Raw genomic sequence first — 72089 nt, 5'->3', positions numbered from 1 at the left:
AATTCAGCCAAAATTAAGTCTAATCTTCACCAAACACCCTTAAAATTGAGATATAAACTCCAAACAATATTCTCAATTGTTTGCAACAACATCCAATCCAAACAAATAATGATTTTTGAAAACCCAAATTCGAATTCAAAGCTTCAAAACTTTTTAATGGCTGTCAATAGTGGAGAGTCAAACACCTGAATACTAAAAACTCTTTACTGCTCATCGTCGAGGAGGATTTTCATCCAACTCATTTCACTTTGGACAGTAGTACAATGCTTCAACAGAGCCATTCAATGGAAAAGTCAATCACCTTCAAAGAGTTCAATATCAAATTTTATTTGTGACTTTTTCATGCATTTTGTAACCAAAGTTTATCGTTCCGAGGCTCATAACCCACTTGATGTTCAAGCCAATCTTGCCAATCACTCAAGCTATTCCAACAACTCAGCATGATCTAGGATTGCATACTTCGGGCCTATACTTTTTCGATGACGGGAGCTGCTATTGCCACCATCAGATACTCAAACGTAGTTAACATCATTGTTCCCTTTAGTTATGCCTTTTTTCAAGCAAAGAATCCCTTAATTTAAGGCACTAATAAGGTGGAATGTATATAATTTGTAAGTAATCCTTGTTTAAGGCGGGTAATATACAAAATTAGGACAATTTTAGTAAATAAGTTTGAAATATCAATGGAAATCTTCATGAAAATATAATATATTATTCTACCATTGTTTAAGCTGGGTAGTTTATCCTTCTGTTAAATAATAGGAGTATCGAATATTTTACTTAAAACTCTCACCAAAAAAGGTGGCATTAAACATAAAGGATAATTAGTAACAGAACTGCCCTCTTGGATCCTCGCAGGTTGAAGAGAACTTTATTGCTCGTTCCTTGAATAGTTTGCAGACATTTACTATTAGTTTCTTTGAATAAGTTTCTTTCAGTTAAAAGCAAAAATCAACAGATTGGGAAAACGACCGAAAAAGAAAAAGAAACATACAGTACATTAGTAGCGTTTACTTTTCTCTTTTTCCAATTAAGGTTATCTGTGTGGGTGCAATTAAAGTAGCAGCCAGCAGCAGGGACCATATTTAGGACCCAATTAATGAAATGTTTTAAAGAACCTTGTCTCTATTTCTATGATAAAGATCACAACGTGATTTGATTCCCTAAAGTGCCATCACTAACATGGCCTTAGGCTTTGTGTTACTTAGCTGTTTTGGTAAATAAATGGCAGAATAAATATACAAGCCCCTTAAATTTGGCCATTTTTTCCGACAAGCCACGAACAACAAGAATCGTGCAAAGACTCACGCCTAGGTAGTAGGTTCATTAGCATCTTTCATGGCATAATTGCCCCTAACAGCCGGTGAATTCGAATTAGGATTTTATCAAATAGCCAATCAATCTCAACAAAATTTTAATTTCTCCACTTTAAAAAGAGATACCGCCGGCTTATTTTCCGGCCAAAATATTTTTCTACTTCATTATCCCAGCCAACTTTTGATGGCTCTTCTTTGATTTTCCGGAGAAAAAGACCGAAAGTGGGAGGATTAGAGAGGATATACATATACATTGAGATGTCTTATCTTAGAGAGAGAAAGAGACGGGAAGATAGAGAGAAGTGGGAAGGGTTGAAGAAGAATAGAAAGGCGAGGGAGAGGACATTTTTGTCTCTTTGTAATTGGTTGCATCTTCCACGTTGAATGCGTGAGGTGCACGCGCTTTTATTTGTGCACAAAATTTTCAACTTGGGTTTAATTGAGACATTTGATTAGAGTTGGGATGGCCAATACGTCATGACCTTAGTTTAAGAGGTTGTCTATTTATTCTGCCTAAATAAATCAACCTCTTCATAAGCGTTTGGATAATATTTGGTTGAAGTGAAAAAAAAACATTTAAGTTGAATTTGAGAAACAATATTTATAAGTTGTTACAAATATATTATTAGGGAGGTTCATTTAGTACTCTGTTGTAAATAAGCTTCATGAAGAAGCTTATCTATATGAGATTCCGCCGTAAATATGTTTATCTATTTAGTACTCTATTGGAAATAAGTATCATGAAGAAACTTATCCTTTCAGTACCCCGTTATGGATAAATATCACACCCAATAGAAGATTATCTATATCTGGTACAATGAGTTTATCCTTCGGTACCCCGTTATGGATAAACATTACCCCGGTAGAAGATTATTCATATTTGGTATAATGAGCTTATCCTTTCGGTACTCCGTTATGGATAAATATTACCCCCGATAGAATATTATCTATATCTGGTATAATGAGCTTATCCTTTCGGTACCTCATTATGGATAAGCATTACCCTTGGTAGAAGATTATCTATATCTGGTACAGTAATAGCTTACACAACAGCTTGCAGAAGCAGCTTACACAACAACTTACTTTTTTCTATAAATAGAGGAAATTTCAATTCATTATGTACATAAATTTGAAGTTTGAATAATATATCAGCTTCTCTCTATACTTGTCTTTACTTTACAGTCTTTATTTTATAACACGTTATCAGCACGAGACTCTGTCATCTCGAACAAATACTTTGAAAGTATCAGAGGTACGAATTTTCTTTTCCTAAATAACGTCAAATCTTTCTAAACTTGAACTTGTAGCCCAGGCAAAAGCTACATGTCTTGGGTGCTTGATGCTGAAATACATTTTGATGCGATGGGTCTGGAAGACACCATCATGGACAAAAATCAAGCATCAAACCAAGACCGTGCCAAAGCAATGATATTCCTACGCCATCACCTTGATGAAGGCTCGGAAATGGAATATCTCACTATTAAAGATCCAGTCATACAGTGGAATAATTTGAAAGATAGATATGACCACCTGAAGATGGTCGTTCTTCCACAAGCACGTTATGATTGGACTCATCTAAGGATACAAGATTTTAAATCTATTAGTGAGTATAATTCTGTTATGTTCAGAATTATTTCTAAATTGAAACTATGTAGTGATAGTATTACTGATCATGACATGTTGGAGAAAACTTCCACCACTTTTCATGCCTCGAATATGCTCTTGCAGCAATATCGAGATATGGGATTCAAAAAGTATTCTAAACTTATCTCACATCTTCTTGTAGCCAAGCAACATAATGGGTTATTAATGAAAAACCATGAAAGCCAACCTATTGGTTCTTGTCCATTCCCTGAAGTGAATGAGACGAACTTCCACCAAGCTAAGCGTGGAAGAGGACATGGCCCCAGTCGTGGTCATGGCCATGGTCAGGGCAGAAACTTTAATCATGATAATAATAATGCACCAAAGAACCCTCCTCACCACCAGCAGTGGAAAAGGAAGGAACAAAAGCATGAAGTGGTGCAAGCAGCAAAGGCAGAAAATACATGCTATAGATGTGGAGGAAAAGGGTACTGGTCACGTACATGTCGTACGCCAAAGCACCTGGTTGAGCTGTATCAAGCCTCCCTGAAGAAGACAGACAAAAATGCTAAAGCAAATTTTATTTCTGAAGATAATTTAGACTTCATACATTTGGATGTAGTTGATTACTTTGCACTCCCGAAAGGAGAAACAAGTCATGTGATCGGGGATGAATCTGTAAAAATATAAATATTTTAATTTTTGTTGTTTATAGTAGATAGTATGGTTATGTAATTATTGTACATAAATAAAAGTTATGCTTTGATAATGATGTTTACTATCATATTTATTTTGTTTATGTCATTTTGAAGAAATTTGTGAGAGATATTTGATAGTACAAAATTTATCAAAAGTTCCTGAAGAGCTAACTGTTTGTCTAGAAGACACATGACACAAGTAGTGCCTGAATAATATTTGATTGTGGACAATAAATTGAAGGCTTCCGAAGAGCTTATATGCAAATTTGTCATTCATATTATATGATTGTGGTCAAAACATATGTTGTAATAAACTAGAAGTTTATTAATGCGAATGACTATCATACTAAGACTATAAATAATTGGAAGATTGAAAATCTTCATGTTTCCACAATCATAGTAGTAAAATAATATGTATGTGAGAACTTACCCGCCTTATTATTCAATTTGTACTACATCATGTATCACAGTAAATCAGAAGTTTACTAATGCAAACGTTTATGCCATAGTAAACCAGAAGCTTACTAAGAGATAACACATGCCATGATAAACTTGAAGTTTTCATTTGTCATTTTTTAAATGAGCTATTTGAGAATTCAGATGAGCATATACTGAAAAACTAGAAGATTCTTCAGGAATTCTCTCGTGTTGCTTATTCTCATAATAAATTGATTATACCTGATAAATTTGGAACTAAGACCCCTGAATTCTAGAATATATATAAAAGGTGAATATGGGCCCATTCATCTATCATGTGAACCACTAATAGATGCATATATGAGATGGTTACATGTGTGTTTATTGTCAACTTGCAGTTTGGCATTTAAAATTGCTTTTCTCAATTAAGAGCATAATTTTCAGATTATGAAATCAAGATAGTTCATCTTGATGATGATGGGTTATATCCAAGCTAGTTTAGCATTGAATACCTCTTATTAATGGCTAAACTATTGCTTATGAGAACATAGCCTCATGTGTTGGTCTAAGATTTTCTAAATTGCATACAACAATACTTGTATGCATCAGACCAAGAATATATGATAAGTCCTCCCCCCACAATTGGTTTAGGATCAGAAACCAAATATTTTTACTATCTTATAACTTTTGATGTATGGTATATGATTAAGTTCTCTACCACAATGCACAAAGATAAGTTTTCCAAAGAAGATTAGGGATATGTGTTAGTTTTTCTAACATTTGGGGGATGGAATAAACATCTGGAAAATATGCTATATGAATCGAATTATCATTAATATGATCTTCACTTAGAATATAATTCAAGTCAAATGCTAGAAGAATTTGCTGATCCAAAATTAAATATCATATTTCAGCTGCAAATGCTCCTATTAAAATTAAAGTCCCCGAAGGATAAAGTTTACCGTACGCATGAATAGTAGTAAACCGATCGGTTCCAAAGGTAACAATCCTTGAAAAATGATAGGAGCACATGATCAAAATGATCATAATGAGGAGAAAATGAGCTCTAGAAGAGCCCACCGCATAACATTTCATGAAACTCCAGAAGAAGTTCAGGTACCTGAAAATAAAGAAAGTAATGAGATCTCAACAAGTTATGTCGCTTAGGAACCGATACAAAATGATCGTCGACGATATATTTGATAAAATATAGTTCACAATATTGTAAAAAATTGTGAGGATCGGACTTGTAGTCCAGACACATGAAGATTTCATGCCATCTAAATGCAAGTCATAACCTATACGACTCATTTGATTAAGTCTATATGAAGATCTCTGAACGATTTAAAATGTCTGAAGCATATCAAAGTATCGTGAAATGTATTCAATCATATTACAAAGATCTTTGTATGGTTTAAAGCAATCTGGATGTATGTGGTATAATCGCCTTAGTGAATATTTGCTGAAAGAGGGTTACATAAATGATGTTATTTGTCCATGTATTTTTATAAAGAAAATGTCATCAGAATTTGTTATACTTGTTGTTTATGTTGATGACATAAATCTTGTTGGAACTCTAGAAGAGCTCCAAAAGGTAATTGAATATCTTACGAAAGAATTTGAGAAGAAAGATCTTGGAAAGACAAAACTTTGTCTTGGTCTGCAAATTGAACATTTAGAAGACGGGATATTTATCCATCAATCTTTCTATACAGAAAGGGTCTTAAAACGTTTTTACATGGACAAAGCGCACCCATTGAGTACACCAATGGTTATTCGATCACTTGAAGTGAATAAGGATTTGTTCCTACCTCCAGAAGAGGATGAGGAACTCCTTGGTCCCGAAATACCTTATCTTAGTGCAATTGGTGCACTTATGTATCTTGCTAATGCTACAAGGCCTGACATAGTATTTTCTGTTAATTTATTAGAAATATATAATTATTCCTCTATACGGAGACATTGGAACGAGATTAAACATATATTGCGATATTTAAAGGTAACACTTGATATGAGTTTATTTTATTCTAACAAAGGTAGTGTAGATCTTGTTGGTTATGCAGATGCAGGTTATTTATCTGATCCACATAAAGATCGATCTCAAACCGGGTACATGTTTATATGTGAAGGTACTGTCATATCATGGCGCTCCACAAAGCAATCTATTGTTGCAACTTCTTCAAATCATGCTGAGATAATAAATATTCGTGAAGTAAGTAGAGAATGCGTATGGTCGGGATCAGTAATTCATTTTATTCAAGGAAAATGTGGTTTGGAATGTGATAAAGGATCCCCAATTTTATACGAAGACAATACTGCATGCATAGCCCAATTAAAGGAGGGATTTATAAAAGAAGATAAATGGTGACATTGATGTGCAACAAATCCGTTCAAATGACAATCCGGCAGATTCGTTCACTAAATCTTTGCCAACTTCAACTTTTGCGAAGATGGTATACAAGATTGGAATGCGGATACTCAAATATTTGAAATATGATTTTTATTAGGAGGAGTAAAATACGCTTTATACTCTTTTTTCCTTACTAAGATTTTTTCCCACAGGGTTTTCCTTATAAGGTTTGTTTTGAGATAACTAGTTACGCGTATTACTAAATATGTGTACTCTTTTTCCTTCACTAGGATTTTTCCCACATGTTTTTTTCTAATAAGGTTTTAACGAGGCACATTATCTTTTAATGAACATCCAAGGGGAAGTGTTATAAATATATTATTATGGATGCTCATTTAGTACTCTGTTGTAAATAAGCTTCCTGAAGAAACTTATCTATATGAGACTCCGCCGTAAATATGTTTATCTATTTAATACTCTATTGGAAATAAGTCTTCTGAAGAAGCTTATCCTTTCAGTACCCCGTTATGGATAAACATCACACCCGATAGAAGATTATCTATATCTGGTACAATGAGTTTATCATTTCGGTACCCCGTTATGGATAAACATTACCTCTGGTAAAAGATTATTCATATCTGGTATAATGAGCTTATCATTTCGGTACCCGGTTATGGATAAACATTACCCCCGGTAGAAAATTATCTATATTTGGTATAATGAGCTTATCCTTTCGGTATCCCGTTAGGGATAAACATTACCCCCGGTAGAAGATTATCCATATTTGGTATAATGAGCTTATCCTTTCGGTACCCCGTTATGGATAAATATTACCCACAGTAGAAGATTATCTATATCTGGTATAATGAGCTTATCCTTTCGGTACCCCGTTATGAATAAACATTACCTTCGTTAGAAGATTATCTATATATGGTACAGTAGTAGCTTACACATCAACTTGCAAAAGCAGCTTACACAACAGTTTATTTTCTTCTATAAATAGAGGAAATTTCAGTTCATTATGTACATAAGTTTGAAGTTTGAATAATACATCAGTTTCTCTCTATACTTATCTTTACTTTACGATATTTATTTTATAAGAGAAGTTAATTGTTTTGACTTTTGACATGAGTTTCTCTTAAAGAAAATTGGATCCTGCAAGTGAAAGTTATTGTTTCACTTAGAAATGTTTCTCAAACGAGTTTTTCAATATTTTGCGAGTATTTCAAACACTTAAATATTAATATTTGCAAATATAGATACCAAACTTCAACTTTGAATTAATTCTCCCTATTCTCAGCGCTTTTAACAAAGGAAGAGACGTTGACAACATCATACCATACCTCACTGGCAAGCAACAAGATATGGCTTTGTTTATTTATACCTTAGCATCTTAATTGAGACAACAAACTCTATAACAACTCTTTCTTTCATCAAGCTTTTGAAAATGAAGACAATAATAGATTCGTTTTCCTTCTATATATTCTTTGCTTAGGGAGAACTTGTTAGTTAATTGTAAAAATAAGTTATACTAAGCCTCGAGTCAACCAGAGTGGTTGATCACCGAATAGTTAATTTATATATCAGACATTATGGTAATTTGATATTAATAAGCCATCACTAGTTAAACTACATTAAAAGTAAATTGTTGGCCCATATAACTTAAAATTTAATATAATTAGTAATTAAGCAATGGGGAGACCGCAACTCCGAACTCAAGGCTCTATATAAGCCATAGTGAGCATATTACTAATTACTTGCTTTCTTTTCCTTAATTTATGAAATAGTTAATTTTTAGTGTGACTTTAGCCAATAATTATTACAACGTCAGAACTCAGAAGCAACGAAGTATCTCTATCTTTTCTACCTTTGAAGAAAAGAACAAAGCTGCTGTCCTTTTGTTTATATTTTATAATTTTTTATAATATATACTAGTATTCCTTTTGCGAGAAAACTTCCCGGTAGATGGAAAAGTGAGCATCAGAACAAAAGAGAGAGAAAGGAGAAGTGGCCATTAAATCAAAGTCAACAAATAGAAAAATTTATCACAAAACAATGAAATGTCCGTTCGAAAGTTTAAAGTGCGACAGCGACCGAGAACTGCTTGCCTTACATTAGAAGCTTCCTCATTCAAAAAGGATTAAACATGTACTATGTTTCTATTTTTTATTATTTGTATTATAAGTTGTTTCCTGAAAAGTACTTTTTCAAAAAATATATTTTCGGAGATATTTTTGCTTATCACTTTTAAAAATATTTTTGAGCAATTTGATTTGGTCAAACTTTTTTAAAAATATTTTTAAGTATGAAAATTATGAATAAAAAAATAAAAAAAATTATTTAATAGTTAATATTATAAATACATAAATAATCTCAAAATATTATTATTATTATTATTATTAAGATAGTAATTAAATCATTTTATTTTATTTAAGTAAAATATAAAAATAAAATTGAAACGTACTTTAATTCTTTTAAGATGATATAAATATATTAAAAAATTATTCAACAAATATTAAAGCATCCACCTCTGAAGTCACTATATATTAGAAACAATCATAAAAATAAGAAAAAATACTTATACATTAATATCTTAAGTAATAGGTTTAAAATAAGTAAGATAATTTTGAATTATACTATATTTTGTTAAGAATATTTTAGATAAGAAGAATAATCAAAATTACTTCTACCTTTTCCAAGAACATTTTTTTCCTCAAAAAGCATAACCAAGCACCTCAAGTTGAGTAAAAGCATATTGCTTATAGGAAGAAAAAAAACGTTTGGCCCTCGATAAAACTTGGCCGAAAAGGCTATTAGTATGTTTCTAATATTATGATCATTTTGTTGGAGACTTTATTGGAAATTGATTTCGTAGTATGTTTGTATTGCCTTTTTTTTTAAAAATCTTTTTTTCACTTTCCAATCATTAAAATCACAAACAGTGTTGTAATTGCTATAGATTATTGATGTTATAGAACAAATTATATAACTTTTTTTGAAGCTTATTTTTCTATATTTTTTAGATGTAGAATTATTAATAATTTTTATAAAATATAGCAGATGCACAATAATAAATATATAGAACAATCAAGCATAATTCAACAAATAGATATAACTTGATACCTTTTTTATGCTTCAATATTCTTATGCAATGCCAAAAATTTGAGAACAGACAAAACAGGTCGCAATTGTGATTATGCTCTTTTATTTTATGAATACTTTGTAAGATAGTTACTCATTGCTATTAACACTTTGAATTGTGGAGAAGGCCAAAGGAATGTGGAATAGCAAAAGTGAATACACTTTAATTGTGATGCCTACATAAATATATAAAAACAGGGCAAGAAGGTAAATAGGGAGTGAATCCCAAAATACTACTCTCCCATCTTTCCTTGAAAATTATTTATTTTATTTGAAAATACATAATGTTCTTAAAGAAAAATTGACATATATACCTATAACTGTTAGAAAATGCAATTGCTTTAGTATGCTTTACCGTTGGGATGCCTCTGATTACACTCAACTGTTATGCGACTATCAAAAAAGGTCTTTCTTCATCTTAAAGAGTAATTTAATTTGAAAATCTTATCTTCCCTAATTTAACTATAAATAAAAAAAGTTGTACTCACTGAACAAGAAAAAAAAGACTTGTATAAAAAAAACTAATATTACTTTCTTTTTCTGTTAACGTCATTTTGCTAAGCACTTTGTTCTCAATATTATTTATGCTTTCGGAGAAGCTTAATTTAAGGCTCAGGCTCGTATTTTCTCAACTACTCTTAATCAATTTACTTTTGCTCTTTATTATTTTATATTTGCGAATCAATTTAATCCACGTGTCTATAAAATCATGTTACAAATTCAACTATACTCAGGGACGGATCTACATTATGAGAAAGGGGTGTCACGCCACCCGCTCGCTTCGCTAAAATTCTTACTATGTACATAATATGTTTGTAAAAAAACTTATATATTAATAGAGTGGCACCCATACGACACAAAGTAAAAGTGGATGTCATTGGTTCAACGTCCCCTTTGAAAGCTTTCCTTGGCCTCGTGAAAGCAAGATAGATTCCATGTTGGAGCATCTCTTTTAATTTCTTTCTTTTTCTACTTATTAAGATTTCCTTTATTTTTCGGTTGGGCCGAGGGCCTCACCTCTTTTCCTTCTTTTTCGGCTCTTTTTTCCTTTTTCTGTTCTTTTATTTGCTAATTCTCTCTTTTTCATTTTCTTTAAACTTTAAATTATTATTTTGTTTCTATCGTTATACCTTACATTATGAGCAATTATTTTCGATAGGTAATTTCAATTGATTTAATTAGCGTATAATTTCTTTATTTTTAATGAAACGATATTAATTTATATATTAGATTATAATTTGAACAATAACTTCTGTTGGGTTTTGAAAAACAAAATGGCTTGATTGATAGTCATTTTGAGTCGAATACCATAGGTTGAATGTTGAAGGTTTTTATTTGAAAATAATTATCATATAACTGAACAATTAAAATAAAAAATCAATTCAAGAACAATACAAGTAAATTAATCTAGTCAAATAAAGAATATATAGTAGTTAAACTATTTAAGAAATTTTTTATATTGGAGGCGTTCTTTCATGAAATGTCATTTTTTTTTGCATTTTTATTTTAGATTGTGTTAAATTAAGCGTTAAAATTTGAATAAAAATCGAACATATTTACTTTGTGAATGAAAGGCATGTTCGAATTAACCAAAAACTAACCGAACCTGTCCATTATTCATAATCCATCTTTGTAGCTAGTGACATGCATACTAACATGTTGGCACCCGCAATCTTTGAATTGTGGATCCGTCTCTGAATTTGTATTGTTTTACGGGTAAATAATTATACAATAAATTAATTTATACCAATACAAGAGTAAACAAAATCAATATTTTTTGAATGAAATAAAAACTAAAAAATATCACCCAATATAAAATGAGCGTAGTAATAGTATTGAATTAAAACTTATACGGTAACAGAGTAATTTTGAATTATTTTACGTAATTATTTGCTGGTGGAGTAGCAATTAAAATAAATCTTTAATCTTGCAAGATACAGTACTCCAGACTCCAAAGCAGCGCTTGGTTTGGATTAGAAAATTAGCTGACGAGTGACGAGGGACACTTGCAAAGTCACGTGCTATTGCAATGGCTGAGAGATGGAAAAGTTGGATGGAGCGCGTGAGTCTACTGCCTATAAGTTATTATGGCTCCTATTGGGGGCTGCTTATTCCCTAAGCAAACGGAATGATTCCTTCTGCTTCTCTTTTGTAATTTGTTCCCTTTTCCGTACACATACACATACACCACTTTATGCCAAACGACAAACCACTTATTTATATCTTAATTTAATAAGATACTGTAGTAGAATAGTTTAGACACACTATAAATTATAAATTCAACTCAGTTTACTAAAAGTTTTTCTCCCTCCCAAATCGAACTGTTATTAAAACTGTCTAAGCTTTGAATCTAAGGAACCAATCAAAATGCAATACCTTTATAGGACTTCAAAACGTTCTATATAATTGTTATGAAGCATTTCAGAATTTAATATCTATATTAAATTATTTAAATTTAAAATCAATGTAATGACTTATTTATCAAAGTAATGTTTCTATAGTTACTTTAATACTCTTTTGCTACCAAGGGTTTTACTCAAAACGAGATTTTTTGAGTGAAATTAAATTAATTGGATCTTAAATTGAGTATCGAACACTAAATGATAAACCCAAAAGAGGAATTGAATATTAAGCTAACAAGCACTCGTACAAAAAAAGTCATGGAAAAATAACGGTGTGAATATATAACGGTGTCACGTGTCAAATGTCAATTGGAGATGGAGACTTTGCAAATGCCACAGAATTTGTCGATTAGTCGTTTTGCCGTCTGCGGATATGTGTCCCACTTGAGTCCTCGTAAGCAAAATTGATTTTTGTCACCTTTACACGTAGGACGGTAGGAGTACTTGGAAAGTGGAAACTCAAATTTTCTTTTTTCCTTTTCTTTAATAGTTAACCTTAATTAAAAGAGTGAGGTTATTTTTTAATTTCCTTATTTCAAATATTCGGTGCTTTCCAATCAAAAAGTTTGTGAAACCTTACAAAAACTTTTTCAATGAAATGCGTTTATATAAATATTTAGATAGATATTGTATAATCAAGATATTCTTTTTAAAAAATAAGTAGTTTGACACTGTTTTACAAAGAAGTCTTATTTACTTTCAAAGTACTCACAATCTATAATATAATTATCAAAATATGTTTTTCGTTTTGTACAATCTTTCCTCCTCATAATTTTTTTTATGAGACGGCACAACCCTGCACATTCTGATTTCTTAATTATTTATTCTTATTTCTTATATCTTTCTGTTATATAATGTGAAGATAGCTTTTTCGTCTGATACATATACATAAATAAAAGAGTGATATTTAAATGACGAAGCAAAGATAGCTTTTTCGTCAGATACATACAAATAAATAAATAAATAAAAGAGTGATAAATAAAGCAGAACACTGGTCTGTGGCGCCTGTGCACATTGTACGACGCAGCTCCTGATAGTAGCAGCGGCCTAAGGATTTCCAAGGTGAAGCCCGTATCTCAAACGACACTGCAGAGAAATATACAGACACACACTTATTTTTGGATAGCATTCATTTACTCTGTCCTCTGCCGCCATATTTCCTTTTCCTTTTCCGTATAACGATAATGAATAGCAAGTTTCCATTAAAAATGTAAAGAACCAGTAAATTGGGTCGTATTATTATTCTACACAAATTTCTCCTTTGAGTACAATTTCGATGTCAATGATGCTCAATGCTAATTGATATTTTTTTTCCTTATACGATGAAATATTTTGTGCCACTTCCAAATTTATTTGGAGAGGTTTGAGATTTTTGTTAAACTTTTATAACAATCGCAACTCCATCAAGGACTAAAATGTAAAATCCCACCTTAAATGATTATAATGACTTTTAGTTACAAGGAATAAGATTTTTTAAAATAAATTTTACATTAATTATTACTGTAATAAATGAAGAACTATCATTATGGTTTTCAACAAGGCTCCTGACCAAATTAATTATCCGTATATATAATATATATATATATATATATATTAAAAATACGAGCGTCTTTAGCGAAATGTCGTTCGCTTTTTTTACCCTTTACAAATAGAATTTACACCAGATAAAATAGTTAATTTAATTAAATTTCCTAATATTTAGGACATTAAATCAACTAAAATTTTACTCATTAAATGATTCCTTATTTGAATTATTTATGAAGTTCTAATATGTAGGACTTCAAATTAATAAATAATCTACCTTATATAAATCAAGTACATATTCCCGTATTCACCAATTAGGATTTGGATGTGCTAGGAAGAGTTTTAAGCTATCAATCCTATTGCAAGTTCCACTCTCAACGTAAATAAGAGGGATATGAATCCTTGAAATCAATCTGACTGGTTAGAAAGGTATAAAAGTTTCCAATAGAGACCGAATCTAATTAGTTGACTTTAAAGTACTATTAGGTAAATTACTAAATATTCAATTTTATCCAAATAAGTTGAAGCAACAATTTTCTTTTGAAGGTTACAAAAAATGGTCAACGTATTTGGATTATCTTCATGTAAATTACTGAAGAAAATGTAGGCCAAAACAAATTTATAAGTGCATTCGAATTAACAAGCAGAAAAACAATCAAATACTAAAAACATGGTATTTCTTGAAAGAATATATTAATTATTGAGATATGTACAAAAAAGTTTAAGTATTCGAATAGATTGTAATAGTAACACTATACCTAATTGTGATAAAGGTCTGTCACAAAAACATATTTAACTAAATTTAATTTTTCAAATTTGTTGGTTCAAACAAAATTTAATAGTTCTGAACAAAGTATTAGATCATGAAATGTTAGTATTTTTCATAACATATTAAAAAAAAATATGCTCTTTAAATTTACATGAAATACATTTACGATGTACATTTATAAAAGCACAAATCTCCAATGCAAAATTTTGATAAACCTTTTGACCTTTAAAAATAAATTTTACATTAAACAAAGTTGTCATTTAATTAATTTTTAATATTTAAGACTTTGATATCCACTAAAATTTATAATTCAAAATTAGATATTCGATTCTATTTTTCGCGATAGTAATTTATTCTTTTCTAAACTGTCAGATACAATTCATATAGTATTTTTATTGTTAAAGAAATAATATAATATGTACTTTGTTTATGAGAAATAAGAGATTATCTTCTATTAGTTAATTAACCATATTTGTTTTTTTTAGAATCAACTTGAAAATGCCGAAAAAGAAGAATGAACTTAAAATAGTTTTACAGGGAAAAAAGTAAGAAAAGCTCTTAAAATCATCAAATTCTATATGTTCTTGCATAAACTAAAAGGAGGCATACTAATTTGTGAAATTGAGATGATAAAATTATAGAACTGAAACTAAGTTTAAGTTAAATATATGGAATGATGATCCATGAATTCTATGGAGTAGAATTTCCTTCTTTATTAGGTTAGCTTTATAGAATTGGCATTCATCAATTCTGGAGCTTATATTTTTAGTTTAATCTTAATTAATTTTTAATATAATATTTGTTTTTAAAAAACACACTCATCGAGATAGGGTACACGCGCAAATTGCGTATTTTAGCTGGTTTTGGTTATTACATCCTCCCTAATTTAACTTTGTATCTACATAGCTATACTAAATGCTTTCAGGGCCGGCCCAACAGTAAAGCCACTAAAGCAAAGGCTTTAGGCCCCAAATTTTGAGGGCCCCAAATTTTTCTACTCGTATTTGTATTGAGATCCCGACTAATCTAGATTTGTACCGCGTAATACCTAGTAAAAGAGAGAACACGTTTTAACAGGATTTTTTTTAACCACATGACTCGAACCCAATATATTTAATTAAGGTAAGTTGGATCAAATACATCTCACAACAATCTTTAGAGGTAGAGTCTAAATATATTGGGTATGTTAAAATAAAAAATAAAATATTTTATAAAAATTCAAGATAACTTTTAATTTATTAGTAATGTAACCGTTTGAGCAAAATATACAGAAAGAGAATCACTCCCCTAAACCCTTGTCGCAAATATAAAACTTTTCATTATTTAAATTTTCCGAGTGATATCATTAGTGAGATATCTATATGAATTTGGTTTTATTATCTAAGATCAACAATATCTTAGGAGAGACTAAATTATTTATAAAAGAAACTATTAACAACTGATGTTAGGCCAAAATTTTATACTTTTAGCACATTACTCGCCCTATATTTTGTTGGTTTAAGTAAGTTATTGTGCGACAATTGCGTTAAATTATGTTGTTCTATGTGTAGGAATATCGGAATGAATCATCGATGTTATGATAAAAAAAATTTCCTTATGAAAGACCCCAAATTAAAAATTAGCTTTAGGCCACCAATCTTCTTGGGCCGCTTACTAATATTTAGGATATCAACTTTTATTTTCAAACAAAGAAAGATCAACTTTAAAGTATACACCTATATATGAATGATAAAAATAAAAATTAAAGCCAAAGAAAGGAACTCCAAAATATGGTTTCCAGAAACCCCAACAAATCTGATAGCTTCACATCATCCCAAAAAAAAAGATAATTTGAACCCCTAGGCAACATGACAAGGCTAGCGGTGAAAAAAGGAAGATCATTGTATGTTGCACAGATACGTCCAATTTTTTTTTGTATATTTTATACGAATAATTATTTATCAGATAAATATAGTATCAGTGGTTCAGTATAACTCTTCAGAACGAGACAAGGAGGAATATAGTACACATGATGAGTTTAATGAAGATCCGTTATAAATGCAAAATTTATGAATATAAGAATTATTTGAGGAAATCCTTTTGTATGTGTCTACTTTTACTCGCGCGCGAACAAAAATAATTTGAATTGACCTTTATTAAGTCATATATATATGCAACAACTATTAGTCATTGAATTAAATCTTTGACTTTTTTAGGTGCTTTTTCTCTTATGTACCTACAAGAATTGGATTGATAACAACTATATATACACCCTCCCCCAAACACACACATATATATATATAGTGCGGAGATAGGAATCTGAGTCGCTGAAATCATTCCTCATTTTCATAAATGCATGTACTATATGCATTAGTATAGTTTATACAAAAATTATATTATTGAAAGGATTTGTTTGTAATAGTCAAACTTTGTAAGTGCAATTTTCGTTAATTCTCTAGGAATAAGTTATGCATTGATAGAATGAAAAATAAGTTAAAAGAGGATTCTTACGAAAATAAGCTGAATGCACAAAACGAGGGCTTGCGTATAACATTTAACTTTGTTGATGAAGAGGTAAAAAATTTCCAGGATTATATTAACTTCCTCGCTTTAGTTAGATTACGGCGTTAGTTCTAGTTCAATTTTTTATGGGACACAAATACCCCAACTTTAATGATCTTATCATAAATTTTGGGAGCATTTGTTGAACCAAAAAAAAAACTATTAAATCATCTAATTGACAGATATATCACTGAATTATCATGTCATAAATACAAAATATAGAAGCCATAAAGTTAGTCAAATAAACACTTGCATCATTTAGCTAAACTCTAAGCTTATTAGATAATTTCATATGTATCTATTTTGTAACTCAAATAAATATTTTTAGGATATATACGTAATAAAAAACTTTATAATTTTCAGATATAAATTTTGTAACACTTGACAAATAAGTTAAATTACATTTGCAACGCACGTACACTGAAACTAATACTATATTAAAAACACGAAGACCCTTAGTAAAATATCGTTCGCTTTTTTTACCCTGTAAAAATAGAGGTCACACTGGATAAAATAATCATTTGTTTATTTTTTTAATATTAAAAATAGTCATTTAATTAATTCTCTAATATTTAGGAGTTTGTATAATAAATTTTTTTCTTATTTGAACTGTATTAACTATTCTGACATTTAGAAATTTAAAGTCATTATTATTTTACCTTATAGTATAAACTTTACACTTAAATTATTTATAAATAATAAATAAAATAAATAAAGGAGAGAATAGGAACATTAAAGAAAGAGTAAGTGCGTTTGGCTTTGGATAACATGGAAGTGGTCCAATTTTTTAACGTTTATACGTTCTAATTTATATGAAACTCTTCTATATTAGAATATTTAAAAATATATAGAAGTATATTCCACTAATAATAATATTCTATATTATAATTTTAGTTTTCAAGGCTTTTAAATTAGCAATTACAATTATTTGGAATATTGAGTAGATATCAATAACAAACTCCAAGATTATCAATTATTCCAACAAGACAATTTATGAGAACTTTTAACTTCTCTAGATTATATTAAATTTAGTTGAATATAAGCGAGTTTCTTGACTATAATTATGGCTCCAACGAAGGCATTTCAATTGTAGACTTTATTTATGATATAAAGTGATTCTTATTTTTTTTTAGATTTACAAAGAATTTCATTTCCTTTTTTTTTTTGGAACATGTCATGCATGAATGATTTTTAAACTAATCGATTTTTTACCATTTGAAAAATAATTCGTATCGAATAAAAATATAATTGCAATTAAATACCTAAAAATTGGTATGAGATAGGTAATTAATATTATTTAAATATGAATCTCACTTAAATAATGATACTTTCAAATTAAATAAACACTTCCCATTCTAACTTCAGTCATTCTTTGAAATGCATTTTAAGTTGCGTATTGAGTATTTTCGTGGAGTAGTTTCATTTTTTATTAGTTATATACAACCAACATTCATTATTTTTAAGAACTTGTATTTTTATTTTATAACTCAACGATAATTTTAAATAAATTTTTCATTGAGTTAGGTACACACGCAAAACGCGTACATTAAGACTAGTATCTATAAACGTGTGTTGTACGTTACTAATGGCACATGATGATTTAAATATTTATTTATATACAAAAAAAAAAAAAAAACGAGAATTTATATATATAATAATACAACAATCACCTAAATGCCAAAAAAAATATTACATTAGTATAATACGTGAATTCAAAATGAATGGACATCACGAGAACTTACACAAATGATCAATTTTAGTCATGTTAAGTAGATAATTACGTATTGTAGTTTAAATGTATCTAATGTGATGATATCTCACTGAACACTTCTTTATAGACGATGTTTTTTTGTATATGTTTCCTTCTAGTGCTTTGGTTGATCTGCCATAACCAGAACTTTTGTTGTCGATATTGATATCTCTCTTAAAAGTGCAACATATAGTTATTCGTGTAAGAAAATATATTGTTGTAAATATAGTCCAATATTTAGGATGTTTGCCATTGTACTTTATTCGTTATAACTACAAAACATAAACATACTGGAAATTATTCACACAAATTTAAAAGGATGTTCTTTTATTTCGGAAGACGAAAGTTAAATTCGGGGATAAACATGTACTTAGAAGCACATTGACTGGTATCATATGTTCTGCATATATGACGTTATTGTCAAAACTTCTATATACCATATGTGTATTATTAAATAAGTTATTCAATATATCAAAGTTTTCAGTAGCATGATGGTTATATTTTTCTTCAAAATCAACCTATATGCAATGGAAGATCAATTTTAACTTAATCTACTATATATATAGTGCCACTAATATATGTAAGAAATAATGGACTTGACAACAAACATGTACGGTAGAAGGCCATTTGGTATTAATGTATTTAAGTATTCTTCTTAGTTGTAATTACTGGTATCATCTTCTGCTGAGTCAAAACTGCAAAATATTTTATTTTTACCATAAAACATAGTAATTAACCTTTTATTTGGTTGATCAACATATTCATTTCTGCTAGCTAAGATAATTCTTTAATTTCTATCATATAATTTGCACAGATTGCGTTTAATCTAATGATGCAAATATTTCCCTTATTTAATGCACTACTATTTCCATTGGGTTTGATAATCAAGTGTTATAGAAGAACCAAATTATCTTTTATTGGATGCTCTTTTTCGTTTCTGACACGAAGCAAGAAGTCACTGAATGTTGGATATGTTCTTATCGAATGTTAGGTCTGTTCTTACTTTTATATTTTTTGTCATTTGAGTATTTTTCAATTGAGGCCATACGTATAATTTTTCCAAGTTAGCTTTTACAATTTATGCTTTCATCAATTTTGGAACTACTGATTGTACTTGACAAAAATCATTTCCCAAACTATTAATTTTTCACCAAACGGTTCATTGATATCCAATATATCTCTAAAACTCTGTGCGATTGTTTCGATCGTTTGATGCTTAGCCTAAAGCACTTTATCTCATACTATCACTTTTGCTTTCCTAATAAATTTAGCATTATTGCTCTGCTTTGATATATTTATGAAGGTTATTTTAAATATTTGAAGAGGTATATCAAATCTAAAGTGATTTATACAGCCTCATAGTAAAATTTGTTGGAACACCACTTGTTCTTATTGTTAACAATATCATGCTTCTTGATCCAACAATTTGCAAGTAATGCATGACATAGGAATATTATTTCGATTCCGCTGGAGGCATTTACAAAGGATAATCTCTCTGTACCAAAGTCGATTTTTTATAATATAGTCTTGAAAGCTTATATTTGTTAAGTATTTAGCTTTGATTGTGCTTTCTCAAACACTTGTATGACCTTCTTGATGTTATACTAGTCTTTTTTACTTTATGATCTAACTTTTTTCAATATCTAACACTCTTTTTATGGAATAAAGTTATGTACCCTAAGATTTTTAACTTGAAAAATAATATTACTCATATGATATGAATTTAAAAAATAATTTAATTGAATTCTCTTGCTAAATAAGTAATTGAAAGATTTGATTATTTAATTTTAGCATAAAAAATAATTTATTTTTTGTTGATTCAGATTCTTAATATTAGTTCATCTCGTGTTTGAATATTTAGCCGTAATTATAATTTTATCCATCATATATTTTATTTTCAATGAGTAAAAATATCGATATGACATTTCACTTTTAGATCTTTATGTTTGCAACATTCTTAGTGTATTAACTCGTGCCAAACTTTTTTTTTTCTTTCTCACATATTTATATTCTTAAATTTTTTTAGTTGTTCTTTAATAACTGGGTATATTTTTCTATATTACACGAAATAATAATAATAATAAATATTATTTTAGTAGGAAAATACTTCAAATATAATATAATATAATAATATATTATCGTAAGAATAGTTTTCTCAATTTCAATGCTTTATGCAGTCCGTTTAACATTACTTTTATTTTTTCTTGGTATGCAATATTATAGAGTGGTAATGTATTACTAATATGGAGGACTCTTATGAAATTGATTTTATTAAATCTTCATACATATTTTTAATATGAATTCAATAGACAAGATTGTATTAATTTTAAAATCTTAAATGTTAAAAAAATGAACATAGAATTTATCGTATTAAAAAAAAAAAGTTATTGTAATTATGACCTTTCCCTATGAGTACTTCTGTTTAATATTTTAGGACTATTTTAGTTTATCATTACAATAATATAGGCTCTCCTATTTTTAAATGGATTCAGATAATATAATACGTTTTCAATTAAACTAGTAATAAGAATTTTTAAGAAGTATATCCTAAAAGTAATAGGATTACGCATAGCTAAAATATGTCAATATCCACAAAGTAATTATACTAATATGAAATCTAACTTGTTCCTAAAGGTATTAGGTTTACATGCTAACATGTAGTATTATATTTCTATGCCCGAAAATAATTATACTAATAGAATTTTTAAAGGTAATCGTGTAGGATTCCTAACGTTTAATATTATGTCTTAAAACTAATAGGATTACAAGGTTAATGCCTAAAATTTCGATTATTTCCTTTTATTGTGAGTTATAATATTTAATATTAAAAGATTATTTTTGTAAACTAATATTTTATTTATGCTTTTATAATAATATAGATAAATGGAGAGCTAAAGAGACAACTTCATTTACTATTATTATGCTCTTCAATTACAACGGAAAAGAGAGGGTGCTAACTATATTGTGTTAATTATTATTGCAGCGATAGAGGAAGGACTTAACAAGGAACGATATACGATTACTATGCTCTTCAGTCTTCAGTTACCACTTACCAGGAATAAGAAAGGTTTGTAACTAAGGGTGTGCCCGGTACGAAGTAAAATATTTTTTATTTTTTTTATGTTTAGTTGGCTTAAATATTTTGAAAAATATTTTTTTTAAGAACTTTTTTTACTCCAAGCAAAATGTTTTCTCTATTTTCAAAACTCTTCTTCAACTTTCCCTACCGTATTCTCCATCCCCCACACCTATCCCACCCCACCCACCCCAACCATAACCACCCATCCTCCCCCAACCCTGTCCTACCCCACCCTAAATAGAAATATTATTAAGAATACTTTATTTTCATTTTGTAAATAGAGTATTTTTTTTTCATTTCAACAATTTTTTTTTCTTCATGATATAAAAAAAGCAATTTGTTTCATTTCAACAAAAAAACATACTTTCTTTTCGTGATGTAGAAAATGTATTTTCTTTCATTCCAACAAAATAATGTAGTAAAAAATATCTTCTTTCATTTCAACAAAAAAAATACTTTCTTTTTATAATGTAGAAAATGTGTTTTCTTTCATTTAAACAAAATGAATATTTTCTTTTTATGATATAAAAAAGTATTTTCTTTCATTTCAACAAATATTTTTTTTCTTTTATGACGTAGAAAAAGTATTTTCTTTCGTTTCAACAAAATAATATAGTAAAAAATATTTTTTTTCATTTCAACAAAATGAGTATTTTCTTTTCATGATGTAGAAAAAATATTTTCTTTCATTTTAACAAAATGAATACTTTTTTTTATGTTGTAGAAAAAATACTTTATTTTTCAATCAAAAAGAGTATTTTTTTTAGTTATGTAGCACAAATTTCAACGTTATTCTTGACTGAAAAAGTAAAGCAGCAAGTTAGTCTCTTTTGTGTTTGTGTAAAATTTTAAAAGAATAATTAAATTATTGAAGAAAATAGAGTCCTGAAAATGTTGGGTATTTAGAGTTTGGGGGGAGGGGGGAGCATAGAAAACATGGGGATTTGGGGTAAGGGGTAAGGAAAGTAGTATAAAAAATCATTTAAATTTTTTTTTTTTTTTACTCTCCAAACAAATACTAGAAAATATCTTACGGAAAATATTTTTCACTCACCAACCAAATATGAGAAAATAAGTGACAAAATCACTATTTTATAGGAAAATATTTTCGTACCAAACACACCATAAATTGTTAATTGACAAACGAAGAACTAAAAAATGCAACTATATATGATTATTATGCTTTTCAATAATTGGAGGAAAAAGGCTTATTAAATAAATTGGGTCAGTTATTAGTATCTCATTTGGAGGAATAAATAGGCAAAATAGATTATTCATTAAACCATGTAAAAGTAAAAAGTACTCCGAACTTGTAAACTTTTCTGATAGAAGTCTTGTTTTGGGGGTACATAGTACATACTACATGCCCCGTAGTCAGGCCTTAAAAGTTTCGGACTCGAGTCCTTACAATAAAATATATATTTCTTTTTACGAATTTTACGTGAATTTGAATTAATCAAGCAAATAAATATCAAATACTGAATGGTTAGGAGATCTATATTAGCTCTATACTCTTAGTAAATTATTAAGTACTATACCTTTCAAATGATAATATAGACAAGTGAATCGTGCGGTTATCATTATAAAATTTTTACGGTAAAAATATAATTTTTGTTATACTATTACCAAATCTTACATTTATTTTTCCAAATTAAGCAGAATCTATTTCAGATTTATTACTCAATTATATTATAGTCACGCGTGTGTCTCAAAGTGATGTTTTTTTTCCCCTTGATGGTATAGGTAAAAGACTATGAAGTCCAACCTCCTCTTATATATGGAGGAATTAAAAAAAAAACTAATAAAGGATCGGGTGCGAAAAAAAAAATTTAATGGACATACATTATCAATGTAGTTAGCAATTATAAAAAGTCACTTAATAATTAATATATCTCTATGTTTTAACCAATTCTTACTTGCTATAGAATGTAACATACGTTGATTTCAAAAGGAAGGAGTAATATGTTGGTAACAAAGATTTTTACTCTGTCATGGTCGAAAAGTAGGGAAATTACGCGCGTGTGGACTTGAAAATAATTAACATTAGAGTGGAGGACCGGAGGGTAAATTCGTCCAAGCAAAATTCGGTTTTCTTTTAAAGGCAAATACAACTTCCCAGTCTTTTCCCCTTCTTCCGCGGTCACGTCTCAACACTCACAAAATCAGCACTACAGTGCATTTGCTACTTACTCTTTTTCTCTCTCGTTACGTCGATAGCAATGTCGGAACGTGGACGCGGACGTCGAGGCGGTGGTGGTAGAGGCGGTGGTGGTCGAACACCATCGTCTTTTTCCGGTGGTCGTGGCACCGGAGGGCCGTCTTCATCCGGTGGTCGTGGCGCCGGAGGGCCGTCTTCCTCCGGTGGTCACGGTGGTAGAACATTTAGTAGTGGAGGATCGCCGGCTTTCAATGTTCCACCGGCGTCTCAACCTCAACGACCGGCGATGACGGTTTCATCTGTTTCTCGCGAGGTAGAGCAGAAGCTTTCGCTTCAGCCTTCCTCATCACAACGTCCTGTTGTGGCCCATCCTGTCCAACAATCGGCACCGGCTACTGGTGTACAACCGCCACGGCCGCCGCCGGCGTCATCGAAAAGCATTCGGGTTCCTAATAGACCGGGATACGGAACTGTTGGACGGAAGTGCCTTATAAGAGCAAATCATTTTCTCGTTCATGTTGCTGATCGGGATCTGCATCACTATGATGTAAGTAATTTATGTGCTACTAGTTGATATGTGTTAGGTAATCATGCTAAACGTCATTTTCTTTCTCTGTATATTTTATAAATAATTTTGTTTCTACCATATGTGTGTCTGTATACAACAGTGTTGTGTATATAGCGCTAAAGGTCTCTCTCTGTGTTTTTTTGTGTGCGAGTGCGCACACACACACATCTGTATATATTTCTGTATGTGTGTGGGTACGTACATATGTATGGTTATATACATGAATCGTCTGTATATATGTTACACTATATGTGTGGTGTCCAATACCATAGTAATATTTGGTGCGCCTGTGTGTATTTAGCGCTCTAAAGTGTCATGGTGTCTCTACCGTGGCAGACCCGGTATTTTACACAAGGGGTTCATTAAACACGGCACTAATAATAGGAACGCTATCAAATATAACAAGGGAGATTTGCTCAGCTATATTTTTTCTTTTTTATTCGCTACAACAAATAAAGTCATTACTTTTAAGTTGGTGTTTTTAGCTTTACCAGTTGAGCAAGTTTTTTTTACAAAAGTATTACAAATTCTATTTAAATTTAAATTTTAGAATAAATTATTTATTTACTTTAACTAATTTTGCTTTAACAAATTTAAAGATTTGCTAACAAATTCTATTTAACATATTTAAAAGTATATTAAGCTCTAAAACATATAACCATATTTAAATATTTTCCTCATTTATAGAAACAATGTTGTTTATTTACCCCCAAAAAAAGAATCAAAAGAAAAAGTATTAACTAAACGAAATTAATACAATTAACTGAAGAGAGCTTATTACCTAAACTTACTCTGAATGAGCCTACTTTGAATGAAGTGTTAAGAAGCTAACTTAACTTAATAAGGGTAATGCTGCCATACAAACATAATCAATAAAGGTAAGTGTTGCTATGAGACTCGAACGCTGGACCATCCAGAGTGTTTGAACCCGCTTGACCACCACGCCTCAAAGGTGTATTGTGTCAAGCGGATTCATCATTATATAAATAACCGCTTTGTTCTTGGTTTTGATGATTATTACGTGTGTAAACAGTATATTTTTTCGACGAAGCGGGTTCATTTGAACCCTCTTTGATACATGTGGGTCTGCCCCTATGTCTCTCAGTGTACATGTATTTGTGTGTCTAGCAACGTTTATATATATATGTGTGTGTGTGTGTGTGTGGTGTCCAATACCATAGTAATATTTGGTGCGCCTGTGTGTACTTAGCGCTAAAGTGTCATGGTGTCTCTCTGTGTATATGTATTTGTGTCTAGCAACGTTTACATATATATATATATATATATATATATATATATATGTACATCATAATTTTTTTTTGTGTGCATTATGCATATAAATACGCTTACTAATTACGAGCATGATTTCTAACTTATTTTATCTTTAATTTCTATAATATCTAGTATTTACTAAAACTTCATCTGAGTTCAACAAAATTTGAAGTGGTTTAAATTTTTTGTTTTGTCCTAACAATGTTGTTTCGTAGCTATTAATATAAATTTAGATGTGTAATGATGGACCAAATGTAGAGTCTGTCATAGCACTGGTATTGTCTTTGCATATTCAAATGTTGGTAAATCTGATATGTGCCGAGCACACTTTCTGCCACTTCAATCCCTTTTAATCCATTTTTCGATGCTGCATGTCAAATCTCCCTTTATTAATAACTTCTAATTTTGAATTGTCAGGTTACAATCTCTCCAGAGGTTCTGTCAAAGAAAGTATGCAGAGAGATTATGAGCCAGCTAGTTAATGACTATAAACAGTCACACTTGGGTGGTCGGAATTTAGCATATGATGGTGGGAAGAGTGTTTACACTGCTGGGCCGCTCCCATTCTCCTCCAAGGACTTCATTATCAAGCTAGATGGTAATAGTGGTGGAGCAAAGTAAGTTTTGCTTTTGGCGTTTACATGTTTTCAAGCACTATAGGTTTTTTCCTTGTAAATTGATCAAGCCCATGGAGATACTTTTAGTTCCAAGCTCATCAGGTTCCAAGGCTTGAGCTATAGATTGATAGTTTTTGATGATTTACCACTGTCTTGTTTTTATTTATTAGTGTTTCTTTTACGAACTTTTGTTGCACTGTTTTGTTTGGTTTTGTTTCAGGAGGGAAAGAGAGTTTAGGGTCTCTATCAAGTTTGCTGCCAAAGCTGATCTTCATCACTTGAAACAGTTCTTGCAATGTAGGCAATCAGATGCCCCGCAAGAAACTATACAAGCTCTGGATGTGGCGCTTCGAGCATCACCATCAGCCAAGTATGTTCCTAGCTATTTGTATTCTTTTCCCTTTTTCCTTTTGAATGATAATTGAGACACCTTGAGCTTTGTCAATTGCAGATATGAAGTAGTGGGAAGGTCCTTTTTCCATCACACATTGGGAGATTATGGTTTGCTTACTGATGGTTTGGAATACTGGAAAGGGTATTATCAAAGTCTTCGGCCAACCCAGATGGGCCTCTCTCTAAATATTGGTATGAACCCACAACGAAGCCTGGGATGCTGATTGTTACATTTTGTGTTTTTAGTTTTCTCTTTTGGCTTCTTTCAGACTATATGGATTACTTCCTTTAACATGCTATTTCCGGATACTATGCTACAGATATGTCAGCCAGAGCATTCTATGAGTCTATTTATGTACATGAGTATGTTGCGAGGTACTTGAATCTCAGGGATCTTAATAGGTTAATGTCTGATCGAGACCGTATCAAGGTAACTGAAAATTGCTTATTGGTAGTTGTTATTTGTGCTCTGTTTATGTTTGCCACACTTTGAAGTCTTTGAGAAGTGTCTGCCAAAGAAAATTGAATATTTGTAGGATCATTATGTCTCTAGTTATCCTCTGGCTATTAGTTTGAAAGTGTTTTAGATGTTTATTCTACTTATCTGAAAAATGTTTCAGATGTTCATTCTATTTCACATAGGTCATACGTTTGTTCCACTATTAATTTCAGGTCAAAAGGGTTCTGAAAGGTGTTAAAGTTGAGGTGAGTCATCATGGCATCAGACGCTATAGGATCTCCGGGTTGTCCGCTCAACCAGTGAAGGAAATAATGTATGTCATTAGTTTGGGTACTGTGACTTAAGTGAGACTATTAGACTCACTTCACAAGCTTGTTGTGATGTGGTTGTTATTTTATGGGTTTGCACTTGCAGTTTGTTAATGCTTTTTACACCCCTTATCAAAAAAGTTAATGCTTTCAACACTACGAGGCTTTTAAGCATGTCAACTTCACTATCAACTTAGTGCAACATCTATCAGTATTGTTTAATGTATTCTTTTTAGTTCTGTATTCGTAGGATTTGCTTGAAGGAATTATCTCTAGTATGGCTATTGCCTTGTTCATTAGTTTCGCTCTTCTTATGTTGTTAGCTGTTGCAATTATTTTTTTCAGGATTATTTTGTGCTCTTCTAGGCATGACTAATTATTTTGACAATTTCTATTGATTAAGGTTTTCCGTTGACGACACTGGAATGAAGACATCAGTTGTTGACTACTTCCGGCAGAAGTACAACATTGTACTTAGGTTCCCAATGTTGCCTGCGATTCAGGCGGGCAGCGATGCAAAGCCCATGTATCTGCCTATGGAGGTTACATGCTCTTAGTGCCATTCTGCTTCTTTTCATTTTTTTGACCTTTGCTATTGCTGTTATCTCTTTGCGTGTGCAATTTTTCTCTTCTGATATGTTTTGCTTTCAGATTTGCCAAATCGTCCCAGGACAAAGATACACCAAAATGTTGAATGGCAGGCAGGTCACGGAGATGCTAAAGGCAACTTGTCAGAGACCTGTTGATAGAGAGAAAAGCATTGTAAAGGCATGTATACATCAGATCTATATAACACGAGTTCTTGTCGCAATTAGTTTCACATGCTTTTTAACATGTGTTTTAATTAGATGTTTCTTTTATTTCCTGTAGATTGTGAGCTCTAACAACTATGCTGCTGACGAAATGGTGAAGGAATTTGGTATTGAAGTTCGGAGTGAACTCACAACCATTGAAGCACGGGTTCTTCAGCCTCCAATGGTAATTCCTTGGGCTATGTTTTTGGTGCATTCATGGATCATTAAAGCTTTAATTTCATGTGCGTTTAGCATCTGCATCGTTATTGGTCTTGCAGCTAAAGTATCATGAATCTGGTCAAGAATCACGAGTGGATCCTAGGATTGGTCAGTGGAACATGATTAATAAGGTATTAGATTGTCACTTATCCTCTTGAGTGTTTTGCATTCATTTAAGTTTTTAGGTAAAAACTTGAATACTTATTGTCCCTGATATTTTTCTAGGATTTCTTGTTCTTATTAGTGTTAAATTGATGGGATGCTCTTTGTTCCTTATTTCTCATTATATGAATGTAGTGTGGGGTTTATTTTCAGAGTCATATAGAGCTTGAACTTGAACTGAGTGCAAATGCATCTCTTCCCATTTTGTCAAAAGCTGTCATATACAGTGGTGTTAATGTTCTTGAATATTTTCATCATGTCATTATCCACTACAAGTATTTATGGCTCAATCTGTGATTTTTGTTTAGAAAATGGTCAATGGTGGCAAGGTAGACACTTGGACTTGTGTCAGCTTCTCACGGGTTGATCCATCACCGTTCTGCAGGGCACTGATTGAAATGTGCTGTAGTAAAGGGATGGTAAGGCTATAAATTTCACTTCCATAGTTGTGCAGTTGCACGTGCTTATCAAGTTGCATGCCAGATCTGACTTGTTGTGCTTGGTTGTAGGTGTTCAATCCTCAGCCTTTGGTGCCCATTCGCTCAGCTCATGCTGGGCAGATTGAGAAGACTCTGGTTGATATCCATACAGCGTCTACTCAAAAGCTAGCTACTATGGAGCATCAATTGAAACATCTTCAGCTGTTAATAATTATTCTTCCGGAAGTTTCTGGATCTTATGGTGAGTTATATCGGATTGTCGAGGGGGTGATATCAGATTGTTGATTAATTGACAAACAGAAGGAAAGACATAGCACCACAATATTGAAGTAATGTAGTTGAAAGTTGAATGATTATTTATCTTGGATGTCATCTTTGTTTTTCAGGGACGATTAAGCGAGTCTGTGAAACAGATTTGGGAATTGTGTCCCAATGCTGTCAGCCTAGGAATTTATCTAGACCCAACAAACAGTATCTTGAAAACCTTGCTCTAAAGATAAATGTCAAGGTTTGTCATGCCAAGTATTGCAAAGCTGTTTAAGAGTTTTCAAGAGAGATTCTGTCGTCTTATACCAATGTTTGGTGTACACTTTTACTTCAGGTGGGTGGAAGAAACTCTGTCCTGGAGCAGGCAGTTCATAGAAGAATTCCTTTCCTCACTGATATCCCCACAATTGTCTTTGGTGCTGATGTGACACATCCACAACCAGGAGAAGATTCTAGTCCATCTATAGCTGCTGTATGTTGTATTACTTCCCATCTCTAACTTTAAATTGCTTAGCTATTGAAAGCTAAAAGGCTCTTCCACACTCATCTAAAATGATAAGTTCTCTTTTTCAGGTAGTCGCTTCAATGGATTGGCCTGAAGTGAGTCAATATAGGTGTCTTGTTTCTGCACAGCCCCACAGGAAAGAGATCATTGAAGACTTGTATCAAAAGCACGGAGATCCTGAAAGAGGGATTGTTCATGGCGGAATGATAAGGTAGAAGTTCTTAATTTTGTTCCATGCTTGTGCTTTCCATACCAAAGCTCTTGTTGTCTTACAAAATTTTCTTTCCAGGGAGTTACTGATTGCGTTTCGAAGATCTACAGGGATTAAGCCTGGTAGAATTATCTTTTTTAGGTCTGTTTTCTTCCATTTGATTATGCTGGTGATTTTGCTCTCCTTTTTCCACATTAGCCAATCAATTTCACTGTAAAATGACAGAGATGGAGTGAGCGAAGGTCAATTCAATCAGGTTTTATTGGAAGAAATGGACGCAATCCGCAAGGTATAAAATCCTGTCCCAAGGCTTAGTGCTTTCTGTATTTTCATTTTGTAGATGCTGTTTCTTAGATCTTCTCACTTTATTGTTTCTTGATTTTTGTCAAATTAGAGAAATTTGATATATGACTGATGAAGCCACAAGTTTACTTTGTATATTAATTTGGATGTATGTTAATGAAATACATTTGAGATGGTAAGGGTTAACATCATAAGTCCTGAAATTCAGCCTTTCTTACATGCACCTTTCTTTAGGCATGCACATCCTTGGAAGAAGGTTATCTGCCACGAGTTACCTTTGTGGTAGTGCAGAAGAGACACCATACACGTCTGTTCCCTGTTAATCATAATGATCGTAATATGACGGACAAGAGTGGGAACATTCTGCCAGGTTTCAAAATTTTGTTCTTCAAGCATCTGATACAAGCATTTGATCATATTTTTATGTGTGAATACATTGATGAATAATTAATAGTATGACTGCTATTACTTTTTCAATATAGGTACTGTTGTTGATACCAAGATTTGCCACCCTACGGAGTTTGATTTTTACTTGTGTAGCCATGCCGGGATCAAGGTAAATTTGATGTTTTGGTGCATTATCAGTTGTATGATCCTTTATGATCTCTCATGCTGGTATTCATCAGGGTACTAGTCGTCCCACGCATTACCATGTCCTGTTTGATGAGAACGGATTCACTGCAGATGCCATACAGAATTTAACAAACTTCTTGTGTTACACGTAAGATCTCTCAAACTTTATTTACTTGGAAGAAGTATTTCTTTAGGTTCAGAGTATCTTATAATCCACATCTGTTCATCTCAGCTATGCAAGGTGTACACGCTCGGTTTCCATAGGTCAGTTTTGCTAGCTCAATGGTTTCAAAACTTGTCTCTTTGCATTTATCAAGTGCTCTATTTTTAACTATATGTGGCTGTGTATGCAGTGCCACCTGCCTATTACGCCCATCTAGCTGCGTTTCGTGCACGCTACTACTTGGAGGGTGATATGTCGGATACTGGATCAACTAGTGGTGGTGGTGGTAGAGCAACCAGGGATCAGTTGGCAGCGGTGAAGCCGCTTCCTAAGATTAAGGACAATGTGAGGGATGTCATGTTTTATTGCTAAGGATTCCCTTTATCTTTGAGTTTTGTAGGAATGTTCTTTTGGATTTTTGTTATTTATTACAACAGATCATGCACAAATAGTTGAATTATATACTATCAGTGTTTTGCTGGCCTGTGGGTTTGACACAAACCCACAGAGTAACATACTTGTTTTTTGCAATAGTATGTTGGGGTTTCGGATGTTAATGGTTACAACAGACAGTAAAAAAGAGAAGTTATATTTACGTAATTTTCAGGTATATTCTGTTTAGCTTTCCAATTTTCTGTTGGAGGTTTATATGCCTATAGAGTGTTTGTGTGCCTTTCTATCTTTATAAGTTACTATTTTATAAGAGAACTTCTTTCGAATTTAACCTGTCATTCACCTAAGCAAATCCGAAAGATTATAAGGATCGAGTACATTCAGTTGTCCATATGGAAGTGCAGTATAGTTAATCGTTTTGTTCGGCAACATCATGAATACGATCTGTAGTGTAGTCGTCTAGGATATATAAAAAATATTTATTCCATATCTAGAAAAAATCAAGTATATTGTATATTCTGGGAGGGTCAAATTGACATGGCCAAAAGGTAAAAGAGCTTCAGATAGTTTTGGCAAGTGGTTACCTCTATTTTAAAAGGCGTTTCTGGGGCGAGCCCCGAGGCGATGGTGTGGGGCGAAAGTCTCAAGAGGCGTACGCCCCGCAATTTGGGGCGTACGCATGGGCGTTCGGGGCGTACACCCGGGCGTTCGGGGAGCGTTTTTTTAGTAAGGAGCAAGCCCAAAATTAAAACAAAATTTGTTGAATTAGTCCTTCTTATAATATCCAAATTCTCAAAAGTCAGTTTGGTAATTACTCAAAAGGTTTAAAAAGGAACTCAAAAGTATTAAATTTAAAAGTAAAGACCCTTTTATTGATTTAAGCGCCAATTCATGGTTTTTTCATTTTTTTATCTTGTCCGCTAGTCATCTAATATCTCCCAAAAGCAATGAATATTTAATTTTTTTTACAAATACAAAGAGAACTACATTTTTCTTCATAGCAGCAAATTCAAAGTTCAAATTGCAGGTTAATTATCCTTTTTGTTCCTCCATGTAGAAAACTTTATTTTTTAAAACTCAAATTACTTGTGCTTGTAAGTAACATATAATAGATTGTTTTAATTAGTTTTTTGTGGGGATGGAGCACACATATATATAGTTTTCTTTAATTTTTATGCAATTTTACTTGTTTATAAATATTAACTGTCATTATATTATTTTATAAAAATATTCAAAAAATTAAATACCTATGGGGCTTACGCCCCGCGCCTCGGGCTTACGCCCACGCCTTTTAAAACACTGGTGGCTACTACATGAAGGTCCACCTTTCATGTCCAAGGCTACTTGTACAATGAAATGACGCCAACAATAATGGCAGATACATGCAGTGAGGTGGGGGTGCTGTGGCAGCCGTGGTCTTGGCCAAAATTCTGTCCCTAACACTTTCCTTTACGCAAGCTAATAAGGAATTAAATACAACTTATTTTGGTCCGTGATTGATTTGTCTTTAAGGATCAATAACTTAGTAAATGAAATTAAATTAAGGTACACGAACTATTTGAACTGACGGATTTACATAACCGACATATTAAGTCTCTGTGACCAAGGGCGCGCCTTTTTTTGGATTAAACAGAAAGACTAAGCGAGCGACCCAGAAATTTTTGTTTGTTCTTTCGGTATAGTTACGGACACTAAACGAGACAGGCCTAAAGACAAAAGCTTTGGATGCTCTTGATGCACCTCATCAGATTTCTGTACTGCTTTCACAATCAGGGAACTGATGTGTCTGAATTTATAGTTTATACTATCACTCATCTTGTGCTGTATTTCTTAGTGCTTCCTGGTCAACAATGTTAACTTCACTAACTTATCACACGATTAAATGTCAACAAATCCATAAAAAGAGAAACGAACATTAATTGGTGGCAAACAATTTGACCTACCAGTCAAAAGAAAAAAAAAACACCTTAGCACAGGAAATAGAAAACAGCATTTATTCACCTACTATCTTAGGGAATTGAGCAGACAATTGAACTCAATAATAAATATAGTACAAATTACACCACTAAAGATACAGGCTGTAGAACAAGAAGAACCTAGTGCCTAAATAATATCACAAGCTCATCATATATGCACACACCACGCAAAACTATGGTACAGACACAAAATTAGCAGATATTTAACCTGCAGCTGTGGTACATAAAATACAACGCATCCGCGGGGCACCTGAGGCATCCTCGTCCTCGTCCTTATCCTCCTCCTCCTCATCATCATCGCGAACGCCATTATCATATTCATCATATGAGACAGTCCCATGGGCAGCAGCTCCCGCCTCTTTTTTTCCACCGATGGAAATGGTGGACTCCATAAGACAAGTTGTATGATAGGTATGACAACAAAAGAAGGCAATGATTGATACATTCTGTATAGAAAATGGATCGAAACATATGCAACACCTTCCACCTCCCCTGGTTTTAGACTTAACCTCCATGGATTTCATGCTCATTACTCTCTCTCCCAGATGTGAAGCCCTCTTCTCACCCCTATGGGAAGATGCCTCATCTACTTCATCACTCAAGCAAACAGCGCGCTTCGCTTCTTTGTAATATTTAACTAACAAGTTCACGCAATCAGCCTGTCAGTAAAACCCAAATTGTCAAAGAACTGCCCCAGTACAACTTCCAAGATAATGTGAATCTTCCACAAGATACCATGGAAGGTAGATACATAGAATAATGTACCTTGAGTATATCATTGCACCCATGTCTAAGAGAAGTCTCTGTCCTGTAGTCTGTCACAATCTTGACCAGACGATCCCTCAGACTGCAAATGAGAGCAATATTGCAATTACATTTAAGTTGTTAGCTCTAACTAAAATCCAGATCAACTAATAGCACTCAGAAAGACCAGCTGACTGAAATTGAGGGTAAAGCAAAGGACAACTCTAATGCAGTACAAGTAAAATGACAATATTCCATATTTTATCAGGCAGTCTTCTTTAGTTTGTACAACCTCCGGATAGAGGTTCCTCTGAAAGGAAATCCTCTTAATCAGCATAACAATAAATTTCTATGCGGTACAAGATAATGACAATATACATATTTCATCTGGCACTCTTCTTTGGTTTTACAACTCCTGGAGAGACCTTCCTCTGAAGGAAAAGAAATTCCCTGTTAATAGCCATGATTTGTAGATTCTTATACAATTGAATCCTAAATAGTAAATATAAGCCTTGGTTGGGAAATCTTTGGACCAATCGCTGAATGAATCTACAAGCGTTAAACCAATATTAACCAATAAAATAATTTGGACTCTATAAATGGTGATCCACCAAAAATAATCTCTAAACTGAAAACTCCACTTTCTGCATGAGTAAGGCTAAAAGGTTCATAGTTGGCCTCCTAGGATCTTTGTTAAAAAAAGCTCTACAAAATTATACAAATAACTTGTTTTCAATACTTGGAGACATGAATGTGGCACTACAATTTTTAAATCCAGTAGGCTGGTCACAGTTTTTAACATCTACAATTATTCAAAAAGATATTAGACAACTAGAGCAGCAACTGGCTGTTCTGTTTCAGGGCCAGATCAAGTAATACTAATTACAGAGAACATGAATTTTATGAATAGACTCTTAAGCTGCCTTAGAACAAGTAGTCCTTTTTTTAATTTACAATTGATAGATTCTTAGATTCTCAAGCTGCTTCCGAACAGTTATCTTCGGCACCCAAGTGTATATAGTGTCCACAATGATTGATAAAGCAATTTGTTTTTGAAGTAGACTCTCTGTCAGCTCCATAATAATAAATTGGTGGACCCAAATGCATGGAGAGTCTACTTTATAAGCATAAGATGCAGCTTTTATCCAAGACAGGGGAAAAGAAAGTCTAAATACCATGATTGAAGCAGAAGACAAATTTTGCGAGGAGGAAGACCAGTAAGATTCCCCACGTTCATACTTAGAACAGAAGAACGAGTTTTCAGGACTAACTTACCGAGGTATCTCCAGGCCATTTGGCAACATATTGACAATGTAAAGGGGATCAAGATTTCCTACAGTATGCTCTAACAGTACACCAACCTGTCAATAAAATGAAATATAGAAACAGACACTTAATATGCCACTTTGCAAAGATAATGGGAGAAAAAGAAAGGGGTGACCTTCACCATTTCAGGCTTATGAAAACTTTGCTTTATCAGTTCTTCCCAGAGTTCATCATCTTGTTGCATGCTTACGAATTCTATGGCCTGCATTTTAGTTATGGGGCTTGTCTCATCACCAAAATTTGGAAATAAGATGAAGATCATAAAATTAGGTTCAAGTACCTCTTCTATATCTCCTAAGCTATTAATGATAACAGAAAGGGCTTGCTTTGCGTTCCCCATTCTTCCAAGGATGAAAACCTGCTCTTTCAGTAAATCTTTCTTCACACAGATTTCATAAGCCTGACAAAATTTTGTTGTAACAAGGTGAATAAGAAGACCAACCAAGCAAAGATTGAGATTGTCAGCCATTCATGTCACAAACCTTCTCCAATGTATAATGCTGGCTGCTTCTTAGAAAGGTAAGCATCATCTTAGGATCATAGTCAGCATACAGCTCAACCTATGGAAGTCATAACAAGAACTATCAAATAGTAATAAACAATATAGGAAACACCATAAAGGCATTTCGGTTTTAAAAAAGGTGTCGGAGCATTTACACTAAAATTAGATGCATATACTTTTGAGAATACAGGAACAACAACAACAACCCAGTATAATCTCACTAGTGGGGTCTGGGGAAGGTAGTGTGTACGCAGACCTTACCCCTACCCTGGGGTAGAGAGGCTGTTTCCGATAGACCCTCGGCTCCTTCCCTCCAAGAACTCCTCACCTTGCTTTTGGGGTGACTCGAACTCACAACCTCTTGGTTGGAAGTGGAGGGTGCTTACCACTAGAGCAATGAAAGACACAGTAAAGTACTTGTGTTGCCTTTCCAAACATCATATTTTTTTGGAGGTTACAATTACATATTCTTTCTCTGATAGTACATAAAGGACAACTGCTTTGTTTTTAGCCTCATTGGTTACAGATACTTAAGTCAGCCAAAAGATCAGAAAATCGAACTGTTGGAACATTAATGTAAAATGTGGTTGGATCTTATCTTTCGTGCATGGATTGAGAATGCAATTGACAACAACCAGATATAAGATATGGAACATTGGTAGAAGATTGTCTCATCATCAAACTACTAACGTAAGTAGGTAACCATAACATATGCAGTAGCTTTTGCTTGAGCTATTTAAGGCTCGTACAAATATTGATAAAGAAGGCACGGTATACAATGATATCAAAACTAGCGGCTATACATTTTTCTTGATTGAATCGCTTCAAATTACTAAAATTAACATATTTGGAATGATTAAAACAACTTAACGTTTGGCAACGACTTGGGGTTCCTGGGTAATGATTTGTAAAGTTCAACTAAGTAATAATTCTAAAAGAACAAAGACATCAGGTAGTATTAATAGTACATGGCCACCTAAAAATACATTACAAAGACACCGTCTCTACCGTCAGGTAACATTAAAACACAAAACAGCCCCAAACTAGCACAAGAAGAGATATAATCTTGCTTGTGGAAGATGTCTCATCAAGTCACATAATTTTACCTGAAGACCTTTTCAAGTTTTGAGTCTAACACTTTAAAGTCAATTTGTACAAACCTGCATGTCATGGTAATCCTTTCCAGCATGGAGATTTGCTTCAAATAGTGAATGAAGATAGAGATGCAAAAAGTATCGGTAATCACACTTATCCTTTGCAGCAATAAGCTGTGATACCACTTCAGATGGTGATATTAAGTCACGTTGCTGGATTAACAGCAGTACCGCACGCTTGCAGTCGATCATCATAAGTTGGACTACCTATCAATCCATGTCAAAGGAATTAAGACTGATAAGTTGAGGAATTAGTGCTACATTTTCCAAATGAGACCACATATACAAAAAGCATGGCTTATCTTTTCTACAAATTGTAAAATGTTAATTGGCCTACTTCTGTAGAAGATAGTAAATAACAATTGAAAAGGAATTAAACTTTGCACTATGAATAGATTCGAGTTGAGCTGAATTACATCTCTCAAAGCACGATATAAATCGTGTTAATAATTTCAGCCAGTCCATCATAAAATCATACCTTTTCACGAACAGCATCATGCAAATTATGCTTTTCGATGAAGTCAAATAGATCCGGTTTCATAAGCTGAAAACATCATGAAATAAATAAAACAAAATAAAAAATCAATGTTAAAGCACAGAAACCACACCCCTTTTCAGAGTGATGCACTTAATACAGCATGATGATCGTTAAAGTGGAACTTACATCAGCATAAAGAGCAAAAGCTTTATCGTGTTGTCCATCAATTACAAATAACTCTGCTAGCGCCTACATGGTAAAACTAGCACACTGAGTGAATATACCAAAAAGCATCTCGGATATAAGTCATAGGCAGGAACATCTATGCACTTACCTCTTTGAGTGGATCAGTCATAGATGAGGTATTAATCTGAGGTTCAATAGCGGAGATAACAGGCATTGTAGAATAAATGCGAGGTGGCCAAGATTTGACAGTTGATAAGAGATCCTTGTGGAAAGATGGATTTGTTGCCAAAGCAACAAGAGCTACCTAAACCACAACAGACGCTTCACCAGTTGAGTTTCTTTAGCTGTGAAAGAGAAGTCATAACAAGAAGTGAAAAGAAAACCTATCACGGCAATGTTCAGACCTCATAAGCCGTATCACGTAATCTTGGGTTTTCAGTTGGGATATATGGAACCAAAACTGGAAGCTGCCGGAGATGTGCAAAGTGGAAAACCCATCTAGTACAATATCCAAATCAAATTACTAAAAGTATACTTCCTAAAGATAGTGATTTTAACAACATTAAATACCTTTCCCATGCGGAAGCTGATCCTCGCAACAACTTTGGACACAAAGATGCCGCTTCAGCATATTTTCTTTCGACAATCAAATGATCAAGGTATCTAGAACCAACCTGATTGAGAGAGAAACAAACAATAATGAGATTTTTACTTGGTTATGCAATCTTCAATCACATACAAAATGGAAAAAAGGAGGATCAAGAATATTCTTAACATTGCAATTATCTAACACTGAAAATGACGACGCCAAAATTGAGCAACTTCCTAAATGAATCCTCTTCAAGCATGATTTATCTCCATTAAAAAACCCCAGTGCTGGAATTGGGTGCAAACACAATGACTGACTAATCAACCACTCTATTAAGAGTTTGGGTAGTTAACAAGTGTTATAACTGGGTAGCCACTAACAGTCTAACACTCATCATATACATGGTTTACTGGGTATAACCACCAAACAATCATTATATCAAACAACTCTAATCACCATAAATATTTTTCTTAAAACTTTCTAATACTGATTTAATAGTAGGAGATTTCTAATACTGAATAAATAGTAGGAGACAGCCACCGGCCAGTGGTTGGAAATATCCGGCGCTGTGCAATCCTGCTGGCAGCGGTTCACTTCTGTTAGAAGGTTCACCTCTGCTTATGGAAACCATTATCCACTGTTGGTAGGTGGCTGGTCGACTAGTAGCTACGTAATATATACTAGTATTCTTTCAACTAATGGTTTATTAAATAACTAAATTTAGATTTGAAATTTTAATAAACGATTAATCTCTGTAAATTATACTAATAACTTTTTTACTTAAATTATCTTGAAACTTTTACCTAAGTAACCATTTTGCTACCTCTCGGGCTGCCATTTCTGAATAAGAGGCAGAAACTGAAAGAAGAAAAGGGCTTGATAGCAAATGATTACTTGGAAAGTTATCTCATTAATAGGTAATGTTGTTGAAGAGGCTAAGGCAATGCAATGTGATAGATTTATGCAAGAATTGCGCAGCCTAGTATGGGAGGAAGTGGGGACAAATAATTGGGTACGAGGCTGGAGCATGAGCTCTTTTCTGTAGCTGATGTACTGAACTAAAGCTCAAAGCTAGACTGTTTTGGCAGTATGTCATTTATCTAATACTTGGGGGAATTGGTTTCCTTGATTTTAGATTATAATAATCTCAAAATAGTAATTTGACAATTCTAAAGCATATCTATAAGCCTGACCTCAAGAAAGCAGATACAGTTAATGAGATTTGTAAATCGCTTGTTCTGGTTTGCAAAAGAATCAAAAGAATAGTTAACAACATAAAACTAGATCCATATATTGCCTATGTCATTGAAAGTGATCTGATAGGGTGCCTTAAATCTCTGGAAGAGATCAGGAAATCGTGACACATAGTCAGACCACCTTCTTATATAAAATGCGAGAAAGCTAATTATCTCATCTTATTAGTTCTGTTTTTTGGATTGAAACTAAAAAAGAACTTTCATTTCTTTCTCTTTGTTAATTTATTTTCTACCCCGTCCACAAATTTTGGCTCTGATCCAGAGCCCCCTGAAGCAAAAGTGAGACTGACACGGATTTCTATGAGCCGTAGCAAAGACAACCCAAACGAAAGTGTTATTTCCTGGCTATCGAATCTGTAAGGGTGTGAGTCAGATGGATCCACAGAGAAGATTATATCTGATGTGATGTACGTGGCATAATGATTTCAGTTCTTTTGTAGAATGAAGTATCTTCTTTTCTGTCTCCAACTGCCTTTATGCTATTGAATTCCTCACAAGCCAACTAGATTCATCCAATTGAACGTGTTGCATTAACCATTTAGACAGTGAGTTTCATATGCCATTGGCAACTGAAATAAATCTTACTTAGTCCTCCCATCCCAGGGTTTCCATCATCAAACTTCCTGTTTCCTGTTCGATGAACAACAACAACAACAACAAACCCACTATAAATCCCACGAGTGGGGTCTGGGGAGGGTAGTGTGTACGCAGACCTTACCCCTACCTTGAGGGTAGAGAGGCTGTTTCCGATAGACCCCGGCATGTTTCCTGTTCGATGAGACTCCATGAATTCTAAAATCTAAAGAACTGCATTAGTGACAAAGTAAAATGTAATTTCAAACCCAATCAAAGACAGTTGCAGAATGCAAAGATGCTTTTTTATAAGGTTTTTGTAAAGTTACATAATTAAATTTTTTTCACAAGTGCAAAATACAAAATGTTGACATTGTCAGTTGAAACCCATGTTAACTTATAAATCAAAAATGTTTTTTCGGCACAAAAACACGCATATTTACATCTTGTATTTGCAAATGGATGGATTCATAACACTTCAACTAAAACAGATCCCTAATTGTATCTAATGCTAGTTTGATTTGATGATTCGCCCATGAATCATAAAGACGTTGAAATATTTATATATTGGGGATTTGAAGGTGACATTGGATTCTCTTTTTCTAAAGGGCAAACAGGGCACTTGCTCAGTAACAAGAAAAAATGAACAAATAGAACAAAAAACAACAAACATAATAGCAAACAAATGAGATCTGTTAGTGGAGGTGTTATTCAAATAAGCAGCAGAAGAGAAAAATTTTGGACTGTGGAGTGAGCTGGGAATCCCAGTGGAGGTGTTATTCAAATAAGCAGCAGAAGAGAAAAATTTTGGACTGTGGAGTGAGCTGGAAATCCCAACCCATTGCCATCAGTACTCAACCTGATTGAGTGCACACAAATAGACTACTAGTTGCTGAATCAATTTAACCGTCTTATAAGAAAGCATGCAAGCCCAGGAAAAAAGAATCCTTTCCAGAAACTTCCCAATCCGTTTACGCGTAAAGACAAGTGAAGAAGCAGTTGAGAGCTATATAGAGCATAATAGCAGGAAATTAACAATACATTCAGCTACCCTTGAGTATTAGAAACCAGATTCAGATTGAATACCTCATCAAGTAGTTCACTCTGACCCTGATTGGCTTCAACAGCTTCTAAAGCTTTCTCATGCCATCCATGCTGGAGTAGCCAATTAATGTGATCCTCTGCATCCCTAACAACCAACCTCAGAATATAAGCATATTAAAATGACAACTATTATCAATCTGCATCCCTATATCTGAAAAGGGGGAGGGTTTTCCATATTTTGGTGTAAAAATAGCTGTCCCAGGGGTTAGCTCAATTGGCAAAGGTCGAGGGACTTGTGTCTTAAGTAACAAGTTTGAGCCCTTAATGTAAATTGGATGGGGTATCTTCACTTTCAGAGGTTGCATGCTACTCTCATCCAATAATGTACTTATAGCATCCCACTGTACTACATGTCTTTGTTCAGAATTCTTGAAAGGCAGTTTAGAGGCTTGAGTGTACTATTGGCGACTTTCTTTGGAAAGAGTATATCTTATTATATGGAGGAACTACTTAATTGAGTTGGGATTTAGTTTGTTACGCCAAAGTGGAAGTCTGGGATTAAAAAAATTGGTTTCTTTGATGGCAAACTTTTTTCAAGAATGCTAGTGCCGACAGTTAAAAATATTTTTCTGTTATGGAGAAATAGGCCTCTTAAGGATATAAATAACTTAGCTAAGGAATGTCTTCATTCATTGGACATTCAAAAACGATAGATGTGCACACATGGCCAAAAGTTTCTTTTACTAATCATTGCGTGTTATGTCGACTGAGGAAATTTTGTCCCTTTTTTTCTATACTTTATAACATTTTACTTTAGTAGTGAATTATCTATTCTATTCGAGAAAATGGAGGATATGCAACGGAAAATTTCCCCTATAAAAATAACACTTTATCTTAATGCAAATACAACAACAACAGGCCCAGTGTAATCCCACAAGTGGGGTCTGGGGAGGGTAGTATATACGCTGACCTTACCCCTACCTTCAAGAAGGCAGAGAGGTCGTTTCCGAAAGACCCTCATCTTAATGCAAATAAAAGATAATAAATAATAGTGTACGTAACAAAAATTTCAAAACCATATGAAGAATAAAGAAGAGCTTACAAACCTTGGTTTTGCAATAACGACATCCTTTGGGGATACAATATAGTATAAGGGTTCATCACCAGCAGCCCACTGACCTCCTGCATAGCTGCTACCTATAATCATTTGGACATGTTACCTTGTCCCATAAAAACTCTCACCGCATGCCAATGTGAAAGAAGAAGGAATTAAGGAACTAGCTATAGTCAAGCAAAGAGTACCAGAGAATGGAGCATGAGCGAGCGAATAGTCTTTGGCCTTGTAATGCTCAAAACCGTGAACAGGAAGAGCGTCCGTCGCGAGCTCATCATTATTCCATGTCACAACTCGCACTTCAGGTCTTTGAGCATTTCCCTGTTAGATATTCATAAAGTCCAGCAACTATTACCATATAAATTTATCAAATAATAGGGACATTGGTAGGCTCAAGTGTGCAAAAGTTGAAGTTCAGAAAAATGCCCTCAACTCTTCAAGAACAAACCATAAAGAGGATAAGTGAAGGAAACCATATAATTCATGCATACAAAGATGGTTTCATGTGTTAGAACACTGCACAGACATGACTTTTTAGATGGCTACGGTAGTTGAATGCACTTTCCTCCTCTTTTTTGTATTATTTTATTTCGACCCATTAACCCTCCTCAACTACTGGGTTTGTTGTTGTTGTTGTTGTAACCCTCCTCAACTTCTAATATACACATAACGCCTTCAAATCTTTGCATTGAAGTGATATCCAGTGCGTTTTCATCCAAGTTAGCAAAAAGTGTATACATAACCCATTTTCGTTTTCAAAAGCAAGAACTCTTACAAAAGTGAGCTGCATGTGGACTAGATTAACCTTCTCACTAAAGACAACCCTCTTCAGCCCCTATGCTCCCAGTCCAACCCTTCATCCGGAACAGTTGACTCCATCCCGAGCCTCTATCCACTTCCTCCAGTCCTATATTTATCTTCTTCTTTTTTTGGTGTTGAAAGTTAAGAGTTAAATTGCTAAAAATTTTATGAAAAATAGGTTGGCGTTAAAGTTGTCGAATTGAAAAATGGATTCCTGAATGCTTAGTTTGTGAATCATGAATCTTATCGTAACAGAAGATGCAGAAGAAATTACAAATTGCTTACAATATCATAGTTCATTCCCTAAGCTTTAGGTGTAGTTGAAAACAGCAATCGTGGTTGAAAACTCAACAAAAAAAGGAAATTATAGGTTCACAGAAGTAGCGTAACGACACTTCTTGACGATACCACCCTTCATCACTATCTGAATTACACACACATGTTGAGCATATGAGAGCATTTCACCAAACATAAAGTAGAGCAAGTAATGAGATTGATCCATGTAGGAAAAGGGCCAAGTACAAAGAGATTTGATCCGCGAGTCAAGATCAAGGTCCAAAAAAAAAGAAAAGGAAACAGTTACCTGTCTGGAGGGAATAGTGCTGCTGAAGTCCTTCTCTCCATCTTCTTCACCCGGAATATAAGCTAGAATAACCAAAGAATCACCAAAAGGAGCAATTCCTGAAATGAAATAGCTGGTTTGAAAAGATGCCACTATATCCACCTGATTTAGACTAGACATAGGTATATGCTTATACGTCCCATTCACGCCTTTGCTTTGAGTTGTTCTTATCAATGCGATTTTCACAGAAGTTCCCCAACCAATGACCAAAAGAGTGTCGTCCTGAATGTCATTATAAAACAAGAGAACAAGCCAGAATAATCAGAAGTAAGACACATGATAACTGAGCACCAAAAAGTACAACTGCGTTCTTACTTATTCAAAAAAGATTAAGATTACCACTATGATCTTATTCTCCTTGCAAAATATGCAGGGAAAGGCTACACAAAGTAGCAGCATTAAATTGCATTATCACATTTCTTAATCTCTTCTAAGTGAAGAAATATGTATTAACACAAAATGAGTACAAATCGATGGATATGGTTGCTGCTCGTAAGCTGCATGAGGGTCACAAAGCCAACCTGCCAAACTATATGAGGGAGCAGCAGTTCAGGTCGAGGAATCCCACGAGGTCTTTCAATAAATGTTATACGCTGATCATTGGCAGCATCATAGACTTTAACTCCTGCATCATTTGCCCAGGCGACGAGGCTACTTCTCCACTTCACCGCATGAATTGGACCTTCACCAGAGTGCAAAACCTGCCAAATAAAAGCACACTAGGAATAATCAAAAGACTCCCAAGGTCTTTCCAAGTCTTTCGGTATAGAAAAGTGCAGGTAAATAATTACCACACAAAAACATACAACAAACCTGGTCACGATAGCCTAGCCACTTCTTAACATTTAAATACAAATGACCTGCCAAACCACCAGTAACAAATCTTCTGGAAGATTTTCTTGCATAATCAGGGTCTAGAGCAATGGCCTTCATTGGTCGGTGATAATCAAATTTCATTCTCTCATCAGTAAAAAGACTATTTATTACAACAGAGCCATCATCAGAGCAGCTACCAACGTATTCCCCTTCTGTGTCAAAGCAAAGGTCATTGACAGCAGCAGTGTGAGCAGCAAACTCCTTAATCTGTAGAAAATTAAAGTTGCTTTTATGTACAAACTAAATGATGAAATGCATACTGGTAGAACATTAATACTTTTGCCTACTGTGAAAATAGAGATAAGTCCATAAGGTTTAGCTCTTGATGGTGTTTTTAAAAAAAAAAAATGAGGATGGGGTTATATTTATGCACATGTTTTTTTTTTTTACAATAGTGGGTCCGTACAAGCTTGCGTGCAACTCCACTGAATACCTGCATCCTCTCGCCAGTACAAAAATCACCTAGCTTTTTCGCCTCTACTAAGATTTGAACTCAAGTCTCTCATGGTCTCCATTAGGCCTCACAGTTAGACGTTAAGTGCTTATGTACATGTTATCATAAATCTTACAAAATCAAGTAGAAGCACCAATTCAAGTAGAGCCTTATTAACAACAAAATAATCCAATAAAAATATGTTTAAACTATCATCAGGACTAAATCAAATTAAAGGCAAAAAAACTCGATAAAGTTTACTATAAGGTGATTGACTAATCAATGCTTCATAGAGAATTCAAATAATTACACAAAGTAACATGAACTTCAGTCACGAATAAACTAAAGTACGAGTTAGAACTTAGAAGTCAATTCAATTCAATTAAAGAGAAAATACTAATCACCTGATTACCGAGGAAATCTAGAATGTGAACAGCTCCAGCGTGTGTACCAAGGGCGATCATTCGTTCGGCGACGGCAATACACGTGGCAGCATCAGTTGATAGTAGCGACGGCACACTACCGCCCATTCTCTGATACTTCAACCTCGGCTCATGCTCCTCCTCTTCTTCTTCTTCTCCAGAATCTTCTTCAGAATCTTCTTCTTCTCTCTCATCGTCGCCGTCGATTCCATTCTCCGATGGCATTTGAGACATCACGATACTGTTCATCGCCGTAGAAGAATTATTAAGAGAATTAAGAGAGAGAGAGAGATTATTAAGATCTATCTGGAAAGCGGAAATTGAGCTTCTTTGAAAAGATGAAGAAACCTTTTTGGTGCACGTTAAACAGTTGATTATTATTTAACGGACTAATAATTTATTTGCAACAAAACAAAAGGAAGCTGACGAATTATGATTACCACCTGTCCGCTTCTTTGTGCTTAATCCTCATTTATTTTATTTTTCAAATAAAATTTTGGATATTTCCATATTGGATTAGGAATGTTTCTTGTTTGTTTTTGTTTTGGTAAATGTCTTTTTCTTTTTGTCAATTAGAGTGGTCTTTTTGGTATACAGAATGAGTTAATTTCAGTACTGAGTTTTAAACTCTCCTTTTTTAAATATCTAGTCAATGAGGTTTAAGTAACTTTGAGAAGATAATAACATTGTTTACCCCTAAATCGGATAACAATTGAATTTATACGCGATTTTAAGGATATGTAATCTAATTTGATACAAAGTGAGAAATCAGATCTAATATGAAAGAATAAGTAAAAAAAATAAATACAAACAACACCATATAGATTGAACAACTTAAGCCTCGCAAGGTTAATTTTCTTTGAATTATGTGATATTATTGAAGCCAGAATAATATGAACAAGCTGGAAAAAATAGTATTTTGTTCTCTTAAGTATGTTATAATGTGTCCAATGACTTACTCCATTCCCTTTATATATATATACAGGGGGATGAAACCTTTAAGACATTATTTTATAGCAAATTATTTAGACCGTTGGTTCCCCTTTTGACTTAATTCCGTAATTTTTACCATAATGATTGGTCAATGGCGAGAATCACACATACTTGTCGTGTGAGTTGGCAAAGCTTTTCTTTGAGGTCGTTTGAAGCGGGGTCGGTCGTGCCCCCGATAAACTCGAGGGCAAATCTGATGGTCTTGTTCGAATTTCGATCCTCGATATCGAGCTCGGTTACATCTGTAACTTCGATCTCTTACGTAGGTGTCGAGCCTTGACCTATTGTTCTAGATGCCTCGATCAAGCATAGAGCTCGGTTATACCCGTATACAGATAGTCCCCTCGTTTTTTGGAGAGTAAGCGATTAAAAGCGATATGAACCCTCAGTCCTTACTTCGATAAATCATGACGACGGGTACATGGCATAGGTGATAAGAATAGTGTAGACGACCTGTCAGTCCAGTCTTCGAGGCATTAAATGTATGTCAGTTGACAGTCGGCTACCTCGGGAGATGAACTACCACTTGAGGAACCTATAAATACCCTTTAATCCGTTTGTTAGAACTTTTACGCTCACATTCTTCTTGCGTTCTAAGAACTTCATCTTATTCATCTTCTATTTTTTTTTCATTGCCAATCTCAAAGCTTCCCCTTATCAACAATCTCTTTCCTTCATTTTTTTAATAAAAATGGCAAAAACTTCAAAGTCTGTTCCTAAAGAAGAAACACATTCTTCTTCAAAACCTTCTGAAAACGCTCCTCATGCTGCTACTGAGGAACCCCCTCTGAGATCATACATCCCTACCAGGTGCCCTAATGTGGCTGATTTCAAGGTTGAGAATACGCCCATGGTACATGGTCGATGCGAACCGGTCTCGAGGTACATATGTACGATCACAGACAACATCCTCGATAAGGTTAAAGAGGATTGCAACTGGGTAGGCAAACACGTAGTGGTTCCTACCCCTGGAGAATCAATTACCACATACGTGGAGGGTATCTTAAGTGTTTACACTTACCCTTTCACGTTAGGTCCTCTAGACCCGATTATCGTAGCCTTTTGCAAAAGGTATGATATGACGCTTGGGAAGATATATCTTTTATTTTGGAGGATCGTTATTCTGCTTCAATTCTTTGTGAGCAAGGTCGAGGGATGTCCATTCACCATCGACCATCTTATGCGCCTGTAGATCCCTCGACTTTACCGATGAGGGTTAATTAAGATTGCACGCCGAGCCATCAGGACCTTGTTCTCGAGTATCGAAACCGGGGCTGGTTAGGTAGATTTGTTCGAGTGAGAACCTCGGACTTAATCCCGGCCGCGGACATGCCGTTCCCTGAGAAATGGAACATGAAACGTAAGTTTAGCTTTGCCTTCGGTATTCCTTTTATTGCTTTTCATTCCGTTTGGTTTCTCATCGATGTTATGTGATGCAGCTGTTGCGCAGATGTCGAACCCCGTTCCCGAACTTAAAGAATGGGTCGAGGGCATTGCGACACAGAGACTTTATTCCGAACGCTTATGGCGTGAGCTCTCGAAGGGCCGATGGGAGGACCGTAATCATGGTAAGAGTTTTCCCCTAATAATACATCTGATCTCATTTTTTCATCATTAGTCTCTGATCCGTTATATTTTCATTTTGTTGGTTTAGGAAAGGTCGTCGAGATGAGGCCTCCATCAGCTGACAATGATATACACTCTGATCCCCCTGCTTTGAAACAGGGCAAAGAGAAGAGGAAAAGAAAAACTTCGAGTCCCTCGGCCCCTGAAAGGAAAAGACCGAGTAAACGACATGCGCAGAAACCTAAGAAAACCAGCGCCCGAGAACTTTCATCGGACTCACTCAATTGGTTGAGGGATGAGTCCGAGGAAGAAGAAAATTCTGAGTTAGTGGCCCGCGTGAGAAGCGGCTTCGAAATGCCTCGAGCCATGGAGGCCATGGAATAAACAGCGGCTGAAGTCTCCGAGAGGGTCGAGACCGATTTGGCCCGAGCCAGTGAGGTCGAGAAGGAAAATGTGACCGGTACATCTCGGTCATAAGATAACGTTCCCCAAGAGGTGCTTGGGGTGATTGACCTTTCTGGGTCGCTTTTGTTTACAGCTTCTATGATAAACGAGGCCCAGGCGTTGAAAGGTAACCTCGACGACGGGGCCCAAGGAGTAGCTGATTCTTTCCATAATTTTTTTGACAGCCTAGATTCCACTACTTCGGAGGATGTTACCTGTTTTGGTGACCTAACGGTACCAAGGAAGATACCGTCCCCGGGAGCTGGCGAGTCCTCTTTGATCCCGAAATTAGTGAATCAGTTCCCTACTTCGAGTATTGATCCTATTAGGAGGCGAGCAATTTATATGTCCATCCTGGAGGACGCCTGGGTTTTTTCTGTCCCAGTGGGAATTGCTAGTTACCTTCGGTGCTTGGTGACCGAAGAGGATCAAATCAAAATGAACGAGGTAGAGACGCCCTGCCTTTTCAACGAAGCTCAACATGCGCTGAATTGGGTAATTTCGCATATCCCTTTGTTATATACTTAGATTCAATAGTGAATAATCCTAATATCTTCCTTTGTGTTTGCAGGCCTCAGTGCTTTATCATGAGGCCTTTCTCCGATACCGGGAGGATTTCAAGCGTCACAAGGCCGAGACTTGGGAGCTTGCCAAGAAGAAGGATACTTACAAGCTTCTTAGTGAGAAGCTTCAGGCCGTGTTAGAAGCGGCTCGGAAGGAGCATGCCGGTTTGCTCGAGCAGGTAATACGAATATTCAATATTAGTGATGATGATTCAGATACTTTGGCTAACGACCCGAAACTACAGGCTCAAAAGATACTTAACCTCGGACAGCTTTAGGCAGAGGTGGACACGGTGAAGGTCGAGGCCGAAAAATGGAAGGAAAATATGGACCGTCTGGCCTCGGAAAAAGAAACTGCCCGGGCACAATTAGCTTTTGCTGAGGTTCAGCTTCGGGATACAAAGGAGAAGAACTCAACGCAGGCCAAAACGATTGAGGAACTCTAATCTCAGCTCAGTTTAGATGTTTCTGGCCAAGAGAATCTGGCAAAGGAGTTTGAGGCTGCCAAGTTAGAAGTCATTACGGCCCGAAACGAAGCTGATAAAAGGGTGGCCCAACTCAAAGATGATGCCGAGGCTATACAGTAGCAGGCAAAAAGTATGGTGAAGACCCTCGAGGGAGTCCGATGTGTCTGAAGAATCGGGAGAATCTGGTGGCGAGGGAGACTCCGAAGGCGATGACGTATCCCCCCAGTGAATATTAGGCCATTTAAATTTTGTACAGTTTATTTTGTTGAGGCAATTTGGCCTTTGTATATGACATGTAACGAGGCTATACAACCTTTGTAAAAAACACTTTGATATATATATATATAAGGCCTCTTTCATAGCTTTCAAATTTCTTCTTTGCTTTATTATTTATTTTCAAAGGTCGAGATGCCTTAACATGAAATAATTAGGTTGTGTTCGAAGGTTCGAACAAACCTTGCCTTTATCGCCTTTTTGGGTTATGGCCAAATAAGCTTCATGCCCTCGAGTTTTATTAACTCGGACTAGCCTTAGCCTTTAAATTAGGGCAATGCCAAATAAGCTTCATGCTCTCGAGTTTTACTAACTCGGACTAGCCTTAGTGTTTAAATTCGGGCAACACCAAATAAGCTTCATGCCCTCAAGTTTTATTAACTCGAACTGGCCTTAGCCTTTAAATTCGGGCAATATCAAATAAGCTTCATGCCCTCGAGTTTTATTAAATCGGACTGGCCTTAGCCTTTAAATTCGGGCAATGCCAAATAAGCTTTATGCCCTCGAGTTTTATTTACTCGGACTGGCCTTAGCCTTTAAATTCGGTCAATGCCAAATAAGCTTCATGCCCTCGAGTTTTACTAACTCGGACTAGCCTTAGTGTTTAAATTCGGGCAATACCAAATAAGCTTCATGCCCTCAAGTTTTATTAACTCGAACTGGCCTTAGCCTTTAAATTCGGGCAATATCAAATAAGCTTCATGCCCTCGAGTTTTATTAAATCGGACGGGCCTTAGCCTTTAAATTCGGGCAATGCCAAATAAGCTTTATGCCCTCGAGTTTTATTTACTCGGACTGGCCTTAGCCTTTAAATTCGGTCAATGCCAAATAAGCTTCATGCCCTCGACTATTATTAACTCGGACTGACCTTAGCCTTTAAATTCGGGCAATGCCAAATAAGCTTCATGCCCTCGAGTTTTATTAACTAGGTCTGGCCTTAGCCTTTAAATTCGGGCAATGCCAAATAAGCTTCATGCCCTCGAGTTTTATTAACTCGGACTGGACTTAGCCTTTAAATTAGGGCAATGCCAAATAAGCTTCATGTCCTCGAGTTTTATTAACTCGGACTAGCCTTAGCCTTTAAATTCGGGCAATGCCAAATAAGCTTCATGCCCTCGAGTTTTATTAACTCGGATTGGACTTAGCTTTTAAATTCGGGCAATGCCAAATAACTTTCATGCCCTCGAGTTTTATTAACTCGGACTGGCCTTAGCCTTTAAATTCGGGCAATGCCAAATAAACTTCATTCCCTCGAGGGAAAAAGCCTTACCATGATTACGGGCCTCTCATCGGCCCTTCGAGAGCTCACGCCATAAGCATACATTATAAAGTCTCTGTGTCGCAATGCCCTCGACCCACTCTTTAAGTTCGGGAATGGGGTTCGACATCTGGGCAACAACTGCATCACATAACATCGACGAGAAACCAAATGGAATGAAAAGCAATAAAAGGAATACCGAAGGCAAACCTAAACTTATGTTTCATCTTCCATTTATCAGTGAACGACATGTCCGCAACCGGGATTAAGTCCAAGGTTCTCACTCGAACAAATCTACCTAACCAGCCCTGGTATCGATACTCGAGAACAAGGTCTTGGTGGCTCGGCGTGCAATCTTAATTAACCCTTCTCGGTAAAGTCGAGGGCTGTACACGTGCATGAGATGGTCGATGGTGAATGGACATCCCTCGACCTTGCCCACAAAGAATCGAAGCAGAATAACGATCCTCCAAAATGAAGGATGTATCTGCCCGAGCGTCACATCATACCTTTTGCAAAACACTATGATAACCGGGTCTAGAGGACCCAACGTGAAAGGGTAAGTGTAAATACTTAAGAAACCCTCCACGTAGGTGGTAATTGATTCTTTAGGGATAGGAACCACTACGTGTTTTCCTACCCAGTTGCAATCCTCTTTAACCTTATCGAGGATGCTGTCCGTGATCGTACATATGTACCTCGAGACCGGTTCGCATCGACCCGACACCATTGGCGTATTCTCAACCTTGCAATCAGCCACAGTAGGGCACCCAGTAGGGACGTATGATCTCAGAGGGGGTTCCTCAGTAGCAGCGTGATGAGCGTTTTCAGAAGGTTTTGAAGAAGAAAGTGTTTCGTTTTTAGGAACAAACTTTGAAGTTTTTGCCATTTTTATAAAAAATGAAGGAAAGAGATTGCTGATAAGGGGAAGCTTTGAGGTTGGCAATGAGAAAACCAGAAGATGAAGAAGATGAAGTTCTTAGAATGCAAGAATGATGTGAGCGTAAAAGTTCTAACAAACGGATTAAAGAGTATTTATAGGTTCCTTTAGCGGCGGTTCATCTCTCGAGGTAGCTGACTGTCAACTGACACACATTTAATGCCTAGAAGACCATATTGACGGGACGTTTCCACTATTCTTATTACCTACGTAATGTACCCGAGCTCTATGATTGATCGAGGCATCTGGAACAATAGGTCAAGGCTCGACACCTACATAAGAGATCGAAGTTACAAATGTAACTAAGCTCGATATTAAGGATCGAAGTTCGAACAAGAACATCATATTTGCCCTCGAGTTTATCGGGGGCACGACCGACCCCGAATAAAAACTTTGCCAACTCACACGACAAGAATCATTGATTCTCGTCATTGACCAATCATTATGGCGGAAATTACAGGATTAAGTCAAAAAGGGAACCAACGGTCTACAAAATTTCCTATAAAATAATGTCTTAAAGGTTTCATCTCCATGTATATATATTTAAGGAATGGAGTAAGTCATTGGAGACATTGTAACATACTTAAGAGAACAAGATACTATTTTTTCCAGCTTTGTTCATATTATTCTGGCTTCAATAATATCACATCTAAATTCGAGGGAAATTAACCCTGTGAGGCTTAAGTTGTTCAATCTGCATGGTTAGTATTTATTTTTCTACTTATTCTTCCATATTAGATATGATTTCTCACTTTGTATCAAATTAGATCACATATTCTTAAAACCGCGTATAAATTTAATTGTTATCCAATTTTAGGGGTAAACAGTTATTTTCGACCTCAGGTATTAAGGTCGGCGTAAAGTCGGCCACGAAATCTGCCAAAATTTGTGACTTAATGGCGGTCTAGGACCAGTACTCAATATCGTAACCACTTACTTCCACGGCCCATTTGACCAATCGGCCTGAGAGTTCGGGCTTATGCATAATGTTTCTTAACGGATATGTTGTTATGATACATATGGGGTGACATTGGAAGTATGGTTTTAATTTCCTCGAGGCGCTCAGTAAAGCAAGTGCCAATTTTTTTAGGTGGGGGTATCTAGCTTCGGCCTCACCCAAGGTCCGACTAACATAATAAATCGAAAATTACGTACTTTGCTCTTCCCGAACTAGGAATCCACTTACCTCTACCTCCGATACTGCCAAATACCAATATAGTTGTTCGACTGCCCTCGGTGTGTGAAGCAACGACGTACTCGATAAATACCGCTTAAGTTCTTCCAAGGCCCGTTGACATTCCGGGGTCCATGTGAAGTTGTTTTTCTTTTTCAACAATGAGAAAAATCAACGAATCTTATCAGAGGACCTCGAGATGAATCGCCCCAGGGCGGCAATGCCGTTAGCCTTTGCACAACCTTCACATTGTCCACTATCGTGATATCTTTTATAGATTTGATTTTGTCGGGGTTGATCTTGATTCCTCGGTTGGATTCCATGAATCCGAGAAATTTACCTGATCCGACTCCGAACGCATATTTTTACGGATTTAGCATGCTTTAAATGTTCCTTTGCTCGCAGGGATTTAACCAACATATCGTCAATATAAACTTCCATCGATTTTCCTATTTGTTCTTAAAAATCCGATTTACTAGGCGTTGGTATATGGCACCAACATGTTTTAATCCAAACGGCATTACATTATATTAGTATGTGACATTTTTAGTGATGAAGGAGGTTTTTTCCTTATCACCCGAGTCCATCCGTATTTGGTTGTACCCGGAATAGGCATCGATAAAATTGAGGATCTCGTGGCTGGCCGTGGCATCGATCATACGATCAATGTTGGGCAACATAAAAGAGTCTTTAGGGAATGCCTTATTCAAATATTTGTAATCTACACACATTCTTAGTTTAGTCCCTTTTTAGGGACTACCACTACGTTTACTAACCAATCCGGGTATTTAACCTCTCGAATGGACCATATTTTGAGGAGTTTGGATACCTCGTCCTTGATGAAAACATGTTTGACCTCGGACTTGGGCCTCCTCTTCTGCTTGACCGGATTAATTTTTGGGTCCATGCTTTGTTTGTGAGTGATCAAAAAGATCTTATCCACTCCTTACCATCCCAGTGGGAATGGATAAGCAGAATCCACCAACAAAACCATAATCCAGAACCTCATAAAGAGGTTGATCGATGCCAAAGGAAAATGAAAAGAAATGCTATCCGAGGTCCTATGGGCGTACCGTACAATCTCAAAGTCTAGTACTAGATCCACACCATTTTCTTTGGTTTACGGCATTGAAGCGGTCGAGGTCGGAGAACCAAGCATTATATTCCAACATGCAACAAGGGAATCAAATGACGAGGCTATGAGTACGAGCCTGGGATTATTAAATAAAAGGCGTGAAGCCGCCCTTGTCCGTTTAGCCGCCCAAAAAAATGGATCGAGAGATATTATAATCGAAGGGCCAACCTTTGGTGTTTCAATACTAGGGACTTAGTATTAAGAAAAGTTACACTGAATACCCGAAACCCGAATGAAGGGAAATTGAGTCCAAACTGGGAAGGACCGTACCAAATTATCGGGATCACCGGAAAATGATCCTACAAGCTCGGAACAATAAACGGCGAACAATTACCTAACGACTGGAATGTATCTCACTTAAAATGATATTATTGCTAAGGTACGACCCCAATTCTTTCTTCTCTTTATCTGTTTTACATTTCAAACCGACACTTGCAGGCAACTCACAAAGGATGATACGAGATCCTAGTTCTGAATGCATGCGTTGCACTCTTTTTCCCTTGTACCAGTTTTGTTCCAAATGGGTTTTTCGGCAAGCTTTTTAATGAAGCAACAAGTAATCGTGCTAACTTAGAAATCGAAGGCGGGCACAAACTGGTGACAATGATCACAACAACATCCGAGGCCTCTCAACGGTCAGCCTTGAACATTGTGTGGCAATGTCCTCAGATATCGGATTTAACAAGGTATTTTGACTCCGTGATTGAAGGGCCTCGACCAACAAGATTTATTGTAAGGGCCAAAGGATCAAATGAACTGTGCCCGCTCAAATCATTAAAACCCTGACACAAAACGTATATACATGTACAACTATTATGCATAGGAATAAAAAAAGAGACTCTTCTTTGCATATAAACATCTCATCTTCAAAAACATCACCAGCATTTTCAAGGAATTCCCGACAAATATCAAGCCCAAGGGCCACCTTAATTAGAGTTCGAACATTGACTTCACTCGGGGACTGTAGGCATTGCCTAACTTAAAAGGCTAAAGCCAGTCCGAGTTAATAAAACTCGAGGGCATGAAGCTTATTTGGCATTGCCCGAATTTAAAGGCTAAGGCCAGTCCGAGTTAATAAAACTCGAGGGTATGAAACTTATTTGGCATTGTCCGAATTTAAAGGCAAAGGACAATCCGAGTTAATAAAACTCGAGGGCATGAAACTTATTTGGCAATGCTCAAATTTAAAGGCTAAGGGCAGTACGAATTAATAAAACTCGAGGGCAAGAAGCTTATTTGGCATTGGACGAATTTAAAGGCTAAGGCCAGTCCGATTTAATAAAACTCGAGGGCATGAAGCTTATTTGATATTGCCCGAATTTAAAGGCTAAGGCCAGTTCAAGTTAATAAAACTTGAGGGCATGAAGCTTATTTGGTATTGCCCGGTTTTAAAAGCTAAGGCAGTCCGAGTTGATAAAAGCCGAGGGCAAGAAGCTTATTAGGGATTGCCCGAATTTAAAGGCTAAGGCCAGTCCGAGTTAATAAAACTCGAGGGCATGAAGCTTATTTTGCATTGCTCAAATTTAAAGGCTAAGGCCCGTCCGAGTTAATAAAACTCAATGGCATGAAGCTTATTTGGCATTGTCCGAATTTAAAGGCTAAGGCCAGACCTAATTAATAAAACTCGAGGGCATGAAGCTTATTTGGCATTGCCCGAATTTAAAGGCTAAGGCCAGTCCGAGTTAATAATACTCGAGGGCATGAAGCTTATTTGGCATTGACCGAATTTAAAGGCTAAGGCCAGTCCAAGTTAACAAAACGCGAGGGCATGAAGCTAATTTGGTATTGCTCTTATTTAAAGGCTGGCTCTAGTCCGAATTAATAAAACTCGAGGGCATGAAGATTATATGGCATTGCCCAAATTTTAAGGCTTAGGACAGTCCGAGTTAAAAAAATCCGAGGCATGAATCTTATTTGGCATTGCCGGAATTTAAAGGTTAAGGCCAATACGAGTTAATAAAACTCTAGGGCATGAAGCTTATTTGGCATTGCCCGAATTTAAAGGCTAAGGTTAGTCCGAGCTAATAAAACTCGAGGGCATGAAGCTTATTTGGCATTGCCCGAATTTAAAGGCTAAGGCCAGTCCGAGTTAATAAAACTCGAGGACATGAAGCTTATTTGGCATTGCCCTAATTTAAAGGCTAAGGCCAGTCCGAGTTAATAAAACTCGAGGGCATGAAGCTTATTTGGCATTGCCCGAATTTAAAATCTAAGACCAATCCAAGTTAATAAAACTCGAGGGCATAAAGTTTATTTGGCATTGGCCGAATTTAAAGGCTAAGGCCAGTCCGAGTTAATAAACTCGAGGGAATGAAGCTTATTTGGCATTGACCGAATTTAAAGGTTAAGCCAGTACAAGTTAATAACACTAGAGGGCATGAAGCTTATTTGGCATTTCCCTGTTTTAAAAGCTAAAGCCAGTTCGAGTCAATAAAACTCGAGGACATGAAGCTTATTTTTCTATGCCTAAATTTAAAGGCTATGGCCAGTCCGAGTTAATAAAACTCGATGGCATGAAGCTTATTTGGTATTGGCCGAATTTAAAGTCTAAGGCCAGTCCGAGTTAATAAAACACGAGGGCATGAAGCTTATTAGGAATTGCCCGAATTTAAAGGCAAAGGCCAGTCCGAGTTAATAAAACTCGAGGGCATGAAGATTATTTTGCATTGCTCGAATTTAAAGGCTAAGGCCAGTCCGAGTTAATAAAACTCGATGACATGAAGCGTTTTTGGCATAACCCGAATTTAAAGGCTAAGTCCAGTCCTAGTTAATCAAAAACTCGAGGGCATGAACCTTATTTGGCATTGGCCGAATTTAAAGGCTTAGGCAGTCCGAGTTAATAATACTCGAGGGAATGAAGCTTATTAGGCATTGGCCGAATTTAAAGGCTAAGGCTAGTCCAAGTTAATAAAACTGGAGGGCATGAAGCTTATTTGGCATTGCCAGAATTTCAAGGCTAAGGCCAGTCCGAATTAATAAAACTCGATGGCATGAAGATTATTTGGCATTTCCCGACTTTAAAGGCTAAGGCCAGTCCGAGTTAATAAACAATTCGAGGGAATGAAGCTAATTTGGCATTGCTCTTATTTAAATGCTGGGTCTAGTCCTAGTTAATAAAACTCGAGGGCATGAAGATTATTTGGCATTGCCCAAATTTTAAGGCTTAGGACAGTCCGAGTTAATAAAACTCGAGGGAATAAAGCTTATTTGGCATTGACCGAATTTAAAGCTAAGACCAATCCGAGTTAATAAAACTCGAGGGCATGAGGCTTATTTGGCATTGGACGAATTTAAAGGCTAAGGCTAGTCCGAGTTAATAAAACCCGAGGGCATGAAGCTTATTTGGCATTTTCTGAATTTAAAGGTTAAGCCAGTACAAGTTAATAACACTAGAGGACATGAAGCTTATTTGGCATTGCCCGATTATAAAAGCTAAGGCGAGTCCGAGTTAATAAAACCCGAGGGGATGAATCGTATTTGGCATTGCCTTGATTTAAAGGTTAAGGACAATACGAGATAATAAAACTCGAGGGCAAGAAGCTTATTTGGTATTGCCTGAATTTAAATGCTAATGTCAGTCCGAGTTAATAAAACTCGAGGGCATGAAGCTTATTTTGCATTAACCGAATTTAAAGGCTAAGGCTAGTTCGAGTTAATAAAACTCAAGGGCATGAAGCTTATTTGGCATTTCCCGAATTTGAAGGCTAAGGCCAGTCCGAGTTAATAAAACTCGAGGGCATGAAGCTTATTTGGCATTGACCGAATTTAAAATCTAAGACCAATTCGAATTAATAAAACTCGATGGCATGCCGAATGTAAAGGTTAAGCCAGTACAAGTTAATAACACTATATGGCATGAAGCTTATTTTGCATTGCCCGGTTTTAAAAGACAAGGCCAGTCTGAGTTAATAAAACCCGAGGGCATGATGCTTATTAGGGATTGCCCAAATTTAAAGGCTAAGGCTAGTCCGGGTTAATAAAACCCGAGGGCATGAAGCTTATTTTGCATTGCCTGAATTTAAAGGCTAAGGCCAGTTCGAATTAATAAAACTCGATGGCATGAAGCTTATTTGGCATTGCCCGAATTTAAAGGCTAAGGCCAGTCCGAGGTAATCAAAAACTCGAGGGAATGAAGCTTATTTGGCATTGCCCGAATTTAAAGGCTAAGGCCAGTCCGAATTAATAAAAATCGAGGGAATGAAGGTTATTTGGCATTGCCCGAATTTAAAGGCTAAGGCTAGTTCGAGTTAATAAAACTAGATTTCATGAAGCTTATTTGGCATTGCCCGAATTTAAAGCCAAGGCTGTTCCGAGTTCATAAAACTTGAGGGCATGAAACTTATTTGGCATTGACCGAATTTAAAGGTTAAGCCAGTACAAGTTAATAACACTAGAGGGCATGAAGCTTAGTTGGCATTGCCCGGTTTTAAAAGCTAAGGCCAGTCCGAGTTAATAAAACCCGAGGGCACGAAGCTTATTAGGGATTGCCTGAATTTAAAGGCTAAGGCCAGTCTGAGGTAATAAAACTCGAGGGCATGACGCCTATTTTGCATTGCTCGAATTTAAAGGCTAAGGACCGTCCGAGTTAATAAAACTCGATGGCAAGAAGCTTATTTGGCATTGCGTGAATTTAAAGGCTAAGGTGAATTCGAGTTAATCAAAAACTCGAGGGCATGAAGCTTATTTGGCATTGCCCGAATTCAAAGGTTTAGGCAGTCCGAGTTAATAACACTCGAGGGAATGAAGCTTATTTGGCATTGGCCGAATTTAAAGGCTAAGGCCAGTCCAAGTTAATAAACTGCGAGGCCATGAAGCTAATTTGGCATTGCTGTTATTTAAAGGCTGGGTCTAGTCCGAGTTAATAAAACTCAAGGGCATGAAGATTATTTGGCATTGCCCAAATTTTAAGGCTTAGGACAATCCGAGTTAATAAAACTCGAGGGAATAAAGCTTATTTGGCATTGACCGAATTTAAAGCTAAGACCAATCCGAGTTAATAAAACTCGAGGGCATGAAGCTTATTTGGCATTGGACGAATTTAAAGGTTAAGGCTAGTCCGAGTTAATAAAACCCGAGGGCATGAAGCTTATTTGGCATTTTCCGAATTTAAAGGTTAAGCCAGTACAAGTTAATAAAACAAGAGGGCATGAATCTTATTTGGCATTGCCCAGTTATAAAAGCTAAGGCGAGTCCGAGTTAATAAAACCCGAGGGAATGAAGCTTATTTGGCATTGCCTGAATTTAAAGGCTAAGGTCAGTCTGAGTTAATAAAACTCGAGGGCATGAAACTTATTTGGCATTGCCCGAATTGAAAGGCTAAGGCGAGTCCGAGTTAATAAAACTTGAGAGTATGAAAATTATTTGGCATTGCTCAGATTTAAAGGCTAGGTCTAGTCCGAGTTAATAACACTCGAGGGAATGAAGCTTATTTGGCATTGGCCAAATTTAAAGGCTAAGGCCAGTCCGGGTTAATAAAACTCGAGGGCATGAAGTTAATTTGGCAATGCTCTTATTTAAAGGCTAGGTCTAGTCCGAGTTAATAAAACTCGAGGGCATGAAGATTATTTAGCATTGCCCGAATTTAAAGGCTATGGCCGGTCAGAGTTAACAAAATCCGAGGCATGAATCTTATTTGGCATTACCGGAATTTAAAGGTTAAGGCCAATACAAGTTAATAAAACTCGAGGGCATGAAGATTATTTGGCATTGCCCGAATTTAAAGGATAAGGCCAGTCCGAGTTAATAAAACTCGAGGGCATTTAGCTTATTTGTCATTTCCCGAATTTAAAGGCTAAGGCTAGTCCGAGTTAATAAAACTCGAGGGTATGAAGCTCATTTGGCATTGACCGAATTTAAAAGCTAAGACCAATCCAAGTTAATAAAACTCGAGGGCATAAAGTTTATTTGGCATTGGCCGAATTTAAAGGCTAAGGCCAATCCGATTTAATAAAACTCGAGGGCATGAAGCTTATTTGGCATTGCCCGAATTTAAAGGTTAAGCCAGTACAAGTTAATAACACTAGAGGGCATGGAGCTTATTTGGCATTTCACTGTTTTAAAAGCTAAGGCCAGTCCGAATTAATAAAACTCGAGGGAATGAAGGTTATTTGGCATTGCCCAAATTTAAAGGCTATGGCCAGTCCGATTTAATCAAAGTCTCGAGGGCATGAAGCTTATTTGGCATTGCCCGAATTTAAATGCTAAGGCCAATCCAAATTAATAAAACTCGAGGGAATGAAGGTTATTTGGCATTGCCCAAATTTAAAGGCTAAGGCCAGTTCGAGTTAATAAAACTCGAGGGCATGAAGCTTTTTTGGCATTGCCCGAATTTAAAGCCAAGGCCAGTCCGAGTTCATAAAACTCGAGGGCATGAAACATATTTGGCATTGCCCGAATTTAAAGGTTAAGCCAGTACAAGTTAATAACACTAGAGGGCATGAAACTTATTTGGCATTGCCCGAATTTAAAGGCTATGGCGAGTCCGAGTTAATCAAAGACTCGAGGGCATGAAGCTTATTTGGCATTGCCCGAATTTAAAGGCTAAGGCCAGTCCGAATTAATAAAACTCGAGGGAATGAAGGTTATTTGGCATTGCCCGAATTTAAAGGCTAAGGCCAGTTCGAGTTAATAAAACTCGAGGGGATGAAGCTTATTTGGCATTGCACGAATTTAAAGCCAAGGCCAGTCCGAGTTCATAAAACTCGAGGGCATGAAACGTATTTGGCATTGCCCGAATTTAAAGGTTAAGCCAATACAAGTTAATAACACTAGAGGGCATGAAACTTATTTGGCATTGCCCGATTTTAAAAGCTAAGGCCAGTCCGAGTTAACAAAACGCGAGGGCATGAAGCTAATTTGGCATTGCTCTTATTTAAAGGATGGGTCTAATCCGACTTAATAAAACTCGAGGGCATGAAGATTATTTGGCTTTGCCCGAATTTTAAGGCTTAGGACAGTACGAGTTAACAAAATCCGAGGCATGAATCTTATTTGGCATTGCCGGAATTTAAAGGTTAAGGCCAATACGAGTTAATAAAACTCGAGGGCATGAAGCTTATTTGGCATTGCCCGAATTTAAAGGCTAAGGTCAGTCCGAGTTAATAAAACTCGAGGGCATGAAGCTTATTTGGCATTTCCCGAATTTAAAGGCTAAGGCCAATTCGAGTTAATAAAACTCGAGGGAATTAACTTATTTTGCATTTCCCGAATTTAAAGGCTAAGGCCAGTCCGAATTAATAAAACTCGAGGGCATGAAGCTCATTTGGCATTGACCGAATTTAAAAGCTAAGACCAATCCAAGTTAATAAAACTCGAGGGCATAAAGTATATTTGGCATTGGCCGAATTTAAAGGCTAAGGCCAGTCCGAGTTAATAAAATTCGAGGGCATGAAGCTTATTTGGCATTGCCCTAATTTAAAGGTTAAGCCAGTACAAGTTAATAACACTATAGGGCATGAAGCTTATTTGGCATTTCCCTGTTTCAAAAGCTAAGTCCAGTCCGAGTTAATAAAACTCTAGGGCATGAAGCTTATTTTGCATTGCCCAAATTTAAAGGCTAAGGCCAGTCCGAGTTAATAAAACTCGATGGCATGAAGCTTATTTAGCATTACCCGAATTTAAGGGCTAAGGCCAGTCCGAGTTAATCAAAAACTCGAGGGCATAAAGCTTATTTGGCATTGCCCGAATTTAAAGGCTAAGGTCAGTCCGAATTAATAAAACTCGAGGGCATGAAGCTTATTTGGCATTTCCCGAATTTAAAGGCTAAGGCCAGTCCGAATTAATAAAACTCGAGGGCATAAAGCTTATTTGGCATTGGCCGAATTTAAAGGCTAAGGCCAGTCCGAGTTAATAAAACTCGAGGGGATGAAGCTTATTTGGCATTGCCCGAATTTAAAGGTTAAGCTAGTACAAGTTAATAACACTATAGGGCATGAAGCTTATTTGGCATTTCCCTGTTTTAAAAGCTAAGGCCAGTCCAAATTAATAAAACTCGAGGGAATGAAGGTTATTTGGCATTGCCCGAATTTAAAGGCTATGGCCAGTCCGAGTTAATCAAAGTCTCGAGGGCATGAAGCTTATTTGGCATTGTCCGAATTTAAAGGCTAAGGCCAATCCGAATTAATAAAACTCGAGGGAATGAATGTTATTTGGCATTGCCCAAATTTAAAGGCTAAGGCCAGTTCGAGTTAATAAAACTCGAGGGCATGAAGCTTATTTGGCATTGCCCGAATTTAAAGCCAAGGCCAGTCCGAGTTCATAAAACTCGAGGGCATGAAACGTATTTGGCATTGCCGGAATTTAAAGGTTAAGCCAGTACAAGTTAATAACACTAGAGGGCATGAAACTTATTTGGCATTGCCCGACTTTAAAGGTTATGGCCAGTCCGAGTTAATCAAAGACTCGAAGGCATGAAGCTTATTTGGCATTGCCCGAATTTAAAGGCTAAGCCCAGTCCGAATTAATAAAACTCGAGGGAATGAAGGTTATTTAGCATTGCCCGAATTTAAAGGCTAAGGCCAGTTCGAGTTAATAAAACTTGAGGGGGTGAAGCTTATTTGGCATTGCACGAATTTAAAGCCAAGGCAAGTCTGAGTTCATAAAACTCGAGGGCATGAAACGTATTTGGCATTGCCCAAATTTAAAGGTTAAGCCAATACAAGTTAATAACACTAGAGGGCATGAAACTTATTTGGCATTGCCCGGTTTTAAAAGCTAAGGCCAGTCCGAGTTAATAAAACCCGAGGGCATGAAGCTTATTAGGGATTGCCTGAATGTAAAGGCTAAGGAAAGTCCGAGTTAATAAAACTCGAGGGCATGAGACTTATTTTGCACTGCTCGAATTTAAAGGCTAACACCCGTCCGAGTTAAGAAAACTCGATGGCATGAAGCTTATTTGGCATTGCCCGAATTTAAAGGCTAAGTCCAGTTCGAGTTAATCAAAAACTCGAGGGCATGACGCTTATTTGGCATTGCCCAAATTCAAAGGCTTAGGCAGTCCGAGTTAATAACACTCGAGGGAATGAAGCTTATTTAGCATTGGCCGAATTTAAAGGCTAAGGCCAGCCCAAGTTAATAAAACGCGAGGGCATGAAGCTAATTTGGCATTGCTCTTATTTAAAGGATGGGTCTAATCCGAGTTAATAAAACTCGAGGGCATGAAGATTATTTGGCATTGCCCGAATTTTAAGGCTTAGGACAGTACGAGTTAACAAAATCCGAGGCATGAATCTTATTTGGCATTGCCGGAATTTAAAGGTTAAGGCCAATATGAGTTAATCAAAAACTCGAGGGCATAAAGCTTATTTGGCATTGCCCGAATTTAAAGGCTAAGGTCAGTCCGAGTTAATAAAACTCGAGGGCATGAAGCTTATTTGGCATTGCCCGAATTTAAAGGCTAAGGCCAATTCGAGTTAATAAAACTCGAGGGCATTTAGCTTATTTTGCATTTCCCGAATTTAAAGTCTAAGGCCAGTCCGAATTAATAAAACTCGAGGGCATGAAGCTCATTTGGCATTGACCGAATTTAAAAGCTAAGACCAATCCAAGTTAATAAAACTCGAGGGCATAAAGTTTATTTGGCATTGGTCGAATTTAAAGGCTAAGGCCAGTCCAAGTTAATAAAACTCGAGGGGATGAAGCTTATTTGGCATTGCCCGAATTTAAAGGTTAAGCTAGTACAAGTTAATAACACTATAGGGCATGAAGCTTATTTGGCATTTTCCTGTTTCAAAAGCTAAGTCCAGTCCGAGTTAATAAAACTCGAGGGCATGAAGCTTATTTTGCATTGCCCAAATTTAAAGGCTAAGGCCAGTCCGAGTTAATAAAACTCGATGGCATGAAGCTTATTTGGCATTGTCCGAATTTAAAGGCTAAGGTCAGTCCGAGTTAATCAAAAATTCGAGGGCATAAAGCTTATTTGGCATTGCCCGAATTTGAAGGCTAATGCCAATTCGAGTTAATAAAACTCGAGGGCATGAAGCTTATTTGGCATTGCTCGAATTTAAAGGATAAGGCCAATTCGAGTTAGGAAAATTCGAGAGCATTTAGCTTATTTGGCATTTCCCGAATTTAAAGGCTATGGCCAGTCCGAGTTAATCAAAGTCTCGAGGGCATGAAGCTTATTTGGCATTGTCCGAATTTAAAGGCTAAGGCCAATCCGAATTAATAAAACTCGAGGGAATGAAGGTTATTTGGCATTGCCCAAATTTAAAGGCTAAGGCCAGTTCGAGTTAATAAAACTCGAGGGCATGAAGCTTATTTGGCATTGCCCGAATTTAAAGCCAAGGCCAGTCTGAGTTCATAAAACTCGAGGGCATGAAACGTATTTGGCATTGCCCGAATTTAAAGGTTAAGCCAATACAAGTTAATAACACTAGAGGGTATGAAACTTATTTGGCATTGCCCGATTTTAAAAGCTAAGGCTAGTCCGAGTTAATAAAACCCGAGGGCATGAAGCTTATTAGGGATTTCCTTAATGTAAGGGCTAAGGAAAGTCCGAGTTAATAAAACTCGAGGGCATGAAACTTATTTTGCATTGCTCGAATTTAAAGGCTAACACCCGTCCGAGTTAAGAAAACTCGATGGCATGAAGCTTATTTGGCATTGCCCGAATTTAAAGGCTAAGTCCAGTTCGAGTTAATCAAAAACTCGAGGGCATGACGCTTATTTGGCATTGCCCAAATTCAAAGTCTTAGGCAGTCCGAGTTAATAACACTCGAGGGAATGAAGCTTATTTAGCATTGGCCGAATTTAAAGGCTAAGGCCAGCCCAAGTTAATAAAACGCGAGGGCATGAAGCTAATTTGACATTGCTCTTATTTAAAGGATGGGTCTAATCCGAGTTAATAAAACTCGAGGGCATGAAGATTATTTGGCATTGCCCGAATTTTAAGGCTTTGGACAGTACGAGTTAACAAAATCCGAGGCATGAATCTTATTTGGCATTGCCGGAATTTAAAGGTTAAGGCCAATATGAGTTAATCAAAAACTCGAGGGCATAAAGCTTATTTGGCATTGCCCGAATTTAAAGGCTAAGGTCAGTCCGAGTTAATAAAACTCGAGGGCATGAAGCTTATTTGGCATTGCCCGAATTTAAAGGCTAAGGCCAATTCGAGTTAATAAAACTCGATGGCATAAAGCTTATTTGGCATTTCCCGAATTTAAAGGCTAAGGCCAGTCCGAATTCATAAAACTCGAGGGCATGAAGCTCATTTGGCATTGACCGAATTTAAAAGCTAAGACCAATCCAAGTTAATAAAACTCGAGGGCATAAAGTTTATTTGGCATTGGCCGAATTTAAAGGCTAAGGCCAGTCCGAGTTAATAAAACTCGAGGGGATGAAGCTTATTTGGCATTGCCCGAATTTAAAGGTTAAGCTAGTACAAGTTAATAACACTATAGGGCATGAAGCTTATTTGGCATTTCCCTGTTTTAAAAGCTAAGGCCAGTCCAAATTAATAAAACTCGAGGGAATGAAGGTTATTTGGCATTGCCCGAATTTAAAGGCTATGGCCAGTCCGAGTTAATCAAAGTCTCGAGGGCATGAAGCTTATTTGGCATTGTCTGTATTTAAAGGCTAAGGCCAATCCGAATTAATAAAACTCGAGGGAATGAAGGTTATTTGGCATTGCCCAAATTTAAAGGCTAAGGCCAGTTCGAGTTAATAAAACTCGAGGGCATGAAGCTTTTTTGGCATTGCCCGAATTTAAAGCCAAGGCCAGTCCGAGTTCATAAAACTCGAGGGCATGAAACATATTAGGCATTGCCCGAATTTAAAGGTTAAGCCAGTACAAGTTAATAACACTAGAGGGCATGAAACTTATTTGGCATTGCCCGGTTTTAAAAGCTAAGGCCAGTCCGAGTTAATAAAACCCGAGGGCATGAAGCTTATTAGGGATTGCCTGAATGTAAAGGCTAAGGAAAGTCCGATTTAATAAAACTCGAGGGCATGAAACTTATTTTGCATTGCTCGAATTTAAAGCCAAGGCCAGTCTGAGTTCATAAAACTCGAGGGCATGAAACGTATTTGGCATTGCCCGAATTTAAAGGCTAAGGCCAGTCCGAGTTAATAAAACTCGAGGGAATGAAGGTTATTTGGCATTGCCCGAATTTAAAGGATAAGGCCAGTTCGAGTTAATAAAACTTGAGGGGATGAAGCTTATTTGGCATTGCACGAATTTAAAGCCAAGGCCAGTCTGAGTTCATAAAACTCGAGGGCATGAAACGTATTTGGCATTGCCCGAATTTAAAGGTTAAGCCAATACAAGTTAATAACACTAGAGGGCATGAAACTTATTTGGCATTGCCCGGTTTTAAAAGCTAAGGCCAGTCCGAGTTAATAAAACCCGAAGGCATGAAGCTTATTAGGGATTGCCTGAATGTAAAGGCTAAGGAAAGTCCGAGTTAATAAAACTCGAGGGCATGAAACTTATTTTGCATTGCTCGAATTTAAAGCCAAGGCCAGTCTGAGTTCATAAAACTCGAGGGCATGAAACGTATTTGGCATTGCCCGAATTTAAAGGCTAAGGCCAGTCCGAGTTAATAAAACTCGAGGGAATGAAGCTTATTTGGCATTGCCCGAATTTAAAGGCCAAGGTCAGTCCGAGTTAATAAAACTCGAGGGCATGAAGCTTATTTGGCATTGCCCGAATTTAAAGGCTAAGGCCAATTCGAGTTAATAAAACTCGAGGGCATTTAGCTTATTTTGCATTTCCCGAATTTAAAGGCTAAGGCCAGTCCGAATTAATAAAACTCGAGGGCATGAAGCTCATTTGGCATTGACCGAATTTAAAAGCTAAGACCAATCCAAGTTAATAAAACTCGAGGGCATAAAGTTTATTTGGCATTGGTCGAATTTAAAGGCTAAGGCCAGTCCGAGTTAATAAAACTCGAGGGGATGAAGCTTATTTGGCATTGCCCGAATTTAAAGGTTAAGCTAGTACAAGTTAATAACACTATAGGGCATGAAGCTTATTTGGCATTTTCCTGTTTCAAAAGCTAAGTCCAGTCCGAGTTAATAAAACTCGCTGGCATGAAGCTTATTTGGCATTGTCCGAATTTAAAGGCTAAGGTCAGTCCGAGTTAATCAAAAATTCGAGGGCATAAAGCTTATTTGGCATTGCCCGAATTTGAAGGCTAATGCCAATTCGAGTTAATAAAACTCGAGGGCATGAAGCTTATTTGGCATTGCTCGAATTTAAAGGATAAGGCCAATTCGAGTTAGGAAAACTCGAGAGCATTTAGCTTATTTGGCATTTCCCGAATTTAAAGGCTATGGCCAGTCCGAGTTAATCAAAGTCTCGAGGGCATGAAGCTTATTTGGCATTGTCCGAATTTAAAGGCTAAGGCCAATCCGAATTAATAAAACTCGAGGGAATGAAGGTTATTTGGCATTGCCCAAATTTAAAGGCTAAGGCCAGTTCGAGTTAATAAAACTCGAGGGCATGAAGCTTATTTGGCATTGCCCGAATTTAAAGCCAAGGCCAGTCCGAGTTCATAAAACTCGAGGGCATGAAACGTATTTGGCATTGCCGGAATTTAAAGGTTAAGCCAGTACAAGTTAATAACACCAGAGGGCATGAAACTTATTTGGAATTGCCCGAATTTAAAGGTTATGGCCAGTCCGAGTTAATCAAAGACTCGAAGGCATGAAGCTTATTTGGCATTGCCCGAATTTAAAGGCTAAGCCCAGTCCGAATTAATAAAACTCGAGGGAATGAAGGTTATTTGGCATTGCCCGAATTTAAAGGCTAAGGCCAGTTCGAGTTAATAAAACTTGAGGGGATGAAGCTTATTTGGCATTGCACGAATTTAAAGCCAAGGCCAGTCTGAGTTCATAAAACTCGAGGGCATGAAACGTATTTGGCATTGCCCGAATTTAAAGGTTAAGCCAATACAAGTTAATAACACTAGAGGGTATGAAACTTATTTGGCATTGCCCGGTTTTAAAAGCTAAGGCCAGTCCGAGTTAATAAAACCCGAGGGCATGAAGCTTATTAGGGATTTCCTGAATTTAAAGGCTAAGGCCAGTTCGAGTTAATAAAACTTGAGGGGATGAAGCTTATTTGGCATTGCACGAATTTAAAGCCAAGGCCAGTCTGAGTTCATAAAACTCGAGGGCATGAAACGTATTTGGCATTGCCCGAATTTAAAGGCTAAGGCCAGTCCGAGTTAATAAAACTCGAGGGAATGAAGCTTATTTGGCATTTCCCGAATTTAAAGGCTAAGGACAGTCCGAGTTAGTAAAACTCGAGGGCATGAAGCTTATTTGGCATTGCCCGAATTTAAAGGCTAAGGCTAGTCCGAGTTAATAAAATTCGAGGGCATGAAGCTTATTTGGCATTTCCCGAATTTAAAGGCTAAGGCCAGTACAAGTTAATAACACTAGTGGGCATGTAACGACCCGACCGGTCGTTTAGAGAGTTATAACCCCGTTTTCCCCATTCCTACTGCTTTTTGTGTTATTCAGCTATATTATGTTATATCGGATTAGTTGGTTCGAGTCCGGATGGAACTAGGAGTGAAATGAGACACTTAGTCTCATAATTGAAAATTTTAAGTTAGAAAAGTGGTCCGGATAGATCTATGTTTAAACGACCCCGGATTTTAATTTTGATGATTCCAATAGCTCAATATGGTGATTTTGGGCTTAGGAGTGTGTCCGGAATATTATTTGGAAGTCCGTAGAGGAATTCGGCTTGAAATACCGAAAGTTTATTTTTAGAGAAGTTTGACCGGGAGGTTGAATTTTTGATATCGGGGTCGGAATCCGATTATGAAAATTGGAATACCTATGTTATGTCATTTAGGACTTGTGTGCAAAATTTGAGGTCAATCGGACGTGATTTGATAGGTTCCGGAGTTGTTTGTAGAAATTAGAAATTTCAAAGTTCATTAGGCTTGAATTGGTGGGTAATTCATGGTTTTAGCATTGTTTGAGGTGATTTGTGGATTCGACTAAGTTCGTATGATGTTTTAGGACTTGTTGGTATATTTGGTTGAGGTTCCGAGGGCCTCGGGTGAGTTTCGGAGGTTAACGGATCAAAAATTGAACTATAACAGCTGCTGCAATTTTCTTTCCGTTGGAAATTTCTTCTGCCAGAAATCTCTCAGAATCGAGCCCAGGGTCGAGGGCCACGATTGTAGCCATGATCGAGCCCAGAGTCGAGGGCCACGTTCGAAGCCATGAACGAGCCCTGAGTCCAGGGCCACGATCGAAGCCATGATCGAGCCCAGGGTCGAGGGTCACGGTCGAAGGCTGGGTCGAAGACATGATCGAAGGGCCATGATCGAGAACCAGGATCGAGGACCTCGATCGAAGGCCAAGATCTAAGACCTCGATCGAAGGCCAAGATCGAAGACCTCGATCGAAGGCTAAGATCGAAGGCCAAGATCGAGGCAGAACCGAGGTTGTCTGGGCAGAATTATAAAAACATGGACTTCGTCCCATTTGCCATTTTTGACAAATTGGAGCTTGAGGAGAGACGATTTTTGATATATTTTCAAGGAAACCTTGAGGTAAGTCCCTTGTGATCATTTCTACTCAATAATATTAAATTATCATCGAATAATCCGACTAGATTACATGATTTTGAGGTATAAATCGGAGATTGGAACTTAGAAATTTGGAAATAAGATTTGTAGATTTGAGGGTCGAGTTGAGGTCGGATTTTGGTAAAATTGGTATGCGTAGACTCGTGGTTGAATGGGCTTTCGGATTTTGTAACTTTTGTCGGGTTCCGAGATGTGGGCCTCTCAAGCAATGTTTGAGCTAATTTTCGGATTTTATGAGAAATATCATTATTATCTTGTGGAATTAATTCCAATGAATTTTATTGACTGAAACGAATTATTTATGACCAGATTCAAGACGTTTGGAGACCAATTCAGGAGGAAAGGGCATTGCAGAATTAGAATTTCGCTGTTTGATGTAAATAACGATTGTAAATCTAGTCCCGAGGGTATGCAAACCCGGATTTCGTATCATTCTACTATTTGTTTAAGTGACGCACATGCTAGGTGACGGGCGTGTGGGCGTGCAATGTTGGGGAATTATGAATTGGTCCGCCCCGTAGCAACTGTAAAGTTGCATATTTTGTTGAAACCATTTGATACTTATATGTTTTAGAAAGAATTTCTGTAAATTGGGCTGAATGCCATGTTTGGGCCTTGCGCCAATGCTGTTTGGACCCTTAGGGGCTGCTTCTTACCATCCTCTCACTGTTTTTGATTGAAAATCTATACTCAGTCATGTTTATACTTGTTTACCGCATAACTCAGTTGTATGACTCTATTTTGATGCATATAAATGTTTTGGGCCGAATGCCCTGTTTTACTGAAATGTCCGAGTGGCTTGAGAGGTTTATGACTGAGTGAAGCCAAGGGCTTGATTTGTGAGGATGAGTGTGGATCGGGGCTGCCTGCCTGCAGCATATTTATGACTGAGTGAGGCCGAAGGCCTGATTTGTGAGGATGAGTGTGGATCGGGGCTGACCGCCTGCAACATACTTTATTATTTTGGCACGTGAGTTGTCCGTGCAGATTTTAGCGCTTGGGCTGAAGGAGCCCCTCCGGAGTCTGTACACACCCCCAGTGAGCGCAGGTACCTACTGAGTGCGAGTGCCGAGTGCTGAGTGACTGGGAGGCATGAGTGATTGTGAGGTATGTCCGAGTGGCAAGAGTGATTGTGAGGTATGCCCGATTGGCACGAGTGACTGTGAGGTTTGCCCGAGGGGTTGTATATGAGTGATGTTTTGCCCGAGGGGCTGTTTATGATTTCATCATTTTTGCTCACCTTTGCATTGAGCCTTTTCTTAAAAAACTGTTGGAAAAATGTCTTTAAATGATTTTTTTTTACTAGAAATAGGTTTAAACTAGATAATTTGATTCAAATCCTGATTTTTTAACAAAAACATGTGGTATTTTACTGATATTTCCCGATATGAATGTTACTAAAACTCGAGGACATAAAGTTTATTTGTCATTGGCAGAATTTAAAGGCTAAGGCCAGTCCAAGTTAATAAAACTCGAGGGCATGAAGCTTATTTGGCATTGGCCGAATTTAAAGGCTAAGGCCAGTCCGAGATAATAAAACCCGAGGGCATGAAGCTTATTAGGAATTGCCTGAATTAAAAGGCTAAGGCAAGTCCGAGTTAATAAAACTCGAGGGCATGAAACTTATTTTGCATTGCTCGAATTTAAAGGCTAAGGCCCGTCCGAGTTAGTAAAATTCGATGGCATGAAGCTTATTTGGCATTGCCCGAATTTAAAGGCTAAGGCCAGTTCGAGTTAATCAAAAACCCGAGGGCATGACGCTTATTTGGCATTGCCCGAATTCAAAGGCTTAGGCAGTCCGAGTTAATAACACTCGAGGGAATGAAGCTTATTTAGCATTGGCCGAATTTAAAGGCTAAGGCCAATCCAAGTTAATAAAATGCGAGGGCATGAAGCTAATTTGGCATTGCTCTTATTTAAAGGCTGGGTCTAGTCCGAGTTAATAAAACTCAAGGGCATGAAGATTATTTGGAATTGCCCGAATTTTTAGGCTTAGGACAGTCCGAGTTAACAAAATCCGAGGCATGAATCTTATTTGGCATTGCCGGAATTTAAGGGTTAAGGCCAATACGAGTTAATAAAACTCGAGGGCATGAAGCTTATTTGGAATTGCCCGAATTTAAAGGCTAAGGTCAGTACGAATTAATAAAACTCAAGGGCATGAAGCTTATTTGGCATTGCCCGAATTTAAAGGCTAATGCCAATTCAAGTTAATAAAACTCGAGAGAATTTAAAGGCTAAGGCCAATTTGA

The 72089-nt window shown here is 36.1% G+C and overlaps 2 protein-coding genes across 2 annotated transcripts; one reads left to right on the top strand and one right to left on the bottom strand.

The window, feature by feature from the left end:
- Window positions 1-23684: 23684 nt before the first annotated feature.
- On the top strand, window positions 23685-31594 carry LOC104102695 (protein argonaute 5). Its single transcript, XM_009610478.3, has 22 exons — window positions 23685-24276; window positions 25987-26186; window positions 26407-26556; window positions 26638-26771; window positions 26900-27009; window positions 27252-27352; window positions 27751-27889; window positions 27999-28115; window positions 28218-28325; window positions 28420-28491; window positions 28831-28941; window positions 29032-29203; window positions 29349-29470; window positions 29564-29701; window positions 29803-29945; window positions 30024-30086; window positions 30171-30234; window positions 30483-30618; window positions 30731-30804; window positions 30875-30969; window positions 31054-31085; window positions 31175-31594. The coding sequence occupies exons 1-22, from the start codon at window positions 23791-23793 to the stop codon at window positions 31354-31356; spliced, it is 2949 nt and encodes a 982-aa protein (XP_009608773.1). The 5' UTR covers window positions 23685-23790; the 3' UTR covers window positions 31357-31594.
- Window positions 31595-33331: 1737 nt separating this feature from the next.
- LOC104102696 (vacuolar protein sorting-associated protein 41 homolog) lies at window positions 33332-45837 on the bottom strand. The gene is made up of 19 exons (XM_009610479.4): window positions 45456-45837; window positions 44556-44825; window positions 44264-44443; window positions 43704-43964; window positions 42508-42640; window positions 42312-42402; window positions 41248-41350; window positions 38314-38417; window positions 38148-38241; window positions 37892-38047; window positions 37744-37806; window positions 37558-37623; window positions 37086-37286; window positions 35906-35983; window positions 35704-35823; window positions 35545-35625; window positions 35373-35458; window positions 34119-34200; window positions 33332-34012 (listed from the first exon to the last, which is right to left on the bottom strand). Exons 1-19 carry the CDS (start codon window positions 45720-45722, stop codon window positions 33557-33559), a joined length of 2892 nt encoding a protein of 963 aa, XP_009608774.1. The 5' UTR covers window positions 45723-45837; the 3' UTR covers window positions 33332-33556.
- Between the last annotated feature and the right edge of the window lie 26252 nt (window positions 45838-72089).

Source organism: Nicotiana tomentosiformis, chromosome 6 (genome assembly GCF_000390325.3).
Source record: "Nicotiana tomentosiformis chromosome 6, ASM39032v3, whole genome shotgun sequence".
NCBI lineage: Eukaryota > Viridiplantae > Streptophyta > Magnoliopsida > Solanales > Solanaceae > Nicotiana > Nicotiana tomentosiformis.
The sequence above is the reverse complement of the archived record's forward strand: the minus strand, read 5'-3'. Positions and strand labels throughout refer to the sequence as shown.

Coding starts and splice junctions, on each gene's coding strand:
- LOC104102695 (XM_009610478.3), top strand. CDS start 23,791: ATGTCGGAACGTGGACGCGGACGTCGAGGCGGTGGTGGTAGAGGCGGT. Junction 26,557..26,637: donor CGAGCATCACCATCAGCCAA/GTATGTTCCTAG, acceptor TGTCAATTGCAG/ATATGAAGTAGTGGGAAGGT. Junction 27,010..27,251: donor CTGATCGAGACCGTATCAAG/GTAACTGAAAAT, acceptor TATTAATTTCAG/GTCAAAAGGGTTCTGAAAGG.
- LOC104102696 (XM_009610479.4), bottom strand. CDS start 45,722: ATGAACAGTATCGTGATGTCTCAAATGCCATCGGAGAATGGAATCGAC. Junction 37,624..37,743: donor CTTTTGCTCTTTATGCTGAT/GTAAGTTCCACT, acceptor TGATGTTTTCAG/CTTATGAAACCGGATCTATT. Junction 34,201..35,372: donor AATGGCCTGGAGATACCTCG/GTAAGTTAGTCC, acceptor TCTCATTTGCAG/TCTGAGGGATCGTCTGGTCA.